This window comes from Mustela putorius, unplaced genomic scaffold (genome assembly GCF_011764305.1).
Source record: "Mustela putorius furo isolate JIRA1106 unplaced genomic scaffold, ASM1176430v1.1 tig00000508_pilon_pilon_pilon, whole genome shotgun sequence".
NCBI classification, from domain to species: domain Eukaryota; kingdom Metazoa; phylum Chordata; class Mammalia; order Carnivora; family Mustelidae; genus Mustela; species Mustela putorius.
The window spans coordinates 18014866-18086954 of NW_025421402.1; the positions used below are offsets into that span (position 1 = coordinate 18014866).

Genomic DNA, 72089 nt, shown 5'->3' on the forward strand with positions numbered 1-72089 from the left:
CACTCAGATTACTTTCACAAGCCACAGTAGTACAGCCAGTATAGGCTTATCAGACTGCAACAGGAACACAACCTGAAAAAGGCTTGATAGCAGTAAAGCCCACTTACCCCAAGAACAGGTCAAAGATCAGTTGTAATTGTGTGTTGGGAGCAAGTTCAGGCAATGCTCCCTGCTGTGTGGTTTACGTGCCCTGAGAGGCAACCGGATCAAATTTTGTTAGGACTCAGAATTGGGCACGTAATGGTAGCCTCTGCTTTTCAAACAGAAACTTTCACTCTGTACCCAGTAGAATGGTTGATGGGTTACCATGTCTGGTATGATGATGTTTCGGGTAAGCAACAGTGGCAGTCCGGGTAGGGCAGACTCAACCAGCAGTTCGATTCCAGTCGGTGTCAACAGGTCCATCTACACGAGCGACCCAGAGCATTCAGTCAGCAGTCTCTATGTGTTTCCTCAGTGAGCAGTGCCAAAGAGGGTGTCATTAATCTTCCAGTCTATACTTTTCCAAGTGATAGTCCAAATAGGCCATGGCAACAACCTCAGAGTCAGTAAAAATATAATGAGGTTTACCAAGGGTCGGATTTGTCAGAGCTGTAAGAACAGACTTGAGTTCTGCCCACTGAATGGAATGACTGTGGCCATTTTCAGGTCTGAACTGTTGGCCCTGAGGCTGAACGGTTGGAGCTGCCCAGTGGACACCCTCCGATTTCAGCTTAGCCAAACTATCGGTGAAGCAAGCCCCAGCACTGTAGGGAGACGCTGGGAACCCAGGGCCTCACTGAGACAGTGATTTTGCTTCAGGTGGTGGAGCGGACCAACTGCCATTTGCTCATGTGGAGCCAAGATGCCTCGGAGGCCAGGCCGGCTGCGTTCTCGAATGTACCATTTCCATTACTGGATCCTTTTGACTCTGTTAGTCATTGAGGTTGAGTCAGTCCACCCCAAAATAGAAATGTCAGGTTATAGTCACAGTTCTTTCAGGGGTCAGGCACTCAGCTTCAACAAAAGCCCCTTCTCAAACTAAGACCTGCTTCTCAAAAGGGGCAAAACTGGTAGCTATGTTGAGGAGGCAATGGGTCCAAACCCCCAGGGGCATCACCGAGTGGGAGGTTACTCCCCTTTGCCAGAAGCTTCAGTTGGCAACATAGTCAGTCATGGAGACTTGTGGCTCAAAGCAATCGCTGAAGATGGAGGGCCCCAGAAGTATTAGTATTCTCTATACCTGGCTCTTCCCAATCTGGAGAAGACCCTTTTGTACTTAGGAGTATTGCATATAAGCATGTAAAACACCAATACCAATTCTACGTTCAGCACTGGAGCCCAGAACAGCAATGCATTAACATGGAGTCTCCACCCCCAAGTTCATACTAACTTCCTTCCCCGCTGTGAGCTTGCCCCAATCCCATCAGTTGAATTTGGGCATCTCATCACCACAGGGGACGCAGTAAAATGGTAATTCAGAGGTTGGTACCCACCAGAGCCTCATTAGTGTGAATCCCTTTCCTTCCCAACATTCCCCAACACACTCGGTAGAATGTAGCCTCTCATCCCTTTGGGGAACGAGGAGATGTCTCCCTAGCCTACTTTCTCCTTAAACCAGCTGAGGTCAGTGAAAGGAGACAGGATGGATCCCTGGGGTGCAGAGAGGAAGAGGACGCCACACAGCAAATCACGTCTCCATTTTGAGAGGCATGACAGTTGCTTGCAAAAAAATTATTTCGTTTTCAGGTTCTCACTCTTCATGGAATCAACCTCATCATCATGGTGAGCCAAATCCAGGACAATAAGAGCTTTAATACCAGTCAATGCCCTCTCTGTGGTTTCCCATGGGAAATTATTTCAGGAAAATTTTCCGAGAGGCCCAAAGCTTCCTTAAAGCAGGTAGAACCTGGTGCAGAAAAAAACAAAACAAAACTCTGAGACCTTTTACCACCATCTTCAAATGGATCTAGGTTGGCAGGAGAGGCTGAAGGAGAGGCTGAGCCATTGTTCTGTTCCTCCTTAATGACCATCCTGTCCAATGCCCTCCATGTTCCAGGCGAATCGGCCATAGTTCTAAAGATTGGCCTGGTCTCTGCAGGTAGGGATGGTGAATTTCCCTGCTTTCATACTCAATGCAAGTGTCTGTCTCTTTGTTTCTGAAAAAGGACAGAACCTTCCGCCCCTTCAGAACACTTGTTAGCACTTGTTATTCTGAAGGGGTAGGCCCAAGGCTGTCCTCCCACTTGGAGGAGAATTAGCAACAAAGAGGGCAGCATTTGGGTTGTTGTTGACCCCTCTCTTTAGCCTATAAGCCCTTCCCTAAATTCTCCTCTTTAAGAGGAAAAGAGATGGAAGACCATTTATTGCCCAACTGACCACAGGATTTGGCCAATATGTTTGCAACCACTTTCCATGGACTTCCTTCAAGTTCCGTTTAACCACCTTGCAAAGCCTTCATTCCTTTCTACCCCTCCAGTATTTCAGAAAATGAGTGAAATTTCACTGGAAATATTGAGTGGACTTTTACAAAAATGTAAAATATCATTTTAGAGTCTATTTTCTTTGTGACGCCCTCACGCTGTTACGTGCGTCACCTTTGTGAGTTTATATAGACCTTTGTTTTGGATTGGTTGTGAAAGCCATGTAAGATTTTTATATGGAGACTAGAATTGACTAGGTTCTATGATAAATAGTGCACATCCTGTTTTGAAGAAATATTTTGGGAAAAATGCCCATAAGAGACATGTTTTTGCCAATAATTTAGTTCCCAGCATCTGGAATATTTTTTCCTTCCCTCTTCTTTCCTTCCTTCCTTTCCTTCTTTCTTTCTTTCTTCTGTCTTAAAGTGATGAGCAAATTTCAAAGCCTTCGCATTTTATTTTAAATTCATTTGAACGGTGATATCAACGTAGCTTGTGACTTCATTTTTTGTTCTAACTAATTCATAACTGGGGTTTTGGTTGGGTTTGGTTTGGTGTTTCACTACCTACTCTGACGGGCGTAGTGTTACCTGAGTTAACAATCACTCCGTTTTCATTTCCTATTTCCCTCTTTTCTTCCCACCCTGATTTCTTCCAGTGAGTTGTTGGCTTGTCCAATTGTAGCTAGAGATACACTTGGCATATTAGTTACTTGACATAGTAATTTTGGCCATTTCTGATATGCTTTCTTTTGCCAATGAAATTATTGAAATTGAAAAATTGGGTGGGGGTATCTATGAGAGACGGAAGTCCTTCCCCTGGGCATTAAGCATGAAGCCAGTTTCTCTATCACGTAACAACAGAGAAGTGTTAAAACCAAAGTTCACAGCATGCGACTGGCAGAAGCAAATAAATGCTTCCCTTTAAAAATTTCATTTCAATAGCAATAAATCTCTAGTTAAGTCTAAAAACAGGGTTTTAAAATGGCAAATGAAAAATATAGCGATTTCAAATAGTAGATGAAATGTGTTTTTGTTTTGTTTTGTTTCATTTTAAGGTTTCCTAATTATCCTGTGAAACGTGAAGTGTGCTTGAGGGCAGCTGCTGAACATGGTCTTAGTTCTCTGATAGAATCAAAAAGTCCTTACTGCTGGAGGGGATTCAGAGATTATCATTTTACACTGACAGGAACTGAGACGGCTCAAATGTGATTCCTCTTTCTGATGCCCTGTTCACCACGCCACGACGCTACAGCCTTGGCGTTCAGAAAGTATAGCTACAAATACACATAAATTTCAAATGTCTTAGATCCAGAGCCATTTCCTTTCCTTTGTAGATATTCCATACGCCTGCTGCTTTGGGTTCCAGTTTTCCCGTTTTGCTAGAAGAATGCAAGTTTCTCTCTCTGCCCCAATGTAATAGCAAGTCCAACCTAATTTTTAAGTCATTGTATAGATTTAAGAGGTGGTTTTTTTTTTTCAGATTATTAACTGTTTTTATCAGAGTTCTAATTTCTGAATCTTATAGCCTGGTTCAGTCCTTATCTTACTTGATATCTTCATAGGACTATATCTTGAATATATTCAAAACTATGCAAAATGTTCACATTGATCAAATGTATGATTTGGGTTAAAAAAGAAACATCATCTCTCCAATTTCTGTTCTCCCAGCTGTAAAATGGGGTTGTTATAAAATTTAATGTAAAGAACCCAACACAGCCGTTGAGAAGTATTGCTTTGTTGCCCATTCCTGAACCGCTTCTCCTGTTGTGATCTCTTTTAAAGGACTTTCCTCTATGTAATAATGTCCTCGGTTGTACTTCAATGGTCCCCACCTCTCAACTATCCATCGTGTCAATTCACAAATGCTCTCATGTTCTATCGAAGAAGCATCTTTCCACTTTGGCCTTAAACCATCCTCAATGTCTCTGTCTTAGTTCTGCTCCTACCATGCCTTTGGATGGGTCTCCTTGCCTCTGGTTTCTTCTGTTTTTCTCCAGCATGGCATCAGAGTTATTGGTCTGCCCCACTACCTCACAACATCCTGCTGGCTTCCCAGAGTCTTCAGAATTAAATGATTATAATTTTCTAACTATGCAGTTAACCCCTTCATAGTCTGGTCCCTACCTCCTATTTCAGCTTCATCTTTTGCCCATCTTTTCTCTCATGTCACAGTGCACATAAATGGACACACACACACACACACACACACACACGCATGCTCACACACACACACACACACACACACACAAACTCCCAATGCTTCTGCTGCACCCAAATTCCCTTGACATGCCCTTTGTCAAGATTTTGCCTTCAGTATGTTATTCCCACCATTTGGAAAGCTCTCTCCTCCCTCAACTGACAAGCTCCTAACATTTAAGACACAGGTTTTGGGCAACTCAATGCCTTATCGAATTATCTTCAGCAGAAGAAGTTTCTCTGTTCCCATGTTTCTGTATGGATCCTTTACATGTTGGTCCTCTACCCATTCCAAATTTTGATCTCAAAGGCAAGGGCTATATATTTGTTTTCCTCTTCAATACCTAGTACCGTGATTGGTATGCAATAGACATGTAATAAATTAGACAACATAATTATCACTTCCTGATGACTTCTTAACTAAGATTTCTTCGGTGTTCTTTGCGATTTATTTTATAAGACTTAGGAATGTGGCCCTGTCTTCTATGTTAGCTTCCCTTGAGGTTACATTTAATGCTTAGGAAGACAACATTTTGCAGCAAAATGTGGGGAAAAGGTAGCAAACAAACAACAACAAAACCCAACAGTATGCATTCTGCTTCCCACCCAGCCTCCGGCAGATGTATCAAGCAAGGCATTCTTCTCTGAGAAGTCAGCTAGTCTTCCTTCTCAATGCAGGACTCCAAGAGCCACTATCGACTGAATGAAGTTGGTGGCCAATGCGGAATCCCACTAGGATAACAGGTCATTAGAAAAGACAGGGTGGATCTCAGATGACCTGAAATTCTGGTCCAGCTTTATTGTTGACAGCTCTGAGATACATGTGATGGCACTTTATGTGGTGTCTTCCTTGACATAAATACTCAGCAATTAATTATCTATTAGTGAATGATGATTACCGAGCTCTTTGCCTCATTTTCTCTACCCAAACATTAGGGAAGGTAATTTCCAAGCTACTTTTGATGGTTGGCATAAGAATAAATCTAATAAGGGATGTGAATTAACTAGGAGAAAGTTTAGAATCATATAGAAATAATAGTTTCATTGAGTTGAAGTAATATGTACAATGAGGTAGTTAACGTGTAAAACTAATTTAGGACTTACTGGTGAGTTATACTGACTAGGAAGGTAGGATATACTGGTATATACTTTTTAAAGTTCCAAATATATATTAAAGTTGTAAGCATAGTCTTAAGAACTTTCTTTTCTGAACAATTTGCAAAAAAATTGCTAACAAAATGCCTCATCATGCTATAATACTTTGGTGTGTATTTCCTACAAACAAGAACATTCTAAAGTTCTGTGGTACAACTATAATAATCAAGAAATTCAAAATAATGCATTACTGCTATCTAATCCTATTAGATTAGATCCCCATTCAACTTTCACCAAATGTTTGATTATATCCTTTACAGCAAAGAGTCCATGCCAGATTGTACACTGTATTAAGTTGTTGTTTCTTTAGTTGCCCTTGGTCTGGAGCAATTCTTCAGTCTTTCTTGGAGTTGTATTACCTTAACACTCAAAGGCCAGTTATTTTTGTAAACTGGATTTTTCTGATATTTCCTTATGATTATATTAAATTCCTCTCATGCAGAAATATAGAAGTGATGATATTTACTTTTTATTGTGTCTTACCAAGTGAGTCATGGTTTCAATTTATCTCATTGCTAAAAATATTCACTTTGACCATTTTATCAGTATGGTGACTTCACTATAAAGGATTATTCATTATAAAGTTATCCTTTTCCTTTTTGCAATTAATGAGTATTTTGTGATGACTATGGAAGTATCTGATTCTTTTTTTAATATTTTTTGAAGAACAATGTCAGCATTATTTTATAAAGTTAATATACATCATCTTTTTAAATGTGATGTATATTAAATTAAAATATAATGTATTGTTGGTTTCAGAGGTAGAGGTCAGTGATTCATCAGTCTTACGTAACACCCAGTGCTCATTATATCATATGCCCTCCTTAATGTCCATCACCCAGTTAACCCATCCCCCAATTCCCCCTCCAGGAATCCTCAGGTTTTTTTTTTCCTATGATTAAGAGTCTCTTATGGTTCTAATTCTTCATGAAAGTTTATTTTATTTACTTATATCAGAATCAACTCATGGCTTCATATTTTATTCAGTGGGTTGTAATATATCACAGAAATATGTTGTAAATTTTTTTGATACTGACATGATCCCAGAATTGACTATTTAGAGCCTCTTTGAGTTGGCTTTGGTGTCATTTTTACATGTCCTTTTCATTCTTTGAAAATTGCATTATTTTATAGCTCAAAAAAATTATCAGGCTTATCTTTTGTTGCCCAATCCCTAAATCAATCATTTCTCCAAGGACTTCTGACCCCAATTAAGGAAGCACTAGGTAGGTAATAGTTCCCAGGCCATCAGTGGAAAAAAATGAAGATAAATGTGTGAATATTCATATACATAACTTTACAAGCATATTTATGTATATGTATATTTATGTATACTATTACATATTATTACACATATATGCTGTTATATATTATCCCTATATTGTCTATATTGTGTCCATATATTTATATTGTTTGAATCCATATATACATACATAAATTTTGGAATATATATGGAATATATAAATATATAATAGAGAATATATACATACATATATACATAATGAGTTTATACTTGTACCTCCAATTCTAATAATAGTGATTGTTCTACTCCTGAGTTGTCTTAGAGCCAGCTTTTACTGACTCCCAACTGTAACATTTTTCAGAAATTTTGCAAATTAGTTGTTAAACCACTAGCTTGAAATGGCCATGGTGGGACTCTTTACACCATGGAAATTGTCAAACTCTCCCATCTATGTGTCTGATTCACATATTTACAACTGTGACACCCAATCTTATTTTTGAAAACCAGACCAAATCTTCCAGTGACTTGCTGGAAGTCTTCTCACTGATACTGTTGATATGATCCTATGAACACCAACTCCAGGCCAGATAACCTGATCCTCATTTCCCCTAACTCTGCTCTTATTCCTAATGTTCATCTTCCTACAGCTAAGAGGGCAGCTTTCCTCCCAGTCCCACAACCAAGGAATAATAGAATCATTTTTTTATTTCCCCTTCACCTTAATCTTCCTAAATCTAGCCCCCAGGTTCTGTTGAGTGCATCTCTGACCTGTTTCTTATGGCCCCTTCTTTTATAATCCCATTATTCATTTAGCTTTTGTTTTTGCTTGTCTGCTCAATGGAATGTTTATCTTTCATTAGTTTCTTACCTTGAAGGAGAAATAGGTATGATAATGAAATAGCTTCTCACTTGTCGGAAACATATTCAAAGTAGAAGTTGTCAGGACAGAGTGATACGTTTGCAGGAAACCTGAGCAACTATGACTTAAAGGGTAAGAACAGTTGCTAACCTCACAGAGGAGAGTTGGAGGAGAAGTATTCTCAGGTTTGGTATAGCTGTCCAATGCTATCATTAAAGACCCAGCCTTTTTTGTCATGCCCAGAGTATTGCCCAGAGTATTGCCCTTTTTCCTGACATTTTCATTCTGTGGTCACAAAATGGCTGCCCGAACACGTGCATCCTCACACCACAGAGAAACCACAGCACAAGAAAGTATCCTCATTTGTCCATCTTTTTTCGAGCAACATAGTCTTTAACGGAGGCCCAACTCTACCAAGATTACAAAATATGTATTTATTAATTCAATGAGTGTTCATTGAATATTATTTTAAGTGTTAGGATAGGATGGTTGACCACACAGACAGAAATTCCTGCCCTGAAGGAACTTACATTCTAGTGGCACATCTGTTGTCCATTAGAGGAAATCTAAATCTGAATCAGAGGAGTTCAGAAGACCTTCCAGAATTACCTTAACTTACTTCCTGCCACTATGCTTTACTCTTTCAAAAACAGGAGCTGGGTGTTGATTCTGGTGTGTTTGGTTCTGACCTAAATTATATTTTTCCTGGCTAATATTTCTTAGCTTGTGAAATTAACTTGGGCTTTTTCCTACTTTTAAGTACTAACATTTGCAATGCTATTTTTGCATTTTTTGGTTCATTTTGGTCGATTATAGTGTTGAGATTTTGTAGTCTTGCACTTTGAACAGCCACTCTTCCTTAAATTTAGTGTGTCCTATTTGAGAAGAAACTTATACTCTAAATGGAAACTTTTGCTGTACAACATGGCTTTGGAAAAGTGCCACAAGAATGTTTTTAGATTGTATAGGACTTGGCAATGAAAATAATTGGTTTAAGAAAGACATTAAAAAATAATCTTTGGATTTTGACACCTCATAGAAGAAAAGGGAAAATGTTATTGTGTCACTCTTTCTCCATGATATGGTTTTCTTAAAGGAGAGCAGTATATGTTTAACTAAATGATAACTTGCTCCTTAATGTCTATTTTAAAAGCACATTTTATCAGTTTAGATGTTGCATTGGAAGAGCATGTAATAGAAAACACAGACTCTGTCTTAGTCCATTAGGGCTGTAATAACAAAATACCACAGACTGGGTGGCTTATAAACAACATGAATTTATTTCTCACAGCTCTGGAGACTGAAGTTCAAGATCAATATGCCACAAGCTCAGGTTCTGGTGAAGATCCTCTTCCAGGTTGCAAACTGATGACTTCTTGTGTCCTCACATAGTGGGAGGGGCGAGGGATCTCTCTAGAGCTTCTTTTGGAAGAACACAAATCCTGTTCATGAAGGTTCCTCCCTCATGATCTATTCACCTCCTATTGATCCCATCTCCTGATATTATCACATTATTCATTAGAATTTTCACATAGGCGTTTGATGGGGTGGGGGGACACAAACATGTAGCCTATAGCAGACCCAAACTGAGTTAAGAAAAAAATGTATTCTCTCACATAAAAAGTGTACAGATTGAGTAGGCTCTAAGCAAAGTGTTCTCCACTGTGCAACCAGGCTGCTGTGGACCCAAGTTTCTTCCATTCGTTGGCACTGCCATTCTAAGAGCTGGCTGTATGTCAGTCCTCATGGCCTCTGATGGCCTCGGCAGTTCTAGGCATCGCATTCAGATACATCTGAATACATCATCAGATACATCATCAAGAGGAAAAGGAAAAACTATCTGTTTTTCTGGCTCTTTCTTATGAGTGAGAAACCTTCCCTAAAGGTTCCCAGAAGACCTCCCTCTCATGTGTTATTGGCCAGACTTTGTTCACATGCCCATTTCTAAACCAGTTGCTGGCAAGAGAAAAGAAGTGGGGATGTCATGATTGGCTTTGTCAAATCAAGGTCCACTCCTTGGGGACAGGATCACCTTCTCGTGATGCACGTGGCTCTATGGAGAGGAGAGACCTGAATGAAACTGGGTTCTGCCAAGAAGGAGGAAGTTGGAAAGAAAATGGATGCCCAGTAGGCAACAAAAAGTCCTGGCATGACAACAATATTAGAAAACTTTCTTCTTAAGGAGTATGGCTACATATCATCAACTGAGATACCTAGGATTGCTTTCTTCACATGATATCATTTAATTTGCTATTTTGTTTACTATAGTTATATGAATGTTCCCCAAGCTTCAAGAATAGGACACATACCACAATGTATCTCTGTGTTAAGTAGTTATCTGGCAGTATTTTTTTTTTCAAGTACACTTCTAAGCACTTTTAGCTCTTTTTTTTTTTTTGCCTTTTTGTTTTTTAATAATTTTTTGTTTTTTATAAACATATATTTTTATCCCCAGGGGTACAGGTCTGTGAATTGCCGGGTTTACACACTTCACCACACAGCACTCACCAAAGCACATATCCTCCCCAATGTCCATAGCCCCACCCCCCTTCTCCCAACCGCCCCCCCCAAGCAACCCTCAGTTTGTTTTGTGAGATTAAGAGTCACTTATGCTCTTTTAAACTTCCCAACAGTCTTTTTAGATAAGTAACATTATTATCCCCATTTTATATGTGTGTGAACTAAGGCACAAAATGAATAAGTAATTTGTCCCAGACCACCCGGCTAGTAAATGCATTTTTAACTATTTGGAATAATGGAAAGCAGAGAGGTATCTGGATACTGGTCGGATCCTTTGCCCTGAAACCAATATGATCAAAGCCTTCTATCTACACAAACTGAAATTTTTGAAGAGTGCAAAATCCCCCTTTGAAGGTTGGAAATATATAGATTTTTAAGATTTTATTTATTTATTTGACAGAGAGAGAGGGAGAGAGAGGGAACACAAGCAGTGGGAATGGGAGAGGGAGAGACAGGTTTCCCCTGCTGAGCAGGGAGCCCAAAGCTAGGCTCAATTCCAGGACCTGGGATCTAGACCCAAGCTGAAGGCAGACACTTAATGACTGAGCCACCCAAGTGGACCCGTTGGAAGTTTTTCAAAAGGTGAAATTGAAATTTATTTTTAGGACAAATTGATGTTATTATGAAGACTGCCACCCCAATGGCTTTTTAGCTGTGTAAATAAAATGTGAAAGATTTTTCCCTGAAATAGAGGCTTTTTTAAGATCCAAGGAGTATTATGTAACTATTATACTCCATGCATAAATATCTGCTGAGAGAGTCCTCTGGGCCAGGCCACATGCTAGACATACAGAGCTGAACAGCCAAGATATGGTTCTTGCCCTCGTGAAACTTACAGCCTAGTGTGAGAGACAGAAGATGAACTAAATGTTAACATTTAGTTAGATGAGACTTTCCTACTATCTAGGTATTTCGCCAGAAGTTCCAAGCCTGAGAAATCACACATTCGACAAAAAGGGTTTAGTTTCTTTTTCAGACAGGAGAGACAGGAGTTTGAATGAGTGGTGAGTAGATCTCAAGAGAAACAAATAAATAAGGTAATTATTCATTCCAGGAGTACAAGTTACGTAAGGAAAGGAAAGTAATCATGGAATATTATATATCTGGGCTCTGAATAGAGTTTACATAATTATAATAATATAAGCAGTAATCATTGAGAAAATACAAGTACTCAAAAATACACACATACATAGAGAAAGAGAGTGAGACCCAGCGAGGGGAGACACGGAATGACAAAGAGAACAACAACAACAAACAAACAGATCAGAGGAGGAAAGAGAGATAAATCGGTAGTAGATGGATAATAGGCAGATGGACAGAGGGGAAGTGTATTGTGTGTGGTGGGGACAGTTACGGGAGAAATCACAGGTAAAAGAAAAGAATAAATCCACTCTTCCCTATTGAGAAGATGATAAAATCTACAAATGAAAATTTTTAAAAAATAGTTAAAAACATGCTATTTAGAGATGTGTCGGTAAGTACCAAAATAAGCAAAAGAGCCAAGCAGGAGCCACTATTTGTGTAACAAGCCTTGTAAACTAAACGTGAAATGTTAATAAAAATAAAAATGAGCTTCAAGCAAACAGTATGTGACCGTATTCTCTAGCTGCTAAGATATTTGAGTCACATCAGGATTTTAAGTCATCAGAATGTTATGGAGAATTCATGCTTCACTGTCCAAGAAAATAGTCTGTTGTTTTTCCTTTTGGCTAATATCTGAATCTGTGTTACGGCTAACTTTTCTAACTTTGTTCTTATGAACTACCCACGAACCACCGTGTATGGGGGACATTTTGAAAGCAAGAACAGAAGACCTGAATTACTTTCACCATTCAGCTGCTTAATAACTGCCAAGTAAGTTCTTGCTGCCTTTTGATTTAGCAACGTCAACACATCGGTCAAAAGAAAATTAGGTTAGTCAGAATGGTTTTGTCTTAACCATGTATTTTCAATAGTGTCTAAAAGAAAAACTTAAGTAAAATAGGTACAAAGTGAATTTCATGTCATTAAAAAGGCTATATATGATTACAACTACGGTGGAGCAGAAGAGCTCCCGTCCTCAACTGTAATAATCTGCCTCTGTGTCTCCTTTAACTTCATTCCGTTACCTCAGTGGGCTTTTGATGCCTGAAATGTTATCTAAGAGCTCAGCAGGGATCCACCTTGTTCAATTTCAGTTCCCCTGGATTGGTGAAAAGAAACTTTGTAGGGTGCCGGTGGGAAGTTGTTGTCACTAAGGGCAGTTCTAGATGAAGAGATGAATTCTGCTGGAGAATCGTGCCAGCACAAATTTCAATCCAATATTTATGCCATACCCACACGGTTCCACTTGGCTACCCACCCAAGTGGACACCGTTTTGATCCAGAACTCATTTTAGAGGCCCTTTTAAGAAATTGCTTGTCAAAATTTAGTTATATAAATCCTTGAAAATAGCTAATAAAACCACAAACAATGACAGCTAACTTGTATAGGGCATTTCTAAAGAAATATAATTCTACTTTTAAATTAGTCCCTCTTGCCAGTGTATTGCAATGCTTGGAATTTTAAGTAAATCATCCTTAGGATCCCTTAACAATTTTGTACAGATGGAAGGCCACGTGGGTAAATATCTTGCATGCATGAGGATGAGATCCAGATGGTGAGAATGTGGAAAGGGTTGTTTGAAACGCGTTAGAGGAGAGCACTGAAACATCAAACACTCTCATTGTAAGCAATGGAAATAACTGTCCTAAACTCTCAAACAATGCAAAGTTATAAAGACATTAAAAAACCCATGGTATCTTCATTTAGGTTCTCTGGACTGAAAATATTAGTATTTTCTGTCAAGAGGAGACTTGTTTGAATATATAAGTATATTCATAAAAACATACATATATAAGTAATGTATATATTACATATATAGTATATGTTACACATTTATATTATTAAAATAATAATGTATATTACATACATTGTATATATGTGTATATATATATATGTTTATGCGTATTTATATGTAGACAGGTTTTTTAGAAGACAAATATCACTAGTAAATGATAGAAAATGTTCATTAGTAAACTTCCCTAATTTTTTTAATGTCACCACCAAAGCTACAAAATATAAAAATAAAAAGGATCATCATTTTTTAAACAGATGGGAAAAACACTCTCTGGGGAGATCCAACCAGACTGATGTTTTGTCTGCATCAATTTTTTTACAGAATATCTGGCATTCCTTGACAAGCTTGGCTTGCTTCCCTTACATGTTCAGCATCAATATCTAGGGGCAACTACATATATGTTCACACAACAGTAAAGGCTATGTCAAACATCTACAAATTTGTATGTGTAATTTTTTCTATGTGGCATATACCAGCCGCCTATTTTCCCTAAATATAAAGTTCTTTCAGAAATAGAGGTTTTTCTTATGTTCCCCATAATACACACATAGAAAATAGTACAGAATTTTCATGATGCTGTTTCATCACATTATATGTACATACATATAGGGGTGTGTGTGTGTGTGTCTGTGTGTGTACACTCACTACAGTTCATTTAAGCACTTAAAAAAAATAGTGTAGCATGAAGTTGGACCCTTATGTTACATCATAGACAAAATTAGCTGAAAAAATATATATATATCATTGAAATTATGTGTGTTTCTTACTATAAAACTGGACATAAGTTTTCAAGAGATAAGTTCTATCTTGAAAATTTTAATTTTAATTTCTTAGCTGGCATCATGTATTTGTTCCTTTTAAACAAGTATTACCTAGATCATCTTAGGTCTGTGAGGTTTTAGGGAGATATTTACTACATAGATTTGGAATGAGGTGGTATCCTTTATGTCAGATGACTTAGCGATTCTGTAACTCAATAGTGATGCCCTAGGTCAAATAGCCTCACTACAGTTCATTTAAGCACTTTTTAAAAAAAATAGTGTAGCGTGAAGTTGGAGCCTTATGTTACATCATAGACAAAATTAACTGAAAATAGATCAAAGACCTAAACATAATAGCTGAACTATAAGATCCTAGAAGAAAATGTAAGGGAAATTTCATTACATTTCATTTGACAATGGATTCTTTCACATAACATGAAAAACATAGGCAATAAATCCATATATAGATAAATAGGACTACATAAAAATTAAAAACTTCTGTGCATCAAAGAACACAATCAACAAAGTGAAAAGGCAACCTGTGGAATAGGAGAAAATATGTGCAAAGTACATATCTCAGAAGCAGTAAATATCAATATATAAAGAGTTACAACTCAACAACAACAAAGAATAAAAATTGGACAAAGGACTTAAAGTAGACTTTTCTCAGAGAAGATATACAAAGGGTCAATAAACACTGTAAAGATACTTAATATCACTAGCCATTTGGGAAATGCAGATCGAAAGTGAGCAATAACCTTATACCCATTTAGATGACTACTATCGAAAAGGAAAGCAAGTGTTGTCAAGGATGTGAAGAAACTGGACCCTTTGTGCATTGCTAGTGTAAATGTAAAATGGTGCAGCTGCTGTGGAAAACAGTATGACAGTTCTTCAGAAAATTAAAAATAGAAGTACTTTATGATCCAGCAGTTTTCCTATGAGCACATACACCCAGAAGAACTGGAGAACAGGGTATCAGATATTTATATGCCTTCATTCATAGTAACATCGTTAACAGTAGCCAAAAGATGAGGCAACTCAAACATCTGTTGGTGGATGGATAGAGAAACAAAATGTGGGGTATATGTGAAATGGAATATTAAAAGGAAGAAAATTCTAACATATAAGTTAGATGTAAAATAAGTAAAATAAGTCAGTCATAAAACAACTATATATATATATATATATATATGTATATATCATGTACTGTATGACTCCTCTTCAGTGAGGCTTCTGGGATAATTGCACTCACAAAACAAAATAGAATGGTAGTTTTCTTTGAGGGTGGGAGAGAGGGTAATGGGGAATTGTTTAATGGATGGATAGGTTCAATTTTGCAAGGTGAAAAAGTTCTGGAGACTGTTTCACAACAATGTGAATATACTTAACACTATTAAACCCTAAAAATGGTTAAGATGGTAAATGTTACATTATCTGCATTTTTAAACCAGCAACAAAGTGCAATCAAATACAATGAAAAAATGTTTTCCAAGGGAGTGATAATCTCTGCCTATAATTCCTGCTGTCTATAGGGGGACAGAGGCTGTGATAAGCATTCCAAAGAAGAGACATGACATGTTTGAAGGGAAAGCAAAAAAGAACACAGTGGCCAAAAACTAGGCTTTGACCATACTAAGCATTACCATGTTGAACCAAGATTACTGAACCTTCTGGTTTCTGGTCCTCTATGTTAAGGAGAGGTAAAAATGTAAAAATGTAAACCCTTTACGATTGTTTTGAAGATGAATTGGTGTGAGTTTACTGAGTTCCCAATACACAGCCTAGAACAAAAAAATACTAATATAGCATTGCCATTACTATAATTATTACTTCATTCAAATCAAAATGTTTTTGATTCAAATCAAAATTGTTTTGAAATTTGGAGTGTCTGGGTGTCTCAGTTAAGCATTCGACTCTTGATTTCAGCTCAGGTCATGATTTCAGGGTCATGAGATGGAGCCCTATGTCAGGGTCCCTGCTCAGCGGGGAGTCTGCTTCTCTCCCTCTTCCTCTCCCTCTGCCCTTACTTCACTGGCATGCATGCACTCTCTCTATGAGAAAAATACATAAATCTTTTAAAACATTGTTCTGAACTTTGGAAAAGAAAATAATAATATACCAGAACTTGTATTTAGTAGATAGAATTTTATGCTTATGTTATTGAATCAGTAAATTAGCAATGCATTTAAAAATATATAAATCCATCTCTATTAGATAACTTCCTTAAATAATAGTTTCTTTCCCTAATCAAATAAACAATAGTCACAGAAGATTCCTACATTTACTTACATACAATAGATAAACTGAAGATAATCAGAGATGTTATAAGTTTAAATCAGGGAATATTGAAAGTTATAAAATGATGGTAATGAAAATCTGCACATTAAACTAGAAAAAAGTGATTTCTCCTTTGTGAACAATTGTTCATAACTCAACTCCATGGTCTTTCTTTCCTGCACACAGCATGGAAGAGCCAGAGACACCCGTTATCCTCCTCTTATAGAATTCTTATTAATTATTGAATTTTTTTTGTTAGGTTCCTTTGTAAAACATAACATTTGATTACTGAACCTGTATTTATATCATGTAGAGACATTGGTTGAGTGCATATTGTGGAGTCTCTAAGACAAGGTGTATTTGCAGATAGATCTCACTGGTTACTATAATATCCAGCCTCTAGTTGGGAGGGGAAAAGAGAGTTGCATCTTTTCTGGACATGTTTAAGATTACTCATTTCTTTATACTTGTACTTGATAAAAATAAGAATATGATAGAGATCAAAGTCACTCAAAAGGATTTTTTAAAAGTATTACTTTTGCACACTGGCTTTCTCTGTAGTTCTTACATAACGTAACACAAGGTCTCTCATTTGTATACATCATAATTCGCTTTGACTAAGACGTCCTGAGGAAAAGATTAATTTAATTGAAATGCTATCAGGGCACGGCTGCTAAACATATGGCTTTAGATGGCTGACAAGACACTTTGCAGAGGTTGAATTAACCACACCATTAAATCACACGTGGATGTATTTGCTCATGGCTACATCTGTAAGCAAAAATGTAAACATCTGAAAACATAAAGGTGACATTCTTGAAACACAAAACTTCTTTCACTGAGAATATACACTTTCTAAAGTTAATACTGAGGCATCTTTGATTACTACCAGACCACACTGAAGGAGAAAGTGAAGTTGTTAAGCCCAGCCTTTGTTTACAGAGCGTGATCTAATTACCTGAGGGTCAGGGTGGAAAACAGGCCAGGGTTTCACTTGCTATCAATACACTTATAATATTTCAGACAATCTATTTTACGTTCAGCCTTGGAGTGTGTGACTTGACCAAAAATATTTTTGCTGAGTAGTACAGAAATCAAGTTTGCCCTCACTACTCTCTATGTGTACACATAGCACATTCACAAATAAAATTACCTACTTCCTACATAGTTTTCTAAGACATATTCATTATGTGTGGGGGCCTCTGAATTCAAGTAGAGTCTTGGCATCAGGAAGACTTCTCAAAGCCAACATGGAGATTAAGTACACCATGCTTGTTTTATATACGAATTGCCAGCATTTAATAAAGTTCCTGCCTACCTTCTGCACATTTATGCAGGAAGCCAAGAGAATAGGTTGACATTGGGAAGTCCCATAATCAGGGAAAGGACCCAGGCACGGCTCTAGGTTTCAGCATTTGGTTGGACTTCCAACAATATTGTTTTCATTATAGTGAGCTTAAATCAGCATTAGAGACCTTCCTATCAAAGAAATTAGTTCTTATGCGAATGGCCTATAAATAAAATTGTTATACAGTGGAGTAATAGGGGCATATAATGAAACTTGACTTCCAGCCAAACAAACATACGGACATTAAAAATTAAAAAAAGGAAAATGCGCGCTCTGTGGGTCCCATGTGGGATGATTGAAGTCATCCACTAACGTGTGTCTGGATTCTATCCATTTCAGAGCACACAATCCTTTCAGGCAGGGGACTGCCCTTACGGTCTAGGGGTGTTGGATGTGAGAAGATGTGGTTTCCTGTGGGGAAGGAAAAAGGGTGAGGCAAAGTTTTCAACAGTTACCACGGTTGTGCTCAACACATTTTATTGGATAATAGGATACAAAGATACAATAGGCAGTATTAACAATTAAACAGCATTCGTTGACACCTCAGAGCAAGTAATGATGCCTCTGTTTTGTATGAAGGGTTATCCTACAAATACCTGCATGGTTTTAGTTGTCTGCACCAGGCCTCCTCTTAATTTCATGCATTCACTTATAGACACTCATTCATTCATTCAAAACCTTTATCGAATACCTACCATTAAGACAATCTCTTAATAAATAAAAAAAAATCACTTTATGTATCTCCACCCAAATAGCCCATTCATTCATAAAACCCTAGTAATAATAGCTAGTAACATATACCTCCAAGCTTCCCTAGTCTTTTCTAATAGCATAAAGTACGAAAATAATGAACTGAATTATAGTTGAATAATCCACTGGCACTTTCTATGAACTTTAAAATCAGTGAAATGTCACTTGAATATAGGATAAAGCACTTTTCAGTTTCTTTCTTTTAACACCTAAAACTACATGGGTTCACAGAAAATGCTCTATGGAAAGTAATGCTGTGGCAACTGAGTATTTTGAACATATAGGAAATTAGTCACAGGAGCAACATAAAAAGTCAGGTCAGCACAAATGCATATGTACACCCATTGGAAATTTATACTACAATTGAAGTTAAAAATTTTTTGAGTGAGGTATTATGCTGCATAAATTATCAGTGGAATAAAAATACATATTTTATAAGCTTCATATTTCCTTATTTTGTATTTTCTTTCCAGTACAACAGAAAAGTTTTTTTTTTCCCCCAAGTAATTTTATTTTGGGGATTTTATTGACCACACTGTAGCACTCACTCACAGTCTCTCTCTCTCTCTCTCTCTCTCTCTTTTTTTTCCAAGCTGTAGCTCTTAACATAGACTCAGATCTTACGTGTAGGAGAAAAAAGTGGTAGGGAGAATCTTACTACAATTACCAAAGATTTTGTCAACAACTTTTATTAGATAATGGGATACTGTGCTTCACAACATTGGCAGTATTAGTAATTACAACATATGGCTTTATCTCAGAGCAGTGGTGATGTCTCCCTTTTATATAGAGTTAAATTAGTTATCTTACTGCTGGGTCCAGTTTGACCATAAACTTTCTACTCCTCTTTCCTCTGCCTTCTCTCTTCCCTTTGGTTTCTCTGTCTTCTCCATCCACCCCTCCACCCCCAGATTTCAGCTAAGACTTCCCTTCCTCCAGAAAATTAGAGAAACACTATTTTTCAGTATACAAAAAGGATTTTGTCACAGAAGTGCATTTGCGACTTGCACTATGGAGCCTGTGTGTGTGTGTGTGTGTGTGTGTGTGTGTGTGTGTTTTCTTATGCTAGGATATGTAATAATCTTAAAATGATAAAGCCTAAACTTAAAAGTGAGATTTATGTATTATATTCCAATTTATAGCCAAACTAAATGTGACAGAATATAAATTCCTGGATTATAATGGAAATCCTGGCAATTCTTCAAGTATGCTTCTAAAATACATTGTAATATTTTAACTCTTCATACTTAGGCCTGGAATAAAGTTAAATTACAGCATTTTCCTCACAGGCATTTAAATCAATAATTATAATTAAATCTGTTCAGTTGTTTATTTTGAGATGGTCATTGAGCTTTTCCTTACTCATCAGACAGTAATGAATGGATTGCAAAAGATTCATTGAGATAAAATAATTTTAACTGGGGCAAAGAAAAGGGTCACAATCTTCCACTATCATTAAGCACTTGTCAAACAATGACTCCAAATGGGAAACAAACAATTTGATGTACAGTGAAATCTTTAGGTCCTGGGTTTGGAAAAATATAAACTGGATTCTGTAGCAGACGGCATTCTAGTTGTGTGTTTGTGTGGTTTTTCATAATGCAGTTGAAAAGAATCATTGCTGGAAAACTCTGATATTACTAGTTTCTTTGTATATCTTTCCGGACCTAAGATTTGGCAATGTTAGTATATTAGTGAAAGGTGCCATGGAAACAGCCTAGAGGAAATAGATTTTATAAATGTGTGCTTATTAAAGCTATGGGTTTTTAAATAAGCATAGAAAAACCTTTAGAACTATCAAGGCGTAACTTTAAAATGAAACTGTTTATGACATCATGGTAGACCTAGGGGTTTATACTATTTTAAAAGATTTTCTGTGAAATGTATCAGAGTGAAAAGTCATTGTATAGTGGCACAACTATGACCCAGATGCTTAAGCTGGGACATGTTCAGATTCTTAAGTGCATTTGCATATAGACTAATTATTGTTTTCATTAAGGGTTATTTGAAAACATTGTTAAAATATAAACAGAACTATAATACCAAGATGGAAGTGAAGTGAAAATAACTTTTTGCTCCCTATGATTTTAAATTATAGAAGCCAAATTCCTGACACTGAATATTTCAGTTCAGTAGAACTTTCCCATTTCACTGTCCATGGAAGAGATCATTGCTTACTACTTGAAACAAATAAGTGGACAAAGCCCTGAATTTATTGCTAATTGAGAAGAGGAGAGCTAGATATATATAGTCCTCGAGGAGAGACTGCCCTCAGACACACAGGATTTGGGGAAGACAGGAACGGGCAGGATTTCAGAAACAGAAGGTAGAGATTGATCTTCAGTTAAAAAATGAGTAAGACTAAAAAAAAATAAAAATAAATAAAAAATAAAAATGAGTAAGACTGTTGTTGACTGGCTTTCAGAAGGCTGTGCACTGGAGCGAGGGTGCTGTTGATTGGCTTTCAAAGTATGATTACAGATGCAAAGTTGTCACTGATTAAGGAGTTTGGATTTAAAACCAGTTCAAGTTGTTGCTCCTTGCTATGGCCAGAAAACAATTCATCTTTTCTTAGGGGATTAGGAGCTTTTAATTTTGGGGATAAGAAGAAATTTTTAAAATGTGTTTTTCTCACTCATGGTTTTCCATAGTCCTAAAATAATCACTAGTAAGTTGAGAGAAAAAGGCATCAGAAAGAGGAAGTGAAGTAAAGCAATCTAAGGGTTCTATCTGGACAAGAATATTAAGTGTGGCTATTGACAAGTTCCACTGAACTAGGACCAACTGGATATAGGTCAAATAGGTCAAAAAGCCTACAAAGATTTTTTTTTAAATTAACTTAAATTAAATTAATTTTATTATTATTATGTTCAATTAGCCAGCATATAATACATCATTAGTTTTTGGTGTAGTGTTCAACAATTCATTAGTTGCGTAAAACACCCAGCTCTGGGCTGGAGATTACTGCATAGCCGTGTTTGCTCTGACTCTGCAAAGAGAAGCCTACTAAGTTTTTGAAGGAACTAGATCACCACAGAACCATGAACATGGACTTACATCAACCCTAGGTCTCCCTCAATGTCCACTTACTGGAGGTCCAAGGGAAAGAAATAGACCATGAAGAACATACTGGAGAGCAAGAGACAAAGAACCCTCTTCCAGAGAATGGACACAGGGTCTATTCAGAGAACTTTCAGTGGAACTTTGACAATGCCTGCCTTGCTGGATTTCATCACTGCTATGGAATAGTAATTGTCATGGTCCTTCCTCTCTTTCTTTTCCTGAATGGGAGATTTTAATTATGGTTTGCCAGTCCCTGTTCCATCACTGTATACTGGTTGAGGGCATGTAGTCCCCATAAAATTGATACCAAATGAGTCTATCTCTAAAAACTATTAGGGAAAATAATACTGTAAAAAATATGAATACATTCATAAGGAAGAAGAGGGATATAACAATACATTAAGGAAATAAATCAGCAAGGATTTATTGTTAAAACTAAATATTGATGTAAAAACTAATTAATATAGTTCTCAAACTAAAATCTTGTGATTTTCACATTATTTAGGTATGGACAAGTGGCAGTGGAAATTAAAAGGAAATTTGACAGAATAGTTTTTTGTTGCATTTACAGTTTTTCTCCAACAAGGCTGCAATTTGGGACTTTATACTGTGCAAGCATCTAGTCCCACGTGGACCAAAGAACACTAGTGTGTTTCAGACCAGACATTTGCAGGTGCTAGACTAGCTGTGCCACATTTCAGTCCTCTTTACAAAAGCAATCAGGGACAGAGAAGAACATTGATGGGATGGAGTGCTGGCCTCTTGGATTCACATCCTTTGACTACAGGCTTTGTGCTTCTTAAACACGTGGTCCCAAAACAGATCTATATTTATTAATTCCATGTGTTCTGATCACAGCTTTAGATTTTAGACAGGTAAAGATTGGTTTCATCCACTGCTGTGAACCAAATGTTTATAATCCACCCCCCCTAGTTCATATGGTGGAGTACTAATCCAACATGTGATGGGATTTGGAAGTGAGGCCTATGGCGGGGGTGGGGAGTGGGGCTAATTATGTTTTGATGTGGTTATGAAGGTGGAGTCCCACAATGGCATTAGTGTCCTCATAAGAAAAGAAAAAGATCAGACCTCTCTCTGTGTCTGCCTCTCTGTTTCTCTGTACCTCTGTCCATCTCTGTCTGTTTCTCTGTCTTTCCTATGTGAGTGTGAACCAAGAAAGCAGCCAGTCAGCCGTAAACCAGGAAGAGGGTTTTCAACAGAATCTGCACATGCTGGCATCCTGACCTTGGACTTCTAACCCCTGGTACTGTAAGGAATAAATTTTTGTTATTTAAGCCATCCATGACTTAAACTATAGAATTTGTTTCGACAGCCCAAGGTAACCAAACACCCACAGAAGGCTGGTGAATTTTATTTACAAACAAATTAAAATGAATGGAAATGTTTTTTTTTTATGGATTGGAGCAAAGAAACAACAATAAAATTTTTGCAAACCCAGAAGCAAAGAAGATTGAAAAGCCTGATGTCTGGAACACTTTTCTCTAGGAATCAATTTTGATCATAAAATGAATGAGGCACAGAGTGTCAAGACTTTTTTACTTCCATGGTGCCTGGTGGTGCACCTGATTCTTGGCTTCAGCTCAGGTTATGAGCTCAGGGTTGTAAGATGGAGCCCCAGGACCTGGTCTGGGCTCAGCATGGAGTCTGCTTGAGTTTCTTTCTCTCCCTCTTCTGCCCCCCCCCCAATGCCCAACTCCAGATAAATAAATAAATAAATAAATAAATGATTTTTAAAAAGACTTACACTTCCATCTTACTATCAGAAAGTTGCAAAGGAGCAGTAGAATGAAAGCACAATAAAGGAAGAAAAGCTTTATTAAGCTAGAAGAAGATTCCCTTAGGATGAGTGTTGAGATTTTAGGCCAATGAAGCAGATACGACAAAGAAAATGAGATCTGATAGTATGGGCTAGAATTCTGGAAAGGGAAAACATTCCCAGGTATAGCTACTTAAAAAAATAATAATGTGGGGAGAGAGAAGACAGATTTTAGTTACTCATATATCAGAAAGAATGAATCATTGGGGCACGTGGGTGGCTCAGTGGTTTAAATCTCTGCCTTTGGCTCGGGTCATGATCTCAGGGTCCTGGGATCAAGCCCTACATCAAGCTCTTTGCTCAGTGGGGATCCTGCTTCCCCCTCTCTCTCTGCCTGCCTCTCTGCCTATTTGTGATCTCTCTCTCTGTGTCAAATAAATAAATAAAATCTTAAAAAAAAAAAAAAAGAATTAATCAAGGCTCAAAGAATTCTACCAGAGGAAGACTGACAAGATCTCAGAGACCAGACCGAAAAGAACTCTCCTAGAGGAACCATAACCAGGAAGCTACTGATACAGATCCCTATAAGGTTAATGGTAGAATCAATAAGTGCAATTGGAAAACCAGCCCATGAAGATTAAGCATTATTTAGGGACCTTTGTGGTGACATGGTGAGGATAAGGGGGAAGCAATTATTGCTTATGCCTCCAAAGAAACATGGGCAATAAGAAACATAAAGGAAGGCACGGGGAAATAAAACACCATGAGGGAGGCCAGGCAGGGCAATGATTAACAGAGTGGGTCTAGTTTAGAAGTGGGTCTAGTGGGAGGATACTTCCTGAGTAGAATTACCCAACTTCTGCCATTAATGTAGCTTACATTATTTAAGCCCTGGAAAATTACAAATTGGAGAAGGAATTCTACCTGTGGAGCACGTGGTGGAGGGTTAGGTCCTGATAGGTGAGACCTCAAAAGCATCAAAAGTTCTTCCACTGAGGAATGTGGGGAAGGGAATTCTCTAGCTGATATATTTTTTGTGGAAAAAATGTCCCCGAGAGTCTTATTTTACTGTTCCTACAATTCGATACAGAGGTCACTAAAACAACCATGATCCAGGTCTTAAAAGGTTTATTTGCCATAAATATATCATTCATTCCTTCATTTAGGCTTAGATCTTGAGAAAGCTCTTCAGTATCACATTACAGTTTCAGAATTATAGGGTGAAAAGGGGGAATCCAGTTACAACTTGGAAGCATTTGAGTTCACTGGGTAGAGAGGATTAACATCTCAGGATGTTTCAGGTTGAGCAACTTCTGGAGTCCTAAAGGAACTTCATCCCTGCTCAGCTCTAGTTGTTGAGGGAAGCCCAGTTCTACCCAGGCATTGGAATGGCAGTGATCAATGGGAGAGGGGGCTCATTGGTTTTCAGATTTAGTGATTATGAGCTTACATTTCACTGCATTTTAGCTTAAAGCAAGGACATTTTTTACTTTAATTATTCCCTGAAGATGTGATAACAAAATAAGCTTTATACTCAAATTGGAGGCATCTCCACATTGATTGACTATGTAAAACCACAGAATCCATTCTTGTTTTATGCATTGACTATGGTGAGCTATATGGAACTACATATCTCAACATAGTTTGAAATAGGGAATAAAGGTAGAGTGTGCTCCCCAGGATAGAACCAGGTTTGGAGTTAGTTTGATTAGCACAAATTTTGACCCATGTTAGCTCTCTCTGGTAACAAAATCCTAACTGCACACTGTAAAATGAGGTCCATAAACAAAAGAGGTTAGGGCTTCATGAGGACAGGAAGGGGGACTATCACTACAAAGTGTGTGAGTGTGTGTGTGTGTGCATGGGTCCATGCATGTGTGTGTGTGTTGTGTGTGTATGTGTGTGTGGTGGAGTGATGGCTAGTCATACCTCTTGTTTATTTTAGATTTAATGGTTAAGAAAGGAAGGTGCTGGAGACTGTTAAGAAGGAACCACCTTTTTCTCTGCATCCATAAAACACTTCTCTTAGCGTAGCACTTTGGGCAGCTTGCCTATCTCTTATTTGCTCCTGAAGGAGCTTGAGTGATCTGATTGGTGGATGACATCCATGGTCAGTATTTGTCAACTGAATGGAACCGATCCACTAACAGCAGTGGGCCCCAAATCAATTTGAGGCAGGAATTCTACTTTAGATTTTGATGTTTCCGTAGGCAGTCCTGCCCAAGGTCTTGAGCTGAAATGGAGGAGCAAGTCCCTTTCATCAAGCAATCTAGAGTCATGTTATCCAATTGGCCCTATCTGGAATAAAGCTGATATTTTCATCTCCATCTGGGTCTGATTTCTTAAATGTCTCTGAATGTGAGAGGGGAAGAAAAGGATATTATTTACTGCTTCTCTGAACATCAGCTTCCTTCCTGTGAACCCTGTGTTACTGCCTTAACTTGGGATGACTGACACCAAAACTGCCTTCCTTTATGCAAGCAAATGCCTAACTTACAACTTTAGCTTAACCCTAAGTTACATTTTCCATAAAGTGAGGCACACCCAGGTCAGAACTTTAGGTCCTTCACAATGGATCATGGGCATAGGAAACCATCTTCCCTGAACTTGTTGTCTCTCTAACAGGACTATATGGATTCTTAAATGAGACCTATTTTAAAAAGCAGCTAGTAGCAGGCCCAGTACACTAGATGTTCAACAATAGTTTATTCTTTTTAGTATTTATGATAACTTCTTAAGCAAAGCAAATTTTTGAGATAATGTGTCACAGTTTCTAGGACATCATACTTGGTAAATATTAATTTCTTTCAGGTCAGTCTTTGCCCCTGAAGACTGAGTAATAGAATCCAAACTAAAGAGGCTCTTCTTTATTTGTTAAATAAAAAAGTACAGTATAAAAATCTCATAAAGGAACATCTGTCAAGTGAAAGTCATATGGTCTTTACTAGGGAAAGTTCTAGTTTGTGCTGCATTATTTATGGTACAGGTTTAAGGTCATGTTGGGTGGCCCAGCAGTTCTTCCTGTGCATTAGGAATGTTGGGCACTGCATACTCTTAAATCCAAAAGCAATAGCTCCTTCCCTTATGAGCCATCTCAAGATGGAGTTACAGTTGGTTGGACAAAAAGTTGAGGAGGACCATAAACCAAAGCTGGGTTTTGCTTCTTCTAGTTTGCATGTTTTCTGTGGTTTATAGTGTGATTGGTAACGAGGAAAGCTCCATATAACCAGCTCATTGCATCTGGGTTAAGATGTATGCAAAATTATAAACACTGGCAATAGCCTCAGCTCAGGAGAGGCACCATGTTTATTCAAGAATATGGCACGATAGTAATCCAACTTCTGGCATATAATTTATTTTTTAAGGCCAAAAATCAAATGACCCACGTTAGAAGTCTTTTATTGAAGCCTCAGGCATGTAGTTCTTATTTGATTTTTAGAAGAAATCAAGGAGACATGTAGGTGAGGAAAGGGGAGAAAGGGTAGAGAGGGTTAAAAAAAAAAAAAAAAAGAAAAAACCTCTTGTTAACATGAAATCAATTGTAGAGATTTTTTTCAATCTTTGTAAGAGTGATATTACGGGCCTGACTGATAGTCTCTCCCTAAAGAAAACACTATACCACTTCTCAAAGTAATTCTTAATATGCATCTAAAGTTTCATTGTTAAAGAGTCAAATTTTCCAAATCAGAGAAAAGTATTACTTCATGGTTCCCAAGTTTCCAATCACTTACCATATGAAACATTGAAGTTTAAGAGTCAAATGCTCCAAGTGAAAAGCATCTGTTTGATGTCGGCAAGGTCTCCGACAAATTCAGTGTTAAAAGACTCTTTGTGCTGTTCTTTGAAAATATATCACTTTATAATAAATCTCTGGGCTCTGACACAGTGATGAGGTTTGTTTTATAGACTCATGCAAGAGGATCTGTTCGCTGCCCCTGGCTCTCCATGAGATGAGAGTGGCAGATTTGAAATCTAAATGAACAGACGGCTTCACGTTTAGGTGCTGACCTAGGTATCTATTGTCTTTACCTTCAGAGCACACATTTTCACAAGAGTGAAAGACCCTGGCCTTTCCAGTTTCATGTTTCTTCTCCATTTCTAGAAAAAAAAAAGACACCAAATTTTAAAAGATGCAAGGAATTCAAACGGCTGAAATGTTAACAAGGTAAATTAACGAGGCCACGTCATTATGGCACGTGGATTTGGACATTATTCCCGGGATTATTTCAGCCAGTGTGGGGGCTGGTTGATTTTGCACGGAGAAGGAATTCAATGTGAAATAATCAATTTTGTGGTTGCTTCGGGGCATGAAGGCCACAGTAAAAATGGGTATTTTACTCAACATTGAAGAGTATTGTGATTGTTAATTAAATAAATTAAAGTAACATACTTCTTTTTTTTTTAATGTTTTATTTACCTATTTGAGAGAGAGAGAGAGAGGAAATGCATGCACATGAATGGGAGGAGAAGCAGGAGGAGAGAAAGAATCCCAAGCAGATTTCCCACTCAGTGTGAGCCTGATGCAAGGCTTGATCCCACAAACACTGAGATCATGACCTGACCAGAAGTCAAGACTTGGACTGAGTAACCAACTGAGCCACCCAGGTGTGCCAAAAGGAACACACTTCTTTAGGAAAACTACTACGTGATCGTTCTAGAACCTTTAGATAACACAGAGAAGCACAAAGGAAGTGAATCCCTCACTAGAAATAACCACGTTGGCATATATTGATTTCTCTTACACACACACACACACACACATTTATATGGGTGACTTTAAAAACAATAACATAGACTCCTTCACATATGGTTCAAGGTAGTAGTTTTGTCAGATATTGTCAGGAACATCTTTCAGTTTCCCAGTGGGTGGTATGTGTGTATTTACACACAGATGTTGATTTTAATGGTTGAATAATATTCCATTATATGGATAGTCACAATGAAACCATCACTCAGGCAAAATAAGTAGATGATCACCAATAACTTATGTATACCATCAGTTTTCTTACAATTTTATTCCCTTTCTCTTCCACCAAAATAAACCACTAGCATGAGGTTTCTGAGTTTATATCTATCTCATTTTCTTGTGTTAAAAAAAAAAAACAAAACTACACACACTCACACACACACACACACACACACACACACACACACTGTGAGTAGGTTCAACATGTGGCTTATTTCTTCTGGTATCTGGCCTTTATAAAAATGGGATCATCTTACTTGTGGTCTTTCTTGTAACACCTAACATTACGAATGTTTTTAAGATTCGTCCATATTATTGAGCGAAATTCATTCCTATGTAATATATTCCATGTGTTAAAAATACCACTATTTATATGCATTCTGCTGTTGATAGACATTTGAGTTAAGGGATTTGTGTGTGTGTGTGTGTGTGTGTGTTGCTCTTATGAACACTAGCGACATGAATACTCTTGTGCATGTCTCCTGATACATACTCAAAAATTTCTATCATGATCCAAAAACTACCAGATCATAAATTATGCTAACATTTGGCTATCCAATAAAATGTCAATTTTTTTCCTGAAGTGATTTGTACCCATTTCTATTCCCATCCAAAGTACAAACAAGTGCATGAAAGGTGTGGTTGCTGCATATTCTTTTTTTTAAATTATTATTAGAAGGTAACTTTATTCCACTTATTTCTTCCCATAGGAATAAGTTTCAAAAGTTGCCCACAAAAAATTCCCCACATACTGTCCCTAAAACAAATTTCTATCCATTATTGAGAAAGTGTACCAATACTATGTAAACCCTTGCTCTTTTATTTTATTTTATTTTTTTATAAACATATAATATATTTTTATCCCCAGGGGTACAGGTTTGTGAATCGCCAGGTTTACACACTTCACAGCACTCACCATAGCACATACCCTCCCCAATGTCCATAACCTCATCTCCCTCTTCCTCCCTCCTCCCCCCAGCAACCCCCAGTTTGTTTTGTGAGATTAAGAGTCACTTACGGTTTGTCTCCCTCCTGATCCCATCTTGTTTCATTTATTCTTTTCCTACTCCCCAAACTCCCCATGTTGCCTCTCCACTTCCTCATATCAGGGAGATCATATGATAGTTGTCTTTCTCCGACTGACTTATTTCACTAAGCATGATACGCTCTAGTTCCATCCACATTGCACAAATGGCAAGATTTCGTTTCTTTTGATGGCTGCATAGTATTCCATTGTGTATATATACCACATCTTCTTTATCCATTCATCTGTTGATGGGCATGCAGGTTCTTTCCATGGTTTGGTTGCTGCATATTCTTACCCACACTGGATTTTTTGTTTTTTGTTTTTTGGCTTTTTTTCATTTTAGCTATTCTTATGGGGGTCTAGTGGTAGGGTGTCCAGCTTTAACTAGTATTTCTCTCATGACCAGTGAAGCTGAGCCCCTATTCATATGCTTATTAGACATTTGGATATTTCCTTTTGTAAAATGTCTCCTCATATCTTTTACCCATTTTCTACTGGCTTCATACTCTGTTTCTTTAACTATAGGAATGTAATAACACATTCTGGGTTTGCTGTTGAATGAATTGGTAGCCAGTATTTTTCTCTCATCCTCTGATTTACCATCCCATTCATTTTATGATATCTTTTGATGAACAAAAGCTCTTAATTTAAATTTAGTCCAATCTATTACATGTTCCTGTTCTGGATAGCATGTTTTGTGTAGCACCAATTGTGCTTAAGAAATAGATTTCCCTGCTCACAAAGATATCTTCCTATGTTCACTTCTGAAAGTTTACCTGTATCACCCTTTATAGTTAGATCTACATTTTATCTAAAACTGATTTTTGTGTATGGTGCAGGATTCAAGATTCACATTTTTTCTGTATAAATATTTGATTTACATAGCATCAATGAGTGAAATAACTAGGCTTTCGTAGCAATCCCCTACTACCCTTGTCATAATCTGGTGACCATATGTATGTGAGTCTGTTTCCTTCTCTTCTATTGGTCTATTCTCACATCAGTGACTCAAAATACTAATGTTATTTTATAATAGAGCTTGAGGTCTGGTGGTAGTAGTTGTCTTTCAACTTTGTATTTATTCTTATCATGAGACTTGACTATTGCAGGCCTTTTGAATTTCCTTATAAGTTTTAGAATCACCATGTCAGTATCCACAAAAGAAGCTGACATTCTGACTGGAATTGTATTTGAAGTTATAGTTCAGTTTGGGGAGAATAGATATCATTACAATGACTTTTGGTTTCAATGAACACTGTATATGTTCTTCCAATTATTTAAGGTTAGTTTATCTTGATAATGCTTTGGATTTGTTTAATTTTTTATTTTTAATGTAGAGGTCATGTATATTTTTGTTATATTTATTAAGAGATGTATGCTGGGGGGCACGTGGGTGGCTCAGTGGGTTAAGCCTCTGCCTTCAGCTTAGGTCATGATCCCAGGGTCCTGGGATCGAGCCCCACATCTGCCTCTCTGCTCAGCGGGGAGCCTATTTCCTCTCATTCTCTCTGCCTGCCTCTCTGCCTACTTGTGACCTCTGTGTCAAATAAATAAAATAAAATAAAATAAAATAAAAAAGATGTATGCTGGTTCTTTATGTAAACATAGTTTTTAAGTTTAATTTTGTATTTATTGCTATATATATATATATATATATAGCATTTTATATAGTACTATAGAATATTATAGTATTATAGAAATATATATAGTATTATAGAAATATAATTTTTATTGATCTGTTATAAAGCAAACTTGCAAATCTCACTCATTAATTCTAATAATTTGGTGGTACATCATTTGAATTCTCTTGTTTAAAATAATTTTGTCTCCAAAAATTGCAATTTTATTCCTTCTTCTTTAATTCTTATGCCTTTCATTTCTTTTCTTGCCTATTGCCCCAAGGAAGAATGCTAGTTCAATGTCAAGTAGAATTGACAAGAGTAGATAACTTGTCTCTATTCCCAATATCAAGGGGGAAGTTTTTCAATAAATAACAAGTAAATATGATATAGATATTTTATAGATACCCTTCATCAAATTAAAGATCCTTAGAATTTATTCCTAGATTCTAAGAGTACTTATCATTAATGGATGTTAAATATTATTTTTCTATCTATAAAGGTGATAAAAATGAAAGAAAATCCACATGATTTCCCTTCCCTTTTCTTTCTTTATTTTTTTTTTTCATGCCTTCCCTTTTCTCTTAATGTGACAAATAACATTGAGTTTTAAACTGAAACCCATTTGGTCATGATGTGCTATTCTCTTTATGTATTGCTAGATTTGGTTTGCTAATATTTTATTTCATATATTTTCACCCATTTTCATATGATAAATGTGCCTGTAATTTTATTTTTTGTGATGCTGTTATCAGGTTTTTCTATCAAAGTTTAATTGCATCATAAAATGAGTTAGGAAATGTTCCCTTTTTTCTATTCTCTAGAAAAGTTTTTATAATATTGGCTTTATTACTTCCTTAAATGTTTGAGAGAATTCACAAGTGAAACCATTTGGGCTTAGAGTTTTCTTTGTGGAGAGGTTATTTAATAACTGATCCAAATCGCTAATAGGTAAAGAACAATTTTGATTTCCTATTTATTCTTGTGTTTGTGTTGATAGGTGTATTTATCAAGAAATACAGGTTTTTCTATCTGTGTACTTTTATCTAAAATTTCAGATTTATTGGTATTATAATTATTTACAATTTTTGTATAATATTTGTATTATATTTGTATAATTTTGTATAATATAATATAATATAATTATTTACAATTATATATATACAAATAAATATAATTATTTACAATGTTTGTGTTGATAGGTGTATTTAGCAAGAAATACAGGTTTTTCTATCTGTGTACTTTTATCTAAAATTTCAGATTTATTGGTATTATAATTATTTATAATTTTCTCTTATGATATTTTTAATATCTATACAAAATGTGGTAATGGCCACTTATCAGACAGCTAATTTGAATTACCCCACTTCAGTAATCGGTCTTATTAGTCTTGCTAATTTCCCTTTAAAAAAAACTATATTGGTTTGACTTTGTTGATCCTTCTGACATGTTTGTTTTCCTAGTTTACTAATTGTTGCCTAACCTTTATTATTTTTCAGCCCCTGCTTTTTTAATTTAATTTTCTGTAATTTTTTGATTGTTCCTTTCAGCTTTCTTTCCAATATATGTATTTAAGACTATATGCTTCTCTCTACCTATGGTTTTAGTTAGATTCTATAAGTTGTTGTCATGTTTTAATTACCATTTAATTTAAATGGTTTTTCAACTTCCATCACGGTTATTCTTTTTAAACCCCATTTGGTCATGATGTATTTTTATTCCTTTAATGTATTACTATATTTGGTTCACTGCTATTTTATGTAGAATTTTTTTCATCTATTTCATAAGATAAATTTGCCTGTCATTTTCCTTTTTGTAATGTTCTTATCAGGTTTTTCTATCAAAGTTTAATTGCATCATAAAATGAGTTAGGAAGAGTTCAAGTTAGTCAATGGGTAACAGTTTCTTTTTGGGGAGGGGAGTGTAGTGGATAGTCTGAAAATGTCCTTATTTTGCCTTTATCTTTAAGACCATATATATTTGCATAGGGGAAGGGTAGGAAAACTAAAATGAGATAAAAACTGGAAGACAAACCATAAACAACTCTTAACTATAGAGAACAAACTGAGGGTCGTTGGAGGGGAGGTGGGTAGGGTAGGGGGGATGGGCTAAATGGTTGATGGGGATTAAGGAGGGCACTTGTGATGAGCACTGGGTGTGGATGTGATGAAACACTGAATTCTGCACTAGAAACCAATACTACACTATATGTTAAATACCTCGAATTTAAATTGAATAGAAGACTCTATATCTGCATAATGAATTCTACATTGGCATGTATGTCAGCACTTTGAAGATGTCATTCCACTGTCAGTTATTTCTGATGAGAATTCAGTCTTCATTCTTACCTTTGCTTCTTTACAAATGACATGTACTTTCTCCATTTACCTCTAAGATTTTTCTCTTTGTATCTGATTCTTATTAGTTTTAAATATGATGTGCCTGGTTATGAATTTCTCTTATTTTACTTGGTTTTCACAGTAATTCTTGAAGTTTGATTGATGTTCTTCTTAACTCTTACCTATTTTAGTATTATTTCTGTACCATTTTCTTATTTTTTCTTCTGGAACTGAAGTTCTACACAGATTAATCCTTTTCACTGTGAATATGAATATATATATATATTTTTCCCACCCTTTTTTCTGTGCTTGTTATTTTTTTATTTTTCCATCTCTGCTTCACTGTGGATATTTTCAACTATCTTCCAGTTTGCAAGCCTTCTTCAGCTTCATGCTGTCTGATATTAAACCCATTTATTAAGTTCTTCATTTGGGTTCTAGAGCTTTTACTTTTGGAGTTTAAATTTGCTTGATAGATAGATAGATTCCAATGTTCTTTTTTTTTTTTCTTTTCAGCATAACAGAATTCATTGTTTTTGCACCACACCCAATGCTCCATGCAATCCAGTTTTCCTTTTTTAAAGGTTTTTAAATTTATTTTTGAGACAGTACCTGTGTGAGCCTCAGGCCAACTCCCTACAGAGTACCGAGCCCTACTCCTAGTTCCAGGTTCCATCTGATGACCCTGAGATCATGACCTGAGCTGAAATCAAGAGCTAACCTCTTAACTGACCGAGCCACCCAGATGCCCCTATAGATTTCAATTTTCTCCTAGTATACTTGACCTTGTAATTATAACTATTTCGATATCCACATTTGAAAACCAATTTTTCAATCTCCCTGAGTTGCACCTATTTCTTTATTTTTAAGATTTAAAAAATTTTTTAATTGTGTTTACACTCAATAGGAGGCTCCAACTCATGCCCCAATATTGCACACTCTACCAGCCGAGCCAGCCAGATGCCCCAGCATTTTATTAAATTGTCTATTTTTTCTTTTCATTTTCTTAAAAAAGATTTATTTATTTATTTATTTAGTTAGTTAGTTAGTTAGTTTAGAGAGAGAGAGAAACAGGGAGCATGAGAGAGAGTGAGCACAAGCAGGGGTGAAAGGCAGAGGGAGATGGAGAAGTAGGCTTTCTTCTCAGCAGGGAGCCCAGTGTAGGACTCAATCCCAGGACCCTGAGATCATGGCCTGAGCTGAAGGCAGATGCTTAAATGACTGAACTACCCAGAAGCCCCTTTTCTCTTGATTTTTGTTTGGTCTTGTCCCTTGGAATGCCTGATATTTCATATGAAAACATGAAAAATAATTTGATGCTTTGGATGATGTTATCTTCCTCCAGAGGGTTAACTCTATTTTATTAGGCAGTGAGCCTAGGAAAGATTATCATAATCCAATCATACATTAAGTAGATTTAATTAGTTTTCAGCCTTTGTGAGATTTTGTCTATTTATAGTTGATTGCTAATACAAGAGTGAATCCATTCAAGGATCTAAGTGAAAATTTATATATTTAACCGAGCCTGCCCTCTTGGTTTTCCAACTAAAATTTTTATTTCCTAACCCAGAAAGACTGAAAGATTTGTTACCCTTAGTGGCTTCTCCACTTATGGCTTGCAAATTAGCAAACTTCTTGAGGAAAAAAGTGGAGATGAATGTTGCACTCGCACCCTCTTCTTGCCTCCTGTCTTGTTTTTGCCCTCTATGTCATCTTTTGTTCCCTCAAGTTCATGCTGCCTTGCTAGTTCTCTAGTATTTTAGAACCGGTGTTTAAATTTGTCCAGTGTTTTTTAGCTCTTCTCGGTTGGTTGTGTTGCCATAAACTAATCTGAAGCTATTGCTGAATTTTTAAATTTGAGGGAATTAGTGAGATGCTTCCAAGTAAATAGCAAAAATATAAAAAGAATAATATCATGAGGTAAAATAGGCAGGATCTGAAGAATAGACCAAGGAAGCTAACATGAGAATACATTCCAGAGTAAGAAATAAAACCCATGAAAGAGGGAAAATAATTTGCCATGACAAATTTATGAAGCATAAAATGATTTTTTTTCCTCTATTAAAGAGTTGACTCTAAAGCTCAAACAGGCTCCAGGTTCCAGGATGATAGGACACAAGGCACATCTTGTCATAACCTGAACAAACTTTCTGAACTCATAGGCTAATAAAGAAAAAATCTTCCAAGCAAAAAGAACTTACCAGCCATCAGGGAATGCAAATTAAAACCACAAATAGATGTCACTTCACACTCATGAGGATGTTTATAACAAAAACACAGATAATAGCAAGTGTTGGAGGAGATGTAGAAAAATTAGAACCTTCATATACTGTTGGTGGGAATGTAAAATAGTGCATGCAGCTGCTTTGAAAAATAGTTTCGCAGTTCCTCAAATATTAAACAGAGTTAATTACTAGCCCAGCAATTCTGCTCCTAGGTGTATACTAAAGAAAAATGAAAACTCTTGTCCATGTAACAACTCATATGTGAATGTTTACATATTTCAATGTTTAAGTGGAAACATTTTTGCATATCAGCTACTTTGTCTCCTTTAAAAAAAATGTGTTTATTTATTTATTTGGGAGAGAGAAAGAGAGAGAAACTGACTGTGGTGGGGAGGGGCAGAGAGGGAGTGAGGGAGAAACTCTAGAAACTCTAGAAAGACTCCCTACTCAGTGTGCAGCCCAACATGGGGCTCAGTCTTACAACCCTGAGATCACAAACCGAGCTGAAACCAGGAGTCAGATGTTTAAGCAAAAGAGCCACCCAGGCACCCCATAGCTACTTTGTTTCATTGACTTGTCTCCCGCATTTTTCTTTTCTTTTAAACACTGCTATCCATGTCCTCAGAATCAGAATCTTTCAGGAGGCAGTCTATATCCAGGCTGTGTCACACATTATTGACAAAAGGGTCTGCTCTGTTCTAACAGCTGAATATTAATGATTGGTGATGGTGTCAGAGAAAGAAAGATAAATTGGTGTTCACCTCACAAGTTGGGAGGATAGAGATTTAGATACAACATTTTTTTTTTTTTTTTAACGCCTTGGGCACATCTGTCAGAATTTCCAATTAATTGAAAATACATTTCTTTCCTATAAAGTTTCTGTAAAAAGACAGAAAAAGCTTTATGTTAGTTAGGCCTTTTTATTTAACATAGACTTAGAATGCAGAGAGAAACATTAAGTATCAACTTGAGCAAAATAACGTCATGGACTCCCCAAAGTCGAAATTACCCTCACCTGATGACTTTACAGCTTTGGTTCCTGGCTGGTCCCATTATCTTGGAGTCTGTCTCCGTTCGACAGGTGGATATGAACATGTGATTGGGCTGGATGGTGGGCATTCGAGTAGTGTGGGTGGGATTCTGGACTAAGCTGGCCTTTTAGATGTTCTTCTCTCCTTTTTGGTTTTTAAAAGGTCAGTGTGTGAACCACTTCAATGTCCCCCACTGTTTTCCTTTGCATTTTACAATGCCTGTGTGAGCTCCAGCAGGGAGCACGTTTATTGTGCATGCCACTCAACTTAGATTCTACTAGAGCAAATAATTGTAACAACTCGGAGGAAAAAACTGGAAAATAAGTCCCTGATGTAAAACTGGTCACAGGGCCAAAACGGTAGTGCCAATTATGATTTCAGTGCCTTACACACATTACATTGCCAACAGTCTTTTAAGAAATATATAATTTATTGTTGGTTTGGGCGGGCATGTTAATATTTGTTCTCAAGCAACCAATTGTCTTTGCATTAAAAGTTAATATTGAAGATTTCAATTCACTTTTGTTAATGTTACTTCTGTTTAGTTCTTCTTTTGTTGTTGTTCTTGAATGAAGAACATCAATGACAATAAGTTGGCCAAAAAAGAGGGTACCCAGAGGGCTGACTCAGCATGCATGTGGACCTGGGGCACATATACCTTTTCTTATAATTTTCTAAATAATGTTCCTTGCCTTGATTACATGTATTAAAAGCTGCAAGCCAATCACTGAAACAATAAAATAAAGCTTATTACATTCTCCTTTTGTTGAAGTCAGGGATCCAGGTCTTATGAAAGTCCTAAAATAAAGGATATGATACCTGTTCCTATATGAAAGGGTTTCCACAGAGATGAATCATAAGGAAATGAACTATAAGTCATGATACAATAGATACTTAATAGTCAACTATATAAAGACAAAAAATTTGCAAAGATCTGCCTCATTGTTAAACATATGGCATGTGCCAGTATCAGAATAAAACTGAAAGGATGTGAAAGATAAATAATTCTGTGAAAATGTCCCAGTGATCAGCTATGTCAGAGAAGGATCAAAGTAAACTTATGGATGAATTAGTTAATACTGGAAAAGACCACTCCAATTATTCTTTGAAAATAAACTTCAAAGTTGCAGGAAAACTACTTTTTGGATGAGCATTCATAAACCCTGGCATTTCTTTCTTCAACAGTACATGAATTCTCTTTTCGTGTTTCCCAGACCCTAAGAGGAATCTTCTGGAAGGACCATTTCAAAGACAACCACTCATTAATACCCCTGGCAACATACCACTTACGTATTTATATCGAAATGTACCCATCACATTAACTTGGGACATTTCCAAAGAGCTAATGACATGGAAGTTCTGGCCAAAGTCAATAACAACAACAAAATAACCTGCCAGCCTTAGCCAACCCTTATCTACTTCAAGTACAGAGATTAAATAGCTCAAGTCTGGATGGAGCCCCAGTAAGTGCAGCCTCTGCCAAACCAAGAAAACTGAAATGTGGACAGGATATGCCTCTGTTTATCTGCGAGATGTAGGCATGCCTGGGGAACTGACTATCCCTTAAATAAATGCCTCCTCTGCCTTAGTCTTGTGCTACCTCCTTTACTTATGGGCTGTCATTTAGAGACTATCCCTTTGAGGACCTCAGATTTATTCAGTCATTCAATCATTGATTCACTAAATATTTGTTCCTATTTCACAGATGAGGAAAGTCTCTTCAGGAATAAATGTCAACAAGTAATTTACTCAAGGTCACCCAGTCAGCTAGTAAACTGCAGAGAAGAGATTGAGGCGAGATGGCTAGGACTCCAAAGTCATGTTCTTTCCTCCATTCGGGAGCCCTGCGACAGGGGCTCCATCCTAATCATCTCGGGCTCTCACATGTATTTCTGAACCTGATTCTGGTTTATCGGAACAAAGTTTTCTGTGGTGGGGCCCAGAAATCTATTTTAACAAGAGTTTCTTGTGATTTTGATATGTAGCCAGGTTTAGGAACAACTAAAACACAAAGTACTAGTTTTCTAACTCTTAAGCCAGTTCCTGATCCAAAACACTTACTCAGTAACTAATAATTTGGGGCTCCTGGGTGGCTCAGTCAGTTAAACATTTGTATTTGGCCCAGATCATGATCTCAGGGTCCTGGGGATCAAGCCCCACGTTCCGCTCCCCGTTCAGCCTGGAGTCTGCTGCAGCCCTCCCTCTGTTCCTCCCCCTGCTTATGCACTTTCTGTCTCCAATGAATAAATAAAATCTTAAAAAAAAAACCCTAATAATTTATTTGAAAAATATTTATTAAGCCCTCACAATGTCCCTGTCATTGTTATAGGCACAGCGGTGAGCAAAAATTCCTGCCCTCTTTCGAGCTTCGGGACAGAAGGTGGGACAGAAGAGACAGAAAAAAACATGAAAGACAAGCAAGTTATCCGTTACGGTAGGAAAGGGTTAAGGGTTAAGAAAAAAAATAGAGATGTGTAAGGGGATCCATGAGGGTAGATATTAAACAGGTGGTCACTGTTGCCTTCCCTGCAAAAGCAACATGTGAAGGGAGTGGGGAATGTGCATCTCTGGGAAGAGTAACCAGGCAGATGGAACAGCTAGCACAGAGGCCCTAAAGCAAGCATGTGCTTCATGAACCCAAGAAATATCAAAGGGCCAATGTGGGTGGAGGAAGAGAACAGACAATGTTGATAGGAAAGGTAAGGAAAGAAGAACAAGGTGAGCCCATTTGGGGTCTTATGGCCTATTGCAAGTACTCTTACTTTTGCTCCAAATGAAATGAGAAACTATCGTTAGGCTTTGGTTTGAAAAGTTATGATGAGCTGATATATGAAATACAAAGAAGGCCAGATGATTTTGAAAGAGTTCTAATCCAGACTTCTACAAAAAGGCAGGTGTTTTTCTAGATTATTCCAGGGAAATGGTATCTCACATGAGAGGGGGCTTAATTATCCTTTAGTCACCCATTTACTTCATTCAACTATTCATTAACCAAATATTTATTAAATCCATAACCTACTCTCTGTTACATGCAATGCTAAGTGCAGAGGGTTTTATAAGATTTATGACTTAGCCCCTAAAGTGTTCAGCAGCAGTATATATGGTCCAGGTTCCCTGTGAAGTAATTGTTTATCCCCAATCTAATTACTTCCATTGTAATTAAGCCCCTTTCCTTTGGCTGATTGTCAATAGGTGATGTAGTCCATCCATGTGGTCACCAGGTTTATGTCTGTGACAAGCTATGGCTGGCAGTCTCTTCTCAAGGTTTATTGGGGGGGGAAAGGTGTTGGATGCATGGGTTAATCTGAACAGGAATATTGGAAATTATTGGCAGAGAAGAAGGAGTGCCAGAATGGCGGGTACTAGAAAGTGGGAAAGTTCTCTTGTGTCCTGGGGTTGAGGGCAGAGAAAAGGGAAAAGGTGCTGCTTACTGATTTTTGGGGAATAAGAGAGAAGTATGAGTCAAACTAGTTGCTTTTACTTATATATTTTGAGCTTATTTTATTGCCATTGAATAGGGAAATGCTTCAGAGCAATAGCAAAACATGGAATGGAGCTGGGCCAAGAAAAAAAAAACTTAACACAGTGACTAATTCTTTTAAGATGATTCAATTTGCAGACTTTACAGGTAGTGGAAATAGTGTAGTAATGCACAACATAACAGAATAACAGTCACCTCAGTTTTCTTACTCCAAGGATAAATAGTCAAGGACCTAAACCGTGATTAATATCTTGATTATGCTTTAATACAAGGACATTTTAGTGGCCACATTTAAAAGATTTTTCTTTGTGCTTTACCTTGAGGACAATAAATCTATGCTAACTTTATGGCATAATGATTTTGTTTCATAAATATATCAGGTTAAGAAATGATTAGACCACATCCAACCTTCTCCATCCAATTTTTTATTCCTAAAGATTTAAACTGATAATCTGAATTTTTACTTTCTGGCAGGGCATCTTGATTATAAATATATAATAAATCATGATTGTAAACACATCATGCTATGAAGAAACAGAAAATCTCTCTGATACAGAAGACATCATTTTCTAAATCTGTTTTCACCATTTTAATTTCAAGAGTAAAGAAAAATACAGATGCAAGTAGAAATCATAAAGGCACCTATTATCTCCCCGAAGTGGCAAAAGTATACACAATGTTTTAAATTACTTGCATGAGATATAATGCTAGGTTGATAGTTCAAGTCTGATAGAGCATAAATCTCAAGCTTAGATATTACTGATGGAAAATGGGACATAAGGCTAAATTCAGACCTCTCCCAAGTGACTAGAGGAGTCCAGGTGGAAGGGGAGAAGTGCAAAATGAAAGCTTATGCTTCACTCTGCTGGAGAAGCTGAGTGATACTGTGATCAAGGAAAACAAAAAAGAAAAGAAAAGCTTACCCTGTCTTGCATATACCTGAAGCAGTCTGTTTCACTTATTCACTTATTCACTTAAATCTTTTAAACATTTTATAAAGATTCTGTTGCCTTTTCAAAAAATGGTGGGACTAGGGGAGTTTTGTCGTACAGGCTAACCTGTCCTAATCCTCACAACATGAATGGAATTAAATGTATATTCACTAGTTCATGTTTGTTAAAGTGTTTCTCTTCTAAAGACATTTTTCTTTAGGCATTTTCTATATTCCTGACTAGGAATATAGAAATATATGGAGTGGAATTTCACTTCATTAGAGCGAAAACTTGTATCTTTTTCTTTTGGACTTTCTGGTGGTGCACTGAAAAGAATTTGAAAAATATTATCAGTTAAAAGACCATAAAGGTAATTTAGGAATATGAAATTGGTGAGCTAATGTTTGTGTTTAATATTTTGTAAAACTGTAATGCTAATCTATTTCCTTGCTAGACTCTTATTAAGATCATACTGTCTGGATAGCTGACTCTTTCTCCCAGTGCAGTACAGGTGACCACCTGCCCAGTGCCATAGGTAAACCTTTAAAATCCCTTGAAAAGAACATGATTCTAGGATAAGAATGATGTAGCACTTCACAGATAGGGGAATGAGGAGATCAGCAAATTCTGTCTTGTTAAAACAACTTTAAAGCTAGACAAATCTAACAAAAATGGTCATCCTAGGGAACTGGAGAGATACCAAAGCAGTTTCTGAAAACAGCAGCTTTGCTGTTGAAGGGGACCAGCTTTATCTGGACTGAAAAGCAGGAGAACCACACCCAGAAGCAAGGGAGAAAAGCCTCAGCCCTCCTAGCTTGAGGCTGCAGCTTCTGGTGGGATATAGTGGAATACCAGAGGGCTAGACAGGGAGATTCTGGAAATGAGATAGGCATTGAGGGCCTTGATAAGCATTCCATGCATCCTTGACTGTCTGGAAGCCTGTACTCATGAGGCGGAGACCTCAGAGGGCCCAGCAAAAAATAAGAATGAAAACAGACTTGAAAAGTGCCCAGACCTGGAATGTACTCCCCAAACCAAACACAGATCCACTAGTAGAGAGTGGGAGCTGATAGACATGAGGTGTTTGAGTATACTGTGTGCCGATCATCGATAGATCACTAAACTGTGCAGACACGGGGGTTACCTCTGGGAAGGCAAGCTGAAAAAGGAAAATAAGATTTTTTTTTCAAACTCTGAGCAGAGACATCAGTAGCCATACACTACAGGGGTGATTTATTTCCCGCAGATTAAGCCTAAGCTAGTTAATTTTTAAAAATAAAGTGAGAGAGAAAGTAAACAACAACCAAAAAAAAAAAAAAAAAATACCCTAGCAGCATAAAAAACTCTCAGGATAAAAATAAAATGAAAGCAAGAGTTGCTATATTATCTAAAATGTCCAATTCTCAAGAAAAAATAACGAAACCAAAAAACAGAAAAATATGACCCATACTCAGGGAGAAAAAGAAGCCATCAATGAAAATACCCTCTGGGAGGTCCTGTAAGTTGGATTTAGCAAGTGAAGACTTCAAAGCATCTATCGGTTAATGCTCAAGGCACATTTTAAACTAGCACTAGAGAATATGCTAACAATGATCCAGCACAGAGGGAATACTGATAAGGAAATCAAATCTATTTGATTAAAAAAAATACCAAATGAAAACTCTAGAGTTGATAAATATAACCACCAAAATGAATTATTCATGAGATGTGCTCCACATCAGATTCAACATGAATGAAGAAAGAGTTAGTGAACTAGAAAATGGATCAATAGAATTTATCCAATCTGAAAAACAGAAAAACAATTGCAGACACATTAAACAAATCCTCGGAGACCTGTGTGTCACCACCAATCATATCAGTCCTGTGTGTAATGGGGAATCCCAGTGGGAGAGGAGAGAAAGAAAGGGACTGAACAAATATCTGAAGAAACAATTGGCTGAAAATAACCCAAAGTTTATGAAAAGCATTTATCAGTGGAATGGAAAAGCTAAACGAATCCCTAAGAGATTCTCATTCAGACACACCATTGTTCAATTATTTTTTTAAAACATTTTATTTCTTTATTTTTTGAGAGAGAGAGAGAGAGATGGGGTGTGTCAGAGGGAGAAGGAGAGAATCTCAAGTTGATTCCCTGCTGAGCTCAGAGCCCACACGGGTTTTGACTTCATGATCCTGAGATCATGATCTGAGCAGAAACCAAGAGTCAGATGCTTAACAAACTGAGCCACCCAGGCATTCCCCCCACCCGCCCTATAGCTGAACTATTGAAATCCAAAGGAAAAGAGAATATGTTGAAAGATTCAAGAGAAAACTCTAGTAACAGGAACTTAGAGCCTAGCAGATGCAGTAATGAACAAGGAGGTTGAAATGGATCTCACTCCATGAACCCAGATTCCTAGATCTTCGGGTAAATACAAAAGAAGACCTGGAGCCCTTTTTCATCCTGCATGATACTCCAACACATATCTTTGAATAGGAGTTTCTATTATTTTTGGAAAAGAGATTAATAAAGAAGATCCATAAATGAGTCTATACAACTTGAACTTGATCAAATAATCTGACCATTAACAGTAGTACTGATTATTTTAGTAATGTTCTAAGGAATGGAAACTCTACCAAAAGCAATGATAGAATCCTAGGGATAATGCCTCAGTGACCCCAGGGAGCCCATTCTCCCAGGAATGAAAACAGACAGACAAAATCAATTCTGGATAATCTAAATATGTGAAAACAGGTTAGCCATGCTTTTTCCCAGGTTACTGGAGTTGAATTGCCATGGCATTTGAAAACCTTCATTTAAATGGATAGTTGGAGTTTGAGAGCAAGGTGTACAGCTTCAAATAAAAGAAGAAGCTTTGTAATTAACAAAATGCTCAAGGTCAGTTCTATACCTTCTTATTCAATATTAACAAGCAAACAAATAAACAAAAAAAAAGTTCTCTGATTCTTAATACCATGTGTTCAGATCATTTAGTGTGTTTTGGCGTCCCTATGAGCTCATTTTCTGGATAATTGGAAAGTTAAGTAATTGCCGAGAAAAGGTAAACATCTGTTAAAGTCCTTAAGAGGAGCCTTAACTTATTTGATACGACTGCAATAAAATAGTAGTTTGTGTCAACATAAAATCCTTTTATCTATCATATGATGTCATGTGAAACTGCCAACACACAGTTTTTGATGTAAGACCTGATTTCAATATACTTCATTCATAATCAGAACCTACATTGTGATATCATTTTTTCCCTAAACTCTGAATAAATAAATAAAAGTGTGTTGACTTTGATTTATTTGTGTTTTCCTTAGGTACCTGATGACGACAACAGCTTAAGAAGATTCAATTGGCTGGTGTGATTGATAGAATTAAGTGGCTAATGACTGAGGAGGTGGGACATTTCCAATTCCAAACGAGTAAGCTAATTCCTTCAGTATTTACGCTTTTCCTCTGGGCTCATGATGTACCACTGAACATATGTTCCTAAGTATTCTTCCCTTTGTGAGTTTTTTCATTTCAAACAGAATGGTTTCTTTGTAAGCAAGAGCTTTACTTTCCCCTCCCCCCCTTCTTTACCTCTTATGGGGCTTTTTGAACGTGTTTTATAAGTATTGCTGACTAACTGGCTGAAAAGTGATCCAGAAGAACTTGGATATAGAATTTGAGCCAGATCCTGAAAATGGAAGGACTTTGAACAAAAATACAATGAACTGGGTGGTAGAGTCCATTACCTCATGTACTGAACACAGCATGCCTGAATACATAAAAAAAAAGCTCACTGCCTACAAAGAGGAGCAACGGCCTGACTAATTCATCCAGGGGTGAGATTGGGACACAGGAGGAGACTCAGAAATTATAAAATAGAAAATATGGCCCTGGCCATTCACCTGAAGAAACTGGAAGCATAGAAGACTGAAGACTTAGTTTTGTATCTTTTAGGATCTAAGTAGAATTTATCCCCATGTTTCAGGAAGTGGGTTCTATCACCTATATTTCATTTCAAGGGTTCCTAGTCTTCAAGAGGCAGCAAAAGGATGTGTTTTCCTGACATTACCATGTAAGATGATCCATAAAGACTCTCAAAACGTTCACATGCCTTCCTCTTATATCAGGCTTGAGAAATGGTTTTATTACTATGAGTTGTATATACTACTCTTCAAAGGGTAACTCTTTTTTTCTTCTGTATTGTTTCATCAATAAGAATTATTTCTTCTAAGTATTTTCATGACCCCTTTAATCTCATGAAAACCGTTACATATACTGAAAAGAAGATACTGAGATTTTCAAAGATGGCGGTCAGCATATATTCTCAATTTTCCTCTCCCTTCCTGCCTCCACCCACTCTTCTCTTGCTTACTTTGGGAAATTCCTTAAGGAAAGAAATTCAAGTCTTTCCTAACTTTTCTTAGCCCACAGCAAATTTCTCATTTCAGATGTCTTTGATTTCAATGTCTGTAACTCGACCGTACTGACCCTGCTCTCCTGTGTGCTGCCTGGTAATTCTTTTCCAAAAGCTTCGGGAATACCCATCCAGTTTCCCCACTGGTGTCCCAAGTTTCTCAAGGGCAAAGGTGGTGACTTCACTTCCTAAGCATCTCTAATGTGATCTTGGATAATTTAGAAATGATTATCAGCTAAGTGCACAAACAAGGGATATAAATCCATAACTCTATGTATTTGGAAATATGGATCACATGTCACTAATTCTAATCCATATTATTGTCATTAAATTTTGAGTAGATTTTTCCATTGTCCATTCTCCATTATTTCATTAAATGAAAATATCAGTGTCTATTTCAAAGAACACTATCTTCTAAAAGCAAATTATAAACCTACATAAATCTTAAGGATATTTCCATAGAGTAAGTCAAGAAAATACTACCTATTAAGGGAGCTCTCGATGAACAAAATGTGTGTTTTTCTCCAGTTATTAACCATCATAAACACTAAGTTATTCATAGAAAATTAAATATAATATGAAATGCATTAGAAAATGAAATATAAATTAAAAGTATTAAACTCATCTTAAAGCTCAAGTTTCCAGACTCTAGGTTTACTCTTTGTTCCCAAAACACAACTCCAACAAAAAAAGACATTTGAACACTTGAACTTTATCTTTCTGCTGCTGCTTTCTCAAAAGAGAAATTTAAGTGTTGTTTTGTTTTGTTTTCCAGAGAATTGGAGCAAGCAATATGGGAGATATCATCTGTGATTTTTCATCTTGACTAGTAGAAAAGGATAATCCTTATGTAATTGTTTGGAACATTTATGATATAGAATACATAAAATTAAATAATGTCTACTGCAGCCCCCCTCCCTTTGGACCTGAGTGATTTCCTATCCAATTTTCCTCTCACTTGGTCAATTCATTTTTCAGCTGGGTCCTCTTGAAGAAACAAAACATAAATTGGACTTGCCATTGTGTCTTGGACTATTTTTGGTGACAATTTTCTGTGACAGGGAAAAAGAGTTGCTAATTCATTGCTTCAGGAAATGAAGGCCTAATAGCCTCACATCTGGTAAATTATGGTCTTCCTGCTTCTTGAGGCAGCAACAGTACACACAACATTATTTGGAATTAAGAAAAAGCAGTGAAGGAAATCAATTTTTACATTTGCCGTGGACTAAAAAGAAAAAAAAAAAAGCAATAACATATTCTTTAAAAAAGCATCCATTGTCTAAAACATAGACCTGAGTCAGCCATAGGGTACATTGAGCCAAAGTCCTTCTGATATCCTAATGGAAACTCTGAGTGGTCTGTGGACTTAGATCACGTGGCATAGCTTCTTGCCCGTGGGATGGAGCCCTATCTTGCCTCTGGGGATGGGACTATGTGTAAATTTCCGTATTTGCACACATGTAATAATATGGTCTTAAAGGCCTCTGGGGAAAATGACAAGTAAAGATTGATTTTGCTTTGAGTGGGAGATCATGTTGCATATTGGATGGGAAAAATCAGTCTCACTTCTACATAACACCTGGACATCAATTTGCAAAAGAAGTTAAGAAGGGGAGATAGGAGGAAATCTCCCAAGGACACATACAGGATGCAGCAGTCTTCACTATGAATTGCAGGAGTTCAGGGATAGGAATAGAAGGGTCTTACCCCAGGTACTGTGCCAATGGGGACAGTGTGGTTGGGGGCAAATGGCCCTTATCACGGCAATACCAAGTTGCACCAAGAATTTGCGTAATCACCCCAATGACTACCATAATTGTATCTGTCCAGATCCAAGGGAAAATGAACTTTCATGACCAAAGAAGCAAACTGGAGGACTTCAACAGTAGATATAAGCAGTTGGTGAAAATAAATCTAACATGTGGGAAGGGCACTGGTGCTTGAAAACGGGGCTCTTTCTGTCTTGACAGAGCAGTGACAGCACAGCAGAGCATAGCTTACTCCCACCTAATCCTCTGTAATCCCCAGTCGGAACACCTAATTTCACAAGGGGTCATGCTCTCTTCCTTTGGTATTTCTATTGGGAACTTTACAAGGTGGACATGTGTCCATTACGATGCATTTTGATGGCTCCTTTTACGTGGAGTTGAGAATATTCCTTGATTGTGGTCGGTGCATTTTTGTGCTGTAAATGGAGTCTGGCTGAAATGTTCCCTTGATCACAGATCACAGAAAACAGCATGTGCTTGGAGAGGGAGAGAGAAAGGGAGAACGAGGCTGCAGATTTAGAAATCATTTTGCTTGTCTAAACCTGGGCTTTGTTCCATACAGATGACACAAACAGGAAGTGAGATGAGAAGCAGAGCAGGTTCAAGTCAGGATGTCACATGAAGATCAGCCAGTGGCATTTAGAACTAAGCAACTTAGGGAAGTACCATTTTATAGGCTCAAAAACTGGAAAACAAAACAGAGCCCGCCTAAGGCTTCAAACACCTGCTGTGCCTGATGCAATCCTTTACTTGGTTTGACTGTCCCTCACGCCATGACTCATGTTCAGATGACTGCTCACCTGAAGGCATTTAACTAATTGGCTTAAATAATTGATACAGTATATCTAACCCCATCTCTTAAAACCAGAGAATGATCATCGTGATTTTTCAAAATAGCCTAGCAAAGCTTTGAAAATTAATTCAGTTCATTGGCTTCTGTCCAGAAATAAATTTGAGGACTTCAAATAAGCTAGACTTCTCCAGGTCTACTGTTTTCAGGGAGATGGAAAAATTTTTTTTAAGTTTTGGAAAGGATGTGGGAATGCAGGAAGATGTAAAATATGTAACAATAAATATTATCCTCAAAGTTCAAATCTGTGATAATAAATCTTTGAATAGTTTTCACATTTATAATATCACTTTATCCTTCTGGCAATTTTGTGGTTTTGCAGGTGCCAGTATCCCCATTCTGCATATAAGGAAATAGAGACCAGGACTGTATATGTCATTTTTCCAAGGCTCCTGACAAGGTCAGAACTGGAACATAACATAACCCTAGTATCCTAGGGTCTTCTCCATTAACCCCATAGCTGCTGAAACCAGGGAAACCAGGTCTCTTGCTTCGAGAGACTCATCCTATGTCCCAGACAGCTTAAGTGATAGGAAGAGGGTTGAGGTGTGGAGGAGGAGAGAAAGTTTACTATGTGGCAGGCCTATTCAAAGTACTTCTATATATAATTCATTTAATCCCTGCAAGATGACAATGTATGCACTATTATTTGGGGCATTATACAGATAAGAAAATGATGCTCGAAGAGGAATTCACCAAATTCCACACAGCTCCTAAGTGACAGAGCTGGGGTTTGAACTCAGAGAGACTGGTACCTGAGTCAGGGCTCTTGCCTCACATTCTTTATTCCCTCTCTAACTTGTGAAGTTCCTTTTTATCTCCTTTGATCTGGAGTACAATCTTTACCACATAAAAAGCACTTAATAATTGATTTGTGGATTGACATTTTGTCTTCTTGCCTCTGGACCTTCAGCACAGTTTTTCAACCACTGAACTACTGATGCTTGGGGCCAAATAATTCGTTGTGGCGGAAACTGTTCATAGGACGTTGAGCAAACTCCCTAGCCTCTACCCACTAAATACCAGGAGTATCTCTCCCGACCACTGCCCGAGTTATGATTATTGAATGTGTCTCCAGATATTGCCAAATGTCTGAAGAAGTTGTGGGGACTGGAAGTCGTCAGTTTGAACCAAAAGAAGGAGCATGAGAAGGAGATATAGTCTTGAAAAGGGGTATGGCTGGTAGGGCTTTTCCAGAAATCCCATGTCAAGAGGGTTCTCACTTGACTGCTTTCCCTGCCCCACCCCCCCATATAGTCTTGGGAAGGGAATGAAGGCCTTGTGTGCCTCTGCCTCCCCTCATGGCAGCTGGGAGATACTGCTCATTGAGATAACATCCTTGAACCTGGGCAATATTCCAAATGTTGTCAGGAGAGGATAGTGATGGGAGACGGGGATCCCTGATGGGACAGGATTGCATAGTGTTATTGATGCTCCTATATGAGTACACGCTGGCACATGCAGCCTATTTCTGAAAAGAAAAGAAAGGAATGAGGCTCACTGGGAAGTAAGGGGTCTGATGCCCAGATGAACTGAGAGATATACGCTGGGGCATCAGGACCTCATTTGGAGATGATATTACTTTGACATAGAGCTGTAAGGGACGCTTGATGGAGAAAATCCAGAACCTGCTTATCTTTCAGCATGGGAGACATTTGTGTGTTTTCTGAGTCATCTGACACACAGAGTGGAGGACTTTCCTGATGGATAAGGAAACCTGATGTACTCATTTGTTATAACAATGAGGTCATTGAAAGACCCATAAAACTGAAGTTTGCTATCCAAGTTCGGATCTAGTTTGTTATTCAGATAGCGGTTCCAAGCTTATTTAACAGGCCAGTTTTGACAAGTTGAATTTCTTTATAGGATGTTGGTTGACTTGTAACATAGTCATCCTGTCATGAGCAGTATTTTCAACTTTGTGGAGAAAACCGAAGTCGAGAGGATTTTTCACAGTGAGATTTATACCTCCTTCAAATGGAGACTTTCTAAATCAGAATTTCATCAAAGATGTAGGAAAGGACTCAAAATCTCGCTAGACATTTCTAAAAATCGTACCAGAAAAAAAAAATGTAAAAGAAGAAATTGCAGATAAATTTGCACCTTAAAGAGAGCTCAAGCTATTTGAAAATCTAATACAAATACACCAAATATCTTACCTTTGCTCCCTGAGGTGAGGTGGCAGAATAGCATGAATACTATGGAGACAGAGGATTCTGAAGCGAAGTCACCAACAATTTTTTTAAAAGTTGATGAATGAATGTCCCTTTCATCACTTCCTACTGCAATATGGAGTACATAGGATTTCAGGAAGTTCCGACTGTCTTCCAAATCCCTTTTGGATCTTCACCGAGCCTCATAATTTTTGTGAGCCTCATTTCCACATGTAAACATGTAGATAATATCTATTACATAAGGCTTTTCGATGCCTAAACTAGATATTTTTGAAACCGCAAAATACTTGAACCGGTCATTCTAAACAGAAGCTATTCTCATAATATTACTATACCTAAATATCTTTATGACAGCTTGTTTAGACAAGTGGACATCTTTTTTCCCAAGGTTTGAAGCTGCTTTTTATTCTTCCTATGAAACTATAATTTTGCGTATTTTCCTGAGATGTATACAGAAGGAAGTGAAAGGAAAAGGGCTAGTTTTTTATAGTTATTGGAATCATGTTAAGAGATTGTTGATCACTACATTACACATACTGAACGGTGGGTATGTTTAATCTCAGCACATAGGTTAGTTTCCATGGCGTCAAACCACAAATAACGGCTGAACGGAATCTACTCTCATATGCATCAATTTCTTGCCGACTTGACAAAAATCTCAGTTCACATTTTGAAGACCCTCTGCAGAGCGACTCCAATGTTTAAAAAAGTCCAATTGTTACAAAGTAAATGGAAGTTTATTACACAATTTTGCAAGAACTACCCAGAGTGGTTGAGGTGATAATCCACTGGATCCCCTCATCAGGTTGGGCCTGGCAGTTTGACTCCTTAGGATGAAAATCACATCCAGCATCTTTTCTATTTGTCATGTAGCATATAGACACATGCACTTAACACCATCCTTCCTCCCCCATATGGGTCCCCAGTGTCAGGAGGAGGAGGAAGAGGAGGAGAAGAAGGGAAGGAGGAAGAAGAAGAAGAAATTATTAGCTTATAAAGATAAAGAGAATGAGGGGAGAAGACAGCAGTAGATTAAAATTTTGGGTGCATTTTTAAAAATTGGAAACTGAGAGTTGAAAACAGTGTAGGATAACGGAAAAATCTGAGCACGGTTTGCCCAGGGAAATGACAAGAAGTGAGCCAATTCACCCTGCAAAACTCCAGAAAGGCGCAGGAACTTAAAGGATCTACTTTTGGCAACAGATGGAGTTCAGGGGAAGGTTTGGATCCCAGTTTCTGCCCATACCCCATACAAGTATGCAGCTACTATTAAACTGCCCTCCCTACAACGTGCACGCACATACACACACAGAGATGAATGGATGGATGAATGGGACCAGAGAATTTTACTTTGGAGAAACCAAACATGAGAGGCTTTGAATGGAGGAGAAGGAGGACACAAAGAAAAACAGAGACCTGAGAATGGCCCCTCCCCCCCACCTTTCCCCACCCAGTTCTAGGGTTTATGGGTTTCTCAGTTGTCAAACTCATGTTATTCCCTCTACACTTACCCTGTCACTTCATTTCTGGCAGAAGTTGGTATTTTTCTGGATGGCCACAGGAAAAAAGTCTCTATATAAACATTCTAGTTTCCTCAATGGAAAGGGTAGGTCAACCGCCCACCAAGGACCTACCGTGGTCCCTGTCAGTCACCACCTCTGCTCATGCATTCAGTACCGGCATTGTTTGAGTAGTTCATTCTTAGGTACAAATGAACAGACAAGAATCAGAGACATTTGGGGAAAACATGCACCATAGACGTAGAGACCAAATCCAACAAAATAAACAAATAAAACTCAAATAGAAAAAGAGGACCTAGATGGATCAGAGTCAATCCAGAAAGTCAAAGTAAACTTTAAGGAATGTGTAATATATCCTTGGAAAAATACAAAAAAATTCAGTCTATAATATAGATACAAGTCACTATGAAACAGGATTAAAGAACAAGAAAGAATTCTTATCTATTACATAAAAAAACCTGAAATTAAAAAATTAAATAGAAGGTTGTAAGGGTTAAGAAAGTCTCCAAGTAGAGCAAAAATATTTAAAAAAAAAAAAAAAGGAAAGGTGGAGAGAAAAGATAGGAAAAAATAAAGACTAGAGTTAGAGTTTAACAGCTAATAATTAAGAGTTACATAAAGAGAAAAGAGAAAATCAAAGGAAGCTATTATCAAAGAAGCAATTCTTTTTAAATTTCCAGAACTGAAACTTATGTGTCTCCCTATTGGAAATGTACATGAAAGTAGCTAGTAAACCTGGTGATTCACAGACCTGTACCCCTGGGGATAAAAATAAATGTTTATAAAAAATAAAAAATTTAAAAAAAAAAGAAAGTAGCTAGTGCAATGAGTGATAAAAGACAAAACCTCAGGAAGGTCATTGTGAAACACGATATCTGAAATCCAGAAGAGATTCTAGAAGCTTCCACAAGAGAGGAGGAAAACAGTCAAATACACAAGAATGATCTTAGTCTTGTAACAGCAACTGAATCTTAGAAGACACTGGAACAAAGCCTGCAAAGTTTGGAGTGACAATGTTTTTCAACTTGGAATTTTATTTCCTTCTAAACGACCTATCTATCATAAGGATAAAATATTTGCTATTGAAAATAATTTTATCTTGCAGGAAATGTAAACATGCACACACACACACAGTGTTGAGGAAAGCTAAAAGTGAGATCTAAACCCTCATGATCCATACCTAAAATTATCAATGGAAAAACAGCAAAGCGTGCACAGGATTTTAAAACATGGAGTTAAAGGCAAAGAAGAAACATAGCAGTTGAGGGTATTTGCCTCTAGGAGCAGAACTCGGGTATAGAAAAGGATGAGATAATGGAAACATCCATTTTTCATTATTAGCTGTCTGGTGCTATTTAAATTTTAAATTCTATACTGATTACTCTGGTCAAAACAATCTGAGGGGTTTGAAGTGGTGGGGGGTGGGAGGTTGGGGTACCAGGTGGTGGGTATTATAGAGGGCATGGATTGCATGGAGCACTGGGTGTGGTGAAAAAATAATGAATACAGTTATGCTGAAAATAAATGAATTTAATTAAAAAAAAGAAAAAAACATAATTTAAAAATCATTAAAAAAATAAAAATAAATAAAATTAATGATATGTTAGTTCAAAATCAAAACACAACATTTTAAGAAGAGTTTTTGTAGTGATTGACAACTGCTTTTATTGCCTCTGGGAAGAAGAAAGGCAAAAATGTTTATTGGGAATGTTGGGGTAGTTCAACTGTCAAATTACCTTGTACATACATCCCTGTATATTTTCAATTAAAAGTTTATATTGCTGCATTTGTGAATTGGGGGTAGTGACTTACTCAGTGAGTACCAGGAGTCAAGATCAAGATCAATTTTATCTCATTCATAATATGAGAAGATATCTTATCAGAATGTAGTATCAGAAGAATGACAATACAGTGGGTAACATACATGCTCTGTGCCTGGGCGCTAGTCAGGTAATGGAGACATAGAATAAAGTTGTTCTTGTGGCTTAATGAGCAGGAGGCCTTGTTATCAGAGCCACTGGCAAGTAGACAATGCCAAAGGACCATGCTGCCTCTTTCATCTTATTCCCCAAAATGAATAACAAGAACAAATAATGATGCATGTACTAAGCACTGTTCTTAATGCTTTTTGTATTTTAACTGATTTAGTTTCACAACATTCCCATAAGGTAAGGATTGCTCCTGTCTCCATTTTACAGATGAGAAATGATAATCAAAGAAATAACAAAGACCTTACCTTGGCACAGACTTAGTACATAAGGGACTGGATGTTAGAATCCAGACACTTTGGTCTGGACTGGAAACCAGATAGCTTGGTTGCTGGTTTGTTCAGCAACAGAAACGGATGAAGTATTCATACCCATTATAATACCCATTAATACCCTACAACATGGATGAGCCTTGAAAACATGCTAAGTGAAAGGAGTCAGATAAAAAAGCCTGCAGATTGTATAATTCCATTTATATGAAATACCTAGAACAGGCAAGTCCACATGGACAGAAAATGGATTGGTGGTAATGGTGAGATAGTGAAATGGGCAGAGTCTACTTACTGGATACAGGTTTTCTTGGGTGAAATACTTCGCAGTTAGATGTGCTGGTTGCATAACATTGAGTGAATATACTAAGTATCACTGAATTATACACATGAAAATGGCCATTTTGGGGGGCCATTTTCTCTGTTGATTAGGCATCCAACTCTAGATTTTGGCTCCCGTTATGATCTCAGGGTCTTATGATCCAGACCCGTGTCAAGCTCTATGCTGGGCGTGGAGCCTGTTAAAGATTCTCTCTCTCTCTCTCCTTCTCTTAAAAAGATAAATAAAAATAAAATGGCCAGTTTTATGGTGAGTGAATTTCATCTCGTTCTCTTGATAAGCAGTAGATAAGTAGGTTATAGATGGATAAGATAGACAAGTCGGTAACAGATAAAGATAGATACACACATATACAAACCAACCACCAGCATGCATGTGGAAGTCAAAAGTTCTCAGAAATAGGCAGGTAGCAGAAGCTGAAGGAGCCAGATGTCCGCTGGGGATTTGCCCACTAGGGTGTCTATACTGCTGCCAGAGGGGCTGTCTCCTGCACTAGGGAGCAGGGAAGGAGAGCTGCTGGTGTATGAGAGCTGTAGCTAATGGCCTCACTTGAAGTGACAATCTGGGGATCCCAGGCCTGGAAGTCATTGGAGGAGCTAGGGATGGGATCTATATACCAATTAGCAAGGATATATTTTAATATCTTAACAAGCTAACACCAGCTGAATTTCAGCTCTGATTACAACCAATCTCTCAGTGTAAACTTTTAAACCAAGGACATACTCTTTTTGTTCAAATGATGTGTAAAGAATCCATTTCATCGCCCTGGCTTGCTAGGGTCCCTCAACGTGGCTAGAAAAAAAAAAATCCAAAGTGTTTTTGCTTCAAATGGCTTCTCTCTGAACTTTGTAGCTTCCTGTTGCATGATGTACTGAACCTAACTGAAGAGTTTCTTCTCTGCCCGGAGTGAAAACAAAGATGTGAGTCCTTCATACCACAGACTGGGACAGTCACCTCTGGTGCATGCTATGGTCAGAACAAGCCATGTGACATCCGTCCGCTCTGGAAGTTAGAACTCCATCAGGACTTCAGAAAAGCTTAATGTTGCTTCTTTGCCCTGGCAACATTCAGCTCCAGGAAACAGCTAATTATCTTTCACTCCGTAAAGCTTTGCCTGTCGTCTGTGTGACAGCAGCTCTGGCTCTTCATCTAGATCTTCATGACCCACACCCCTCTTTGCTCTTGGACACTTCTCTGTAGGGGTTTCCTTCCATCTTGTCCCCATTCACCTGCTTTGAAAACATGCTTCACTGAATAAATTAGCAAAAGAATTGATGTTAGGAGAAGGTAAGGGAGGAGAACACAAAACAGGACAGAAACACACCTTCTCATCTTTGTAGTTGAATGGCTGGATGCAACAGCAAAACCCATACCACGAGTTTGCTCGACGAGGCTCCCTCATCATTTTGCTCTCTGATGCGTGAGGCGAGGATGTCTGACTTCGGAACTTCTATAGACGGGCTATTGTACCTGAGAACACTAGTAATCCTCTCTTGATGAGGAAGAATAATAAGCATCTGCTTCCCAGACCTTCCAGTCTCCCCTATATGTAAATAACTTAACTGTTTGAACTGAGCTAACCAGTGTACAGAATAGTTTTTCAGAATTATTTCCATTTCTACCCCATGGTAAGCAGATGCCAGTGCAATTGGTTCCCAGATAAGATTTTTAAAATCAGATAACTTTAATTTGTGAAAACTTTAGTAGAATTAAGCTTTAAAATCAATGTATGCTTTTAAAATATTGCACTCATCCTAAAATGTCATCAAGCACAGCCTCATTTATATCATTTTGCTTCCGTTGGTTAGAAAATGTTAATGCCTTAAAGGCTCTGGGTGATAAACTTAGGCTGCTTTCCTTCCAGGAAAGGAGAGCAGAACTGCTGGAATGTGCTATCCCTTCATTTTCTTTGGCTTTATGAATCCTCTTTTGGAGGTGCAGGACCCAAGGGTGTGAAATTGAGATCCATTTCTGAGGGCACAAGGTTAGAGACAAGAAGGAGGTGGCAAAGAAAAATCAGAAAGTATCAGAGTCCATGCTTAATGCTGAAACCTGATCCCAACTTAGTCTGTCTACCGCCTGCCCAGTCACAATGATCCAAGAAGCAAGAAAGCCCACAAGAGATGTGGTGAGATCAAATATGGTGATGCATGTGAAATTATTCTGTAAATTGTAAATCTCAGAGTTTAGTGCTGTGAATTGACCGGTGCCATGTATTTGCATTCTTATCGCAGAATGCAGGCTCTCTGGGGAGCAATTTTATGAGGTATGATGGTGAGAGAAAATGTAAGAAATTGAGTGTACAGTCCTGCTTAAGAACGTTGGATATTAATAGCAGAGAAAATATGGCAAAGAGGCTAGTTCCAAAAAATAATGTATCACATGCAAAAAAAAAAAATCCAAAAAACAAACAAAAAACAACTATAAGCCAATAGGCTGTAGAATGTAGGAATAATTGGCAAGAAGTATTGTGTTGAGTGGAGAGTCTTCAGTTCAACTGAAGAAGCACTCTCAGTCTCATTCACATTCTGTCTTCACTGTTTCTCTTTCTCTCAAGTTCTTAGTTGTTGTCAAAAGCTTTCAAGTGCATTGTTTTCCTTACTTCCCACATTAACTCGTGTCATATTCACTTCCCGAATGAAACACTGTGGTTCAGAAAATAAACATTCCCAAGATGACACAATTAAGTGACCAAACTTGGGTTCAAAGCCAACCAAGTTTCTCTGATACTAAAGTGACTCGGCCATCCCACTTTACTTTAGAGGAATACGTCTACTCATCAACTCTTCTTTAATGGAATGAAAAATAAAGAAGAAGGAAGAAGAGGAAAAGCAGGAGGGGGGGAAGAGAAGAGAGAGAAAAAGAATGAGAAGAAGGAGGAGAAGGAGAGGAGGAAAAGAAGAGAAATTGAGCAGGTCTGTGGCTCTGTAGTACCATGTCACTTGTACATAGTATTGTACTTTTCTTTCTAGACTCTTTGCTTCTAGAGCTTGCATCTTACCTGTGACCATAACTGTGCGAGTTATTTTTGTATTCTCCAAAGCATCTTGCACATAGTAGATACCAACAAAGTTTTGTTGCATTTTCTCTGTTCACGGGGCAGTGTGGCATAAGAGTTAAGCCTATAGTCTATGGTAGAAAACATGACATCAAATTCCACATACAATACTTACTGGCTATAGAATTAAGCTGCTTAATATCTTTTTCTTTGTTACCTTATCTGGGGGAATTAATAGCACCTACTTGATAGAGTTATAGGCCAACTAAGTAAACTTGTATAAAATGCTCAAAATGGTCCTGGCATATAATAAGTTCTATATAATTGTACTTAATATGTTATTTAATATAATGATGTATGCTGTCAGAAAAAACATAAGAAAAAGGAAAATACTCAAATAATCTTTACATATTTAATAAATTCTCAGTACCTTATATAATACAAGACAAAATGATCTCAATCCAGATATTGCCATTTTGTATTTCAGTCTCCTGGGTTCTATTAAATGTGGAGGAAAATGCTTATTTTTGTTTATTTGTTTGGATTATTTGGAGGTGCAAGAAGCAAACAGCATACAAATATGTGAAAATGAGTACCAGCTCTCCATCTTCTGTACATCATACTGTCAGGAACATTTATCATTTGACCTTCCTAATGATTCTTCTCTGAGAATAATAATAATGCTTATTATGTTTCATAGGTTAAGCATTAACCCACTTATTCCCTAATATTCAGGCTTCCCCAGGTCTCCTGACCCTTGGTGGACTGAAGGTGATGATATTAAGTTATCACTGGACCTCCACTCAAAGATAAGAACTCTCCCCTAGCCCCTTAGCTCTCTATTTAGGTTCCAACTTAATCCAAGTCTTTTTCTTTTATGTAACTATAAGTTAAACACACCTGTTGCACAATTACAAATTTCCTCACATTCCTTCTATATGTGTAGGGAAAATACAGCTTCTTTCTTTACTTGCAAAATGCTCTAATTGTCATCAAAAGGCTCCATCAGCTAGTAGCAGTGTTGGAGAATAAAGTCTTCCCTCAAAACGAATTTGGTTTTTTGTTTTGTTTTGTTTTGTTTTCCAGGACTGGTTATAGTTTAATGCAATGACTGAAATAGTTTATATATCCCAGATTCTTATGAACACATTTCTTTCCATTCTCCTTGTTCTGCATCAGGTGTGTGGGTGTATGCTGAAAGCCTGCATGGACTCAGGAACCAGCTGGCCCCCTCCTCCTTTGGTACTATAACCATGCCCTTGACTCTCCTGACACCACCTTAAGCTGCAGCTCTTTGATCCCCAAATCTGAGCTAATTAGGGTCCAGTGTCCTCCTTGCTGACCCCCTGAGGTCTTGGGGTCTCTTCATTTTGGTCCCCAGTCCGGCTAGTCTGCCTTAAAGTCTTCCACCATTGAATACTTTTCCACTAACCATGGTATTCCCTTCTGGCGGTCCGCGGCTCTCAACAATGGCGCGTGTCCCATTGGGAGCAAGTAGGAATCGCTGAGTCCCACCACACTGCTAGAAAGCCAGTAAAGTGGCTTTAAGTAAAAGTTAAGTTTTAAAGTTTACTTTTAAACTAAAGTAAAGTTTAAGAAGCGCCAAACGGGAGCAGTCTCTCTGCCTGTCTGAGAAACAGCCACTTTGGACACTATCTTCCTCCGCGGGTGCCCCGGGAGCCTGTAGGGTGCTCTTCTCTCATATCCCCAAACCTGAAATTCAGATTAGGCCCCTCTGCCCTCTTCATGTCCCCAGCATAGCTTGTCTTTCATGCCATCAAACTCTCTTCTTGCTGCATCCAGCTTTGCTTTAAAAGCTGCGTTCAGGATACCCACTGAGCACTTTAAGTGTGCTATACACAGGGCCTACAATGCTGAATAAGGTACATCCTCTCTCTTCATCTACTTGGGGGTTGAGATTCCATAAGGAAGTTATTATAAAAATATGTATTTTTCAGTTGCATGCTGAGAGAAAGAAGAGAGGTTTCCTGGGCACCCACCCTTTGATCGAGAGCAGCAAATGGGGTTTCAGAGGGGCTCCCTGGGGTAAGTAAGAGTCACTCAGTTTTCTCTGACTCTACCCAAAAGGCCTGAGCTGTCAATATCTTGTTAATATCCCAGGAGCTCAGTGCACAGGGACGTCCTGAGAGCTCTGCCACTTTGGAGATCTCGATCCAAACAAATTCTATATCATAAATTCAGTGATGGGGGTATTTAGGCCTATCGCCTCTGACCTTTTCTTACTCAGACTATTAAAAAAAAAAAATTAGTCTCCCAGTTTACATCTGGGGTGGAACAGCTCATAGGAGACAGTGCTTTTAGAAGCTTGCATTTACTCAGTAGAGAAGCCAGAAATGAGAACAGCTGTTCTCCAAAGAGTTTTGACATTTCTGGTCTCAGAAAACCACACGAAAGTTGAAAAGAAAAATACAGAGGAGGTAGAAGAGAGCAAAAACAGGAAGTATAGGATTCATCAAACAATAGCTTGATTATGATATTACATACAAGAGGTGGTAATAAAACAATCCTGTTATCCAAGCTTAACAATTTTAATTATTACACCCTGGCTCACAGTTGAAAATAGAGTCTCTTTCTCCTCATCTCTCTCCCTTCCCCCAATTCTGCAATTTACTGTGATCACAGCATTGGAGTCATTGTTTTCCTCATCTGTCACATGTTTAGTTATTTTATTTAAATATGGAATCAGGAATTCACATTGAAATAAAACATCTTGTGTCCTATGGCTGGCAGCCAGAAAGAACTTGTCTTTGGAAGCCTGATTACAAAACACAAAACAGTGTTTTTGTATAATATCTGTCCTACTTGATTTCACCAAGTGATTAGTAACTGCTCATGACTGAGCCATAAGACGTGTGCATATATAGAAACTAGGAGCTTGGGTGTCTTAATATACCACGTATCAGAATAAAATTAGTACCTATTGAAGAACATTCATGTCCTAATTGGCATCTCTGGTTAATAATAACCTAAGGTTTAAAGCAGAGAAAAGATGCCCTTGAACAAAAGGATAAAAACTTGCTTTGCAATTCCAGAAGTCATGACTTTTCTACCTTGTCTTCCGAGCTTATTCAGTCTTCATCTATCCCATGCCTGACATGGAGCAGTGTGCACTGTGGCACTGATTCTTGGGAAAGTATCCAGACTGTCGATTATCCCCTAAGCAGCTCAGCTATTTTCACAATGTCTTCTTTTCTTGGCCACCACTAAATGGAGAATTTACTGGAGAAGTTTAATGAAGTAACATTTCATGAAAGAGAATAATTTTGATGAACCATTTGATAGGAGGAAGATGTTCTCAAACTCAGCCACTTAGTTCCATATTACCTCTACCATGAAGATGTCCCAGAGAGGGCAAACATGTAAAATTTCTCTAGAAGGACACCTGGCCTTTGTCCCTTTCACCCAGAGTTGAATCTTCCAAGTCTTCATGACTTTTCCCTGACTTCACATATCAGTTAACCAAGAACTCTTATGGATTTTTAACATAAAATGTCATTTGTATCTGGTTCTACCATTCTATTCCATCTGGCCACAGATCGTTGACTTATTTCCTTAAAAGAGTGTTTACATCATATCAGTCTCCTGCTCTTCATCAACAGGAGAACAAGACAGGAGTTCCCAACTATGGGATCTGAGAAGCAGCCTGAGCATAACCCTCCATTACTTACTTCTAATAACTACACGAAGCCCCTACTCTTGTCAGACTCATCTAGTCATTGTTCCTCAAGTATAGTTTTTTCCCCATTATTCCTTGGGCCTAAAGCACCTAATCCTTGTCTTTCAAAATCTACCCTTCCTTCACATCTGGTAGAAATTTTTTGTTATGTCTCTTCTACTATATAGCTTGGTACTTAAGCACACAGGCATCGGAGTCAATGACACATTATCATGGTTCAGGTTCTCAGGGCACAAAAAGGTTTATTGAAGACTGCTCATCAGATCAAGATCTTTAAAGGAGGGAGAAAATGATACTGTACAAGGGAGATGTTGAATTGTTACTGAGGCTTCAGTCAATCTTTTTGGAAGCTCTGAAGCTGGGATGATATTTTCAGAGTTTTCCAATTGAGGCAATTGTGAACTACCCCCTCCCAACCAGGCTACATCTTAGATGAGGCAGATTTTTCAGCTGGAGAGACAAGCAATCACAAGCAGTTGACATTTCTTCCCTGCTTTTTTTTTGGGCGGGGGGGGGGGGGGGGGAGCGGGCGAGGAATGGGTGCTTTCCTTGATCCTGAAAAGAAGATCTGGGCAGCACACCATAGTGTCCACCACAGACCTATGAGTTCACAGCCATCCTTACACTTACAGCTGTGTGACTACAGGTAAATTTCTTAACTTACTCATGCCCCCCATAGCTTATTTCAGAAGAGTGAAGAAAATAGTAAGTTTTCTTAAAGAAAGTTCAAAAAATGTTAACTATCATCATAACCTTTATCATCACTACTACTAAAAACTTACATACACTGCCTCACATCGTCCTTTAAAAATTTTTAATTATGGCTCACTTCACAGTTGTTCGCAGCACTGAGAATCATTCAACTAGTTTTTGAAATCTCTAAGAACAGAGATTGTAACTATTCATCTTTACACCACCCACCGTCTCTCACAGAAAAACATCATTGTTCTTTGTTTGATTTGATTTGTTTGATTTGATGTCATTTGAATTCAACTTTGAAGTCATGCGTTAGTAAGGAGAGATACAATACAAATCCCCTACCATAGTTCTAAATTTGGGATTTAAAAGAGATTCACAAGCTCCCAGCTCTGAGAACTTCTGTTTTAATTAACATTCATTATCAGAAAATATGGCTGTCCTCAAAGAGATATCTCATGTGGTCATGTTGATTTTATCTCCTGTAAGTTCCATTCTCTTCACCTTATCTTCGCTGCCTGAATTGAGGACCTCCCCATAGCCAGAGCCATTCTACTAGCTTCATTGCCCTTAGTCTACCCCTCATCTCTAGTTATTCTCAAGATTGCACCTAACACTATCATTTCACATCACAAATCTCATCCTGCACTTCTTTTAGGTCTCTTTTAGTTTACAGAATCAAACCCAAAACCCGTGGCATTTGGAAGATCTTTGTAATGGGTCTTCTCAGGACTGCGCCCACAATTTCCCGGTTTTCCAGTCCCCAGTGAATGGATGCTGACTCCCAGCCACACTGATCTATTCATTTTCTGCACTCTATCAGGTAGCCTTTCTCGCCTTTGAAATTGCTTTCACCTCTTTTTTAGGGTGCCCTTTCCCTCATTTCTCCAATTGGTGTAGAGTTGGTGAAGTCAATATTTGATAAATAATACCTATTAATGCATACATGGTGAACATTTCCTAAATTCTAAAGTAGTTCTGTGTGCTTGAGATGTAAGGAAAGTGGCATCTGGCATTCTGAAAATATAGGAATAAGTAAATAAGTCAATTAGTAAGAAATAATAACTTCTAAGAATGCAGTCCACACAAGGAGCTGTTTCTAGATCAGCTGAGCTTCTTCTGTAACGTGGGCCAAGAAGATGCCTTTTGTGGGGAGGGGACATGTAGGTTTCTGGCTCATGTCCCAGTCATGATTCTGTGAAGAACCTTTGGGAGTCTGCACGTGGGTTAAGTCTTCAGTCTTGCCATGACTGGGCACCCAGTTGGCAGTCAAGACTTAGGTAAAGAGTAGGCAAGGTAAGTGCCTTTGTGCACAGTAGTTGGTTACTTACCACCAAAGAGTTAAGTCCCCAGGATCTTAGAGACACCTGCAGAGGGAACTAACCATCAACCAGGCACATAAGTGAAGGGGACAACCTCATGAAAGAAAAACATCATTTTGAAGACGGGTAGCTTGGAGGAGGTGAGGGAAGCAAACCAAACACCCTTCCTTTATGAGTCACTTTTGAAGGTCTTACTTAATTTTTTTGTTTTAAAAATAATGATTTAAAAGGTTTAAACAGCCTAGGGAAGTAAATCCATGCATACTTCTAACATTAGTTAATATTTACTAAGAAATCATAGGTTACAACAAATTAAACTTTTTGGCCTCTTACTGAGATTTTCTGGCCAGCCATGTTAGTGACTGCTCCTACAGATAGTTTATAACTCTATTTTTTTACCACTCTAGAGCAACTAAAGTGTAAGGAGTTAGAAGAACTCTGGGTTCATGTGGTTCTTAAGCCAGGATCTTAGGAAAATGGATTTGAGGTTGGGGAGTGGATCAGGGTGAACAGGCAGACACTAGACGTGCCCACTAATAACTGGGAAAAATGAGTTAAATTTCTCCTTGTTTGAGGTGGAATTCCTTCATATAAACCTGGGCACCCTCAGAGAGAAATGCTTTATAGTCCAAACTGATGTTTATTTTGGACTCCGTTTCTCTTTCAGCTTTCAGTTGTGACCTTAGGAATGAGCTCACAATTGGAAGCAAATCTGTCTTCTGTTTCTACTGTTAAAGAATTACCTACCCACTGAAAAACCACATAGGATTAACAATGGCCTTGTCCCAAATATATGCTTTTTGGAATTGTACAAATTGTATTTATGATGCTAGCAGATTTCAGTTCCACTGCTGAAATATTTCAATAAGAGTGATTGAATTCTTAGTAAATGGAATGCTTCCTCTGTTCAGTTTTGGTCTGTTGAATGCTGGAAGGTTGGTGGGTCTGACCCATGCATTACGCTATCTGGGGTGATAGCAAAGGCAGGCCTTTTGGTTTTGATACCACGTTATGTTTTTGGCAGTATCTCAAATTGAAATCCTATGAATTAAAAAAAAAAAAATGGCCTTTAAGTTATTTTTAGCCTCCTAGGTATAGGCTCCTCATCTTGGGAAATGGTTAGGGCTTCTGAATACTTACTCTGGCCATATAAATCATGATTTGGCATATCTCTTTTGTGGATTTTAGTTGGCATTGATTCAAAAATATCTGGTGGCTTCAATTTTCAGAATCACCAAAGAGAGTGGTAGTGTTTTTGTACTTCATTGATCAGATCTTTGACTAGACTCCAGGTTATCCACATTGGATTAATATCCCAAATTCTTTGGATGAGGTAGAACGAGTAAAGGAACTAACATTAACTCATTGTTTTTCCAACAAATTTTTATTTGGTACTGACCAAATGCCAAGCTGAATGATTTACATATGACATCTAGTTGACCCCTAAATATTCTATGAGTTTTATAGGTATGGAGACTGAAGCTCAGAGAGTTTAAGTAACTTGTACATGGGGAAGGTAGTAAGGGAAGGGCCCGAGGTTTAAATTTAAGTCTGTCATTACAAATAGCCAAGGCTTTTCCATTAAGCTGCTCCCTCGTGAATGTGTCATGTATATGAATACACAAACACAACTACAGGAAGGGCAAAGAGTCTGATTTGGGAAAAACCAATCCCTTTAGCTACTAAGGGAAGGAGAATATACTGCCATATAAAAAGCACTTTCCTCCTCTTGGTCCCGTTGCTGAAGGGCTCTCTCCCCCTCATTTCCTGCTTCTGTCCTCCTTTTCCCACCACCGAAGATGTGTCATGAACTCCCACGGCAGGCAAATTAGGGAACATCATTTCTAGAGCTCTCCTCAGGCATGCCTCTGACATACTCTTGCGTTGAATAGACTCAAAACATTTCAAAAGAGAGGATTAAAAAGGGAGTTTTAAAAAGAAGCAGACCTGGAGTTGCACAGAGGCAGCAAAGACATCTTTGAGGTCATTCTTTCTTTTTTCTACACTGATGTATTCTCTCCAGAGTGATAATAATCTTTTTTGAAATGCAGGTCTAAGACGGAAGGAATTTTTATCTGGAAGAGTAATATAAATTAGCTTTGACTGCCAGTTTCCACTGATTATTACTTTCCAGGCGGAATTCCTACAAATTCTTGAGGCATGACCTCCAATGAAAAAATAAAACCCCTTTAAAAACTTGTTGAGAAATTCCAGATAACTTTCACAAGAGATTTAATTTTAGAGCATTAACACAATCTTGGTTGGAAAGATAAAACTACAATGCAGTTATTTGGTAAAAGTCATTACTTCACAATGAAGTCATTGGAGATTATTTTACTGTGCTTATCTGTCCCCTCTTTTTTTTTTTTTTTCTTTTAAACTTGGTTCCTTTCTCCCAAAACTAATTTTATTATGCATTACTCAGTGCACTCTGGATTCACCCTTATAAAAGCATAAAGTGTTTCAACAGATAGCCAGTTGGAGGCAGCCAACTTGAGATTCAACCTACCAGAATGAGCAAACACTGTGATCGGTCATTACATATCAGTAATATGCATTATGCCTTATCGCATACCTACAGTTTTGGAAACTTATAAGGGAAGGATTTTTTTGTTCGGTTGGTTGGTCATTTTTTGTTTGTTTGTTTGTTTATTTTTTTGTTTTTAAAGCATAATATGAAGTAATGCATTCAAAGAGACTTCTGTATATTGTTGAAAGAGGTTTAGGTGTGAAGAAGTAAGAGTATGCACACTGGTATTTACTACTGTCCTAACAAGAGATTGGGTGAAGGTATGGGCAGGGTATCATCCACGTTGGACCTACGGCGAGACTGTGAATCAGAACGGTGAAGTGATTTGTCCAAGGACTCATGACCTCTAAACAGTGGAGCAGGAGTTACCCAAGCCCAGGAACATCTGACTGCAAGGTTGGCTCCCTTACCACAGCAGGGTGTTGCTCTTTCTTGAGCTGGACTAAATGTGGATGGGAAAACATGAAGACCAGAGCCACATGTACAAAATCTATCAAAGATCCAAAGTGGCCAAAGGGAAAAAGATGTCCCTACCCACAATTTCCCTGGAAATTGTTCATTTACTTCAATTTAAAGTATCATTATTATAGCATATAATGTTGTTATATAGAGTCAAGATAAATCAGCATCTAGTAAAAAAATATATACATATGAAACTATAAATAGATATGCAATACTGAACACATAGATAAAATTTTATATACATATATACCTTTATCCTTTAGTAGATATATGAATATAATCCTAGGGGAAATGAGAATTATCTTTTATCCTTCTGGGCACTTAACATGAAGGAGTATGATTATCCTACAAATATAATGGTTATTATTAATATAAAATTCCCCTTTCCTGTTTTAACATTTTTAGAACAAAGTGGTAACTTGTTGCCCATGAATAGATAGAAAGGGATTTATAAAATAAGAAAGAAAATAAGGAATTTTGTGAACCTATGAGATTCTTTATCCTAAAATGTTCTAATTTCCCTGAGAATAAGCTGGTGGTGGAAATTATCTTTTAGATATGTAAATGTTTTATTCTTTCTGTCAAGAACATTCACATTTCACCAGTTGTTATACAAGAAGTCAAAATGAATTGTCTTTGCAAGAGTAATTAAATGTTACTAATTCTTAAACAATGAAATCTCACAGCACAATTTACATTACATAAACCCATTCATTAACCTCATTGATTGAACCTCTTATTTATGCAAGTCATCTGGGACACAAAGACATCCTTTTCTCCAATACTCACAGTACTTTGTGAAACAGGTATAAAAACACATAATTATGGTCCAGAATGGTGAGGGTTATATCTGGTAGATAAACACATGAGTGAGGACAGCTGACCTTTCTAAATCCCCAGTTATCCAGAAATGAGAAATATATGGAGTGAAGATTATGTCACAATACGCAGGAAAGTTGTGAAGACAGAGTGTGAGAAAAAAATACAAGTTTGGTTTTGTTCCATTTGGACCAAGCTCCTTTCCTTTAAAAGGTGCTTCAATAAATATTTCTTTTAAAAAAAATCTCAAACAGTTTTATATGCATTATGTCTCTTAACCTTGGAGTATTTCAAGGATGTGGAAAAAGGCAGGTACTTATATTCTTTCTAATTCCTACATGAATGTCTATCATAACTTCAGTTACTTCCCAGGCGAGAGAACAGAACCCTGTTTAGTAGAATTCCTCAAAGTTTTAGAACTCTTCAAAAAGTTTTCTTGTACCCTTTCCTTTTTATCTGATAGAATCTCTCTCTTAGGTACGCAGTTTAACTCTTTCATTTTTTTGTTCATGACAAAAGGACCTGGGCACACCAGAGGACAATGGCTAGCAGTATTAGGGCTGTGCCTTCCTCCTGACTCCTCCCTGTGACAATGCAGTAATTCTCCCATTTTTAAACTCAAAGTTACCACTATTTCTGCTCCTACTTACTTCATTTTCATTTACCTCAGCTCAGAGATATTACAATAATTGTTACACAATCTCCTTGTTTCTAACTCTCTTTTCAATCCATTCAGATTAGCTTTTCTAACAAATACTTTCAAAGAGTGACTGCCCTGGGTAAGAATTTTTAGTATCTTCACTTGTCTTATAGTATAATACAGAATACTATCTGAAATCCTCAGTATATTCTAACAACAAATTAACTTCATCTTTACTTTTTATTGTTCCCCTATATACAGCTCTACTTTCCCCAGATCAGAGGCTTCTCCCCGTCCGTGGTGAGGGGCAGGAGGAACATGGTCCTAGGAACAAGACTGATCTGGGTACAAATCCCGGCTCCATCATGAACATCTGGGAATCTGGACAAGTTGCTATATCCATAGAATAGACATAGTATTCCTCCAGCCATGTGCCGGCAGATAAATGAGTAAGATCTTTGAAAAAGTGTTAGTTTCCCCTGCTCTCCAGTGAGATTGCCCCTCGCTTTTTCCCACCAGGAACCTTGGCCTGGGATTCCCCTTGATTCACATCCTTGTATTCTCACCTGTTGTTTTTCTCCTCTGAAGATCTCCTAGGTCACTTTAGCTCAGAAGAATTTCTCCCCTTCCTCTGACAGTCTAGCGCATTTTGTGGTTTCCTGCTTAACAACTCGCCATCTGTTGTTGAGATCTCTGAGATCTTCTTTGGCATGCTGTCCTGTTTTATTCTCTTTCTTCTGTACATAGTGTCCATGCATTCCTGCTTTGTGTCCCTAAACAGACTATAAGTTCACCCAAGATAGGTCTTTTTGCTCTCTAGTCTCACTGTTTCACACAATGCCAAAGCTTCAAAGGTACTCAGCAATATCTTTACTGAATTTATATTATATCATCTTCCCTAAGCCTGTCCCCTAAATCCTATCCATAAAAAGAATTAATTAATCAATTGATTCATTCTCTCACTCCTTTTTTTCCACAAATACATACTAAACGTTTACTACATACCTGACACTGATTTAGTTACTACCCCAGATAGAGCAATAAACGAGAAAGACAAATTCTTTGTTTACATGGACCTTTTCTATTCTAGTGGGAAAAACACATAATTCAAAAGTAAGCAAATAAATAATTTAAGAGTCACGAATACTCTGAAGGAAATAAAATAAGGTGACAGGAGAGACTGTGACAGAGAAACAGGGCTCTGCCTGGGCTCTTGGAAACCCCAGGACTTTTTGGTCAGGGGGCAGATGATCCACACCTGACAACTGGTTGTCTTCTGTCACCCAGTGGCATTGGTGGCTTCTCCTCATCCATGTGCAGAATATAGAATGCATGCGCTCGAAAGGGGACTCAGCAGTTGTAAAGTCTAGGAATTCTTTAATATCATTTTACTTATTTTTAAAAAATTTTTAAAGATTCTATTTATTTATTTGTCAGAGAGAGAGCACAAGCAGGCGGAGTGGCAAGCAGTGGAAAAAGCAGGGTCCCCACTAAGCAAGGAGCCCAATATGGGACCGACCTCAGGATGCAAGAATCATGACCTGAGCTGAAAGCAGGCTTAAGCAACTGAGCCACCCAGGCATCCTTCAAATATCATTTAATTGTCATGCATTCATTCAAGTGAAATCTCACAGGAAGGTCCATAACCTTAAGATATTTTCATAGATTCATTAGAAACCTTGGATCTGGTCTATGCTATATACTTTTACAAATGAGGCAATAGAAGTACCAATGAGGCATAAAGACAAATGGTCAAGAGTGAGGTAACAGGAAGGTGTACATCTTTTGATACCTGTTTGGCTCATGTGGCCATCATTTTCTTCTCAAGAAAGTGGTCTTTATCACCATTTCTCATGCACAGGATTTATTGCCCTGCTTCAGTTTTTGAAAATGGTATTGTCCAGTGTATTCACTCAGTTTATTCTCCACACTTAATTCCAAGTAGTTTTTTCAAAGAGTGAACCAATAATAGATGAAAGATACATAGCCATTGGGATTGTACAAGACCCTATAGTCTCAGCTCTAAATTACCTCCTCTGCTTTTCTGATCCTCAGGAATACTTTGTACCTTCTCTTATAGTCCTTGGCCCATTTTGCCTTGTATCACCAGTGTTTATAGCTTTCTCTTCTACATAAGTCTGTACACTCTCTGTGAGCAGAAATTGTGTTTTAATCTTTGCGGTACCCACTGAAAACTGTGTCTTGCATTAGAGTAGGTGCTAAATATCAAACACTAATTGTCAGACTCTGACACACAGTCAAGTAGAGGGAGGTATTGAAATATTATTTTGAGAATTGATCACATCGTGGACATGTGTGGGTAGCCTTCCCAGGTGACAGACTTGCCAAGGAAAGCATTCATTTGAATGTGTAAGATCTGGTACATCATCAAAGGCAATTAGTGTGACTTCATCATCATGGCACCAATTTCGTGAGTGACTGTGAAGTTATTCAAACAGGATAGTAGGTGCTTTGAATGGAATTCAGAAGAAGCACAAAACACAGCCCATATCTTTAGCAAATTAGCAGTTTAGATTGGGAAGCAAGAGTCCAAAAATGTAAAGTCATATATAATTAAATTCCAAATTGTGTAGTGAAAGTAAGTGAGGCAGGAATCAAAGCCGCCATCACTCAGCAGTGACTGTGGAGTATAGGGAAGAGACCAGCGCCTGGATTGCCATGAATGCACCAGGCATGGCACTGAGGTGCCAAATCACCTGCACAGACCTCTAGGGGGAAGTAAAGGCTAGTCCACACAAGCTCACAGCACAGTGAACCAGTCAGAAGAATGAAGAGCAAAACTGACTTTCATTTTTCCTATTGGGAAGAGCCTTGGCTTGACACAGTACCTCAGATTTCAGAAATTCCAGCGTCAGATGTTGTTCCTAAAGGAGAAACATTCTGAGCACTTGTAAGAATGCAAAATTGTCCTTGAACAGGAGGAAGTCAGCCAAAGAGTTCCCAGACATTACTCACTGGTTCGGCATATCCCACAACCTACAAGGCTGACTTGTGCCATGTCACCGAGGGGACCGCAGTTTGTTCTTACACGGTCTCTGGCTCAGGAAATTTGGAATGGGGAAGGAGCAGGATTTCTGATGTAGAGATGCGAGACTCATGCCTTGTAAGGAGAGATTATAAAAGAAAAAATGTTTGAGGACCAGGAATGCTGAGTGATAGCACTTGACATGTGTCACAGGTAATGAAACAAGCAGTCAGGAGCTCTAGACACAAATATGGTCCCTCTCTCTTGAGGTGGGTGGTGATTTCTAACTGGGATAAAAAAAAACCATATAAAGTGCTGTTCTCATGAACCTTTAGCCTGAGGCAGGGAGTTATGTGGAGGTTAGAAAAGAGACACATGGATGAAACAGGACAGTTAAAGACAACACTTCCCCCACGCCTTCCATTCATCTTGAAAAGATGTTTGGCTATGAAATTGGGTGGCACCTGCAGAGACTTCCCAAAATTATTGTGCAGGTCATAATTGCTGCTGTGAAACAGTAAAATAACTGTGCCTGTCTCAACTGATACACACAGCTCGGTGACACAATGCAGAATGTGGTGTTCAGTTCATTAGACAGTTGTTGAAAAACCTGAAGTTTACACATAGGAGTTCATTGACCACTTACACTACGTGGGGCTTTGCAACAGATGCTGTCAGAATATAGAAGAAACATAGTCTGGTTCCTCAGCTGAGAATAACCTGTATTGGGGGTGGAAATGAGAACTGCTCTATGTTCTTCATAGTAATAAGCTCTTACTTTCAACTCCACTACCACTACCATTACTGCACTATCATAATTCCACTTTGTTTACATACAATTTTCTGACTTAAACCAAGGTTATTGATGGTATCTTCCTCCCATTTCCAGATTAGAGATGCTGTGTTGGGTCAGGTTGTCTTCATACAGGAAGCATACCTTAATCTTTGGACAGTCCCAGCTATTACTGGTACTTTCTAGAAAACAATGAGCTTTACACACAGACCTGAATTCATAGCAGTCGTACCCACACATAGATGCGTACACATGATGTTACCATCTTCAGTGTAGATCTTGAGAGTTCAAAATCCAAAAACTTCTTGGAAAATCTCTTTAGAAATTGATTTCAGCAAATGCATTGCATTCTGTGGGTTCTTTAGCTCTGGAAAATAGTTATCTTACCAAAAAAAAATTAACCTTATAAAATTTTGAGGGAGTGCCATTGATAATTCTATGTGTCCACCTGACTAGGCCACAAGGTACCTATTGGTCAAATATTATTCTGTGTATGCTAGTGAGGGTGTTTCTGGATGAGATTAACATTTGAGTCATTTGACTGAGTAAAGAAGATGACCATCTTCTTTACCTCTTTCATGACCTTCCCTAATGTGGGTGGGCTTCATCCAATCAGTGGAAGGCCTGAATAGAACGAGGAATCTGGGCAAAAGAGAATTCCTTTTGCCTGGCTGCCTTCAAGCTAAGGCTTCTTTTTGTTTTTGTTTTTGTTTGTTTATTTGTTTTTTTTTTTTTTATTTCTTTGCACTTGAATAGAAACATCAGCTCTTCCTGGATCTTGACTCTGTTGCACTTGGATTGGAACTACAACATTGGCTTATTGGCTCTTCTAGTTCTTTGACCTCTGGGCTGGGACTGGGACTGAAGCTACACCATCAACTCTGCTGGGTCTCCAGCTGCCAAATGCAGATCTTAAGAACTATCAGCCTCCTTAATTGTATGAGACAATTCTTTGTAATAAATCTTCCTCTCTGTCTTTCTATAGATATA

The 72089-nt window shown here is 37.7% G+C and overlaps 1 long non-coding RNA gene across 1 annotated transcript; it reads left to right on the forward strand.

Annotated features, from left to right (window-relative positions):
- Positions 1-10823: 10823 nt before the first annotated feature.
- Positions 10824-47874, forward strand: LOC106005650. Its single transcript, XR_001179166.2, has 4 exons — positions 10824-12231; positions 38772-38876; positions 44159-44263; positions 46022-47874. It is a non-coding gene; the product is annotated as an uncharacterized LOC106005650 (long non-coding RNA).
- Positions 47875-72089: the final 24215 nt, after the last annotated feature.